The 66,094-nt window shown below is 44.8% G+C and overlaps 2 protein-coding genes across 2 annotated transcripts; one reads left to right on the forward strand and one right to left on the reverse strand.

Annotated features, from left to right (window-relative positions):
- The first annotated feature begins 46,058 nt into the window (after positions 1–46,058).
- On the forward strand, positions 46,059–50,741 carry LOC136549815 (alpha,alpha-trehalose-phosphate synthase [UDP-forming] 6-like). Its single transcript, XM_066541230.1, has 3 exons — positions 46,059–49,129; positions 49,264–49,537; positions 49,642–50,741. Exons 1-3 carry the CDS (start codon positions 47,097–47,099, stop codon positions 50,005–50,007), a joined length of 2,673 nt encoding a protein of 890 aa, XP_066397327.1. The 5' UTR covers positions 46,059–47,096; the 3' UTR covers positions 50,008–50,741.
- A 5,927-nt stretch (positions 50,742–56,668) lies between these two features.
- LOC136551742 (protein trichome birefringence-like 14) lies at positions 56,669–60,589 on the reverse strand. Its single transcript, XM_066543283.1, has 5 exons — positions 60,320–60,589; positions 59,311–59,565; positions 59,108–59,203; positions 58,520–58,715; positions 56,669–58,449 (listed from the first exon to the last, which is right to left on the reverse strand). Exons 2-5 carry the CDS (start codon positions 59,465–59,467, stop codon positions 57,615–57,617), a joined length of 1,284 nt encoding a protein of 427 aa, XP_066399380.1. The 5' UTR covers positions 59,468–59,565; positions 60,320–60,589; the 3' UTR covers positions 56,669–57,614.
- Positions 60,590–66,094: the final 5,505 nt, after the last annotated feature.

Consider the following 66,094-nt stretch of genomic DNA (forward strand, 5'->3'; position numbering starts at 1 on the left):
GAGATGTTCTGCATGTTCTTTCTTATTCTTGGAATATACTAAAATGTCATCAATAAACACCACTACAAACCTGTCTAGCTCAGGCATGAATACTGAGTTCATTAGATACACGAAATGAGCTGGAGCATTTGTCAAACCAAAAGACATTACCAAGTATTCATATAATCCATATCTTGTGGTAAACGCCGTTTTGGGAATATCTTCAGGCTTTATCTTGATTTGGTGATATCCTAACCTCAAATCTATCTTGGAGAAAACTTTAGCTCCGGCCAATTGATCAAAAAGTAGATCTATCCGAGGTAATGGATACTTATTCTTGATGGTCACTTCATTCAATGGACGATAGTCGACACATAACCTCAAAGTCTCATCTTTCTTTTTCACAAAAATTGCCGGACATCCCCAAGGTGAGGAACTAGGTTGGATAAACCCTTTCTCAATCAATTCTTGTAACTGAGTCTTCAACTTGGCCAATTCCTTAGGTGGCATCCTATAAGCTCTTCGAGAAATCGGAGCTGTTCCAGGTTGTAACTCTATATTAAACTGTACATCCCTATCATGTGGTAGACCGGGTAAATCTTCAGGAAACACATCCGGAAATTCACACACTACCGGAATATCTCTAATCTCTTTGACAGCAGTTGCACAAATCTTGCCCACTGATCTTCTTAGGATTGGAAGTTGGATAAGAAGTTGAGAATTACTATTAGGCAAATTTACTCTTAAAGTCCTATTCAAAACATCTATAACAGCCTTATGCTGATACATCCAATTCATTCCCAAAATTACATCTATATCCTGATCCTTAAGGATAATCATGGTAGTGGGAAAAATATGCCCACCCAGGTTTACGGGTACCTGGTATGCCATTTCCTTAGTACATAGACGTCCCCCAGGTGACTATATAAAGAAACTTTCCTTTGTTGCCCTAATTGAAATTTCATGCTTCACGACAAATGTTCTATTGATGAATGAATGCGATGCGCCAGAATCAAAAAGTATAACTGCAGGGTGATTAGCAACAGGAAACATACCCATCATCACTGGCTCCCCTTCCGAAATTTCTCCAGCTTGAATATAGAACACCCGTCCTGTCTTCCTCTCATCTTTGCCCTTTTGAGCATTCTGATTGGGGTTCTTGTTTGGTGCCTGACCCTGTTGTTGATTAGCAGGGGCCTTCTAATAATTTTGATTAGCCTGCCTAGGATATGGACATTCCCTAGAGAAATGACCAGTTCTTCCACAATTGTAACACGGATAGTTGTGACCCTGGGATGTTGGAGCATTGCCACCAGGAGCATTGGTTGACTGTGAACTCAGATAGGTTATAGCAGAACGGACATTTGACTATTGCCCGGCTTGGAACTGCGGTGGACGATAAGGAGGACGATTATGATGTACTGGATGATAAATCACCCTCTGCCTCTTCTGATTTCCACCAAAAGATCTAGATGGCACACTCTTTTTCTTTTTGAGCTCCTTATGCTACCGATACTTTGATTCTGAAGCAATTGCAATATTTACTGCCTCATGGTAAGTAACATTGGTGCAAGTGGTCATCATAGTCTGCAACTTGGTATTCAGGCCTCTCATAAACCACCTCTTCTTCTTGGCATCAGTATTGACATATTCGGATGCATATTGGGACAGATGATTAAATCTTCCCACATACTGCATCACGGTTTGATCTCCTTGTTTCAAAGCAAGGAATTCATCTAGCTTCATAGCCATCACTCCTTCAGGGATATAATGGGCTCTGAAGGCAGTATGGAACTCAGCCCAAGTTATTGGAATACCAGCAGGTTGCATAGCCACTAAGTTTGCCCACCAAGCACTTGCTGCTCCTCTAAGTTGTTGGGCGGCAAACGTAGGTTTCTGATACTCCGTGCATGGAATAAGGTCAAATTTCTGCTCCATGGTTCGAAGCCAGTCATCAGCCTCCAATGGTTCATCTGTCTTGGTGAACACTAGGGGTCTTGTGTCTGTGAAATCAACATATGTAGCCTCTTGTCGGTTATGGTGGCGTCCACGGTTTCCGTACATCTGATTCTGATTACTCTGGGCCATCTCATGAAGCAAACGAGAATTTTCAGCCGTCACATTGACAAGTGCGGTTATAGCATCAGCTAAATTGGTTGGAACTGGTGGCGGATCTGGAATACCATCCTCATCTTGTGAAGTTCCAGGAATATACGAACCCCGCGTACGACGCATCTGCTCATAACAAACCAAACTTTATTCACATGTCTTTATTGAATTGTACCAAAGCTTACTCTAGACACATTACAAAGAGTTTACTAATGTACAAACAAACCCACGAGTACGAGAACAAAACTACTTAACTTAACTAGAGCTACTATTATACAACTCTACTCTTTTCCTCAATTTCTTCAAACTTCAGGCTCGGTATCCATTCCGGAATTATTATCGCCTTCATCATCACTTTCATCGATCATTACTAATTCTTCAGGATCTTCTTCTTCTTCCTCTCCCGATTCATCATCATCGGCAAGGATGACACCGGGGTCCATGGCATCAGCTTGAGGCTCATGATTCGGATTTAGTAGATTGCTAAGCCTATGAACCTCCTCATGTAGATACGTATTATGTTCTTCTAAATCTTCTACATAGAATTCTAGCTCATGAGTTCTAGCTCTAGCTACATTTTCCCTGTGCCAAGCTTCATTTCTTCCCTCCACCATACGAACTAACATACTTTTGCAGTTCCTATGCGTGGTGGTGAGCTGCCTCAATTGACCCTGTAATTCTCCTATTTGTATAACATCCAAAGCCCTATCTCTAGTAGATTGTGCTAACTCTACGGAAATCCTCTGTACCTCTGCCTGGGGATCAGGCCTAGAGCTGCTACTGCTAGCACCATCATTTCTAGGGGCAAGTTGGTGACGAGGAACTCCTTTGGGTCCGGTGGACTTACGGGGCGTCATCTTGGCACGAGCCATACTGTAGGAAGCCAATTTAATCCAAGTAAGACCATTTGATCAAGATCCAAAAAGTAGCTAAGATGGATTACATTCCTCCAACCAGACTCACTACTTAATTCCAGACTAAGAGGTGAAGGAAGTAACGAGTGAATTATTCCTGATGCATGAATCGTTCTTACGAACAAAAACATCAAAAATTTATAATGCACATAAACAACATTTATTTTTATATAGGGCATAGTATGATTACTACTCCACCACACAAAACCTTTTTAATCAAATAGAGAATGGTAAGAAAGAAATAAGATAAGTCAGAAGTAATTTGGACTAAATTACCAAGTTAAATTTAGTCATCCAAATCATTTTGAAGTTTTTGTAAAACAATACAACAAAACCTTGTAACGATCGCTCTGATACCATTCTGTGGCAGAACCTCCTAAGTTATAGGGCCCACATGCACCTGTCACTGTCCGACGACCTTTGACATCTATGCATATGTTTCCATGAACTTAAAAAGACTATCGGGTGTCCTCGGGGAACCCCGAATCATCCACGATTTCTGAGCAGGATCACGTTACAGAGTCATTACAGTATTACAATATTTATTCAAATATCAAAACTAGAGTATAAACAGCGGAAGTCTTACGATAACATAGTTTACAAACCAGTTATTTCAAACCTTACAAACTAAGTTCTTTAATTATTACAAACCATAGTAGTAGTGGAGTGGCATAATTAATATAGACATATCACACAAAATAAACATCCTGCCCAAGGATCACACATTTACATCTCATCGTCAGAACGAACGATAGTCATGCAGCACGATCCAAAACAGATCTGCTCATGAGGTTCACCTGCAACAAGGGATCAACGAACCCTGAGTACAAAAGTACTCAACAAGACTCATCCGAAATATTAACTGATAAACTCAGTAATGCAGGCTCAGGGATTCAAGGTATAGCTTTAACAATGATCAAAGTTCTTTTGCGTAAAAGCTCTTTAAACAACATTCTTTATATAGAAAACTTCTCAAAAATTATATATAAAGCTGACACGATCCACACTGAGATCATGAAACTTCATATTCAGCACCTTCACAAACCTTATTCAAGTTTCGGTTATTAATTCTACGATGATGAATAGTGAGTTGAGTCTTCATAACCGAGGAGCAACGACGATTCGAACCGATTATAAACCTAGCTGGGAATTCTAGACCACACGACATATGCAGGTCCCTGACCTCCATATACCAACCTACCCTCAGATCCTCTAAAACAAGAACGGGTCCGCGCCACCCGAGAACACAGTACTCCACCATTCCAGCCCATGGCCATGTGGGTACACGCTATTCCCGCCATCTCTCCACTCCCAGTGCGCGAGTAGCCATTCTCGTAATAGAATTGCCAAGTTCAGGCTTACCGGAGTATGTGGTTAGTACTACAAATTCTCACCTCATACAATTCAACAACGGACGTGCCTTAATCGACACAGGCAGAAAGAACCCGCTCATAAGACCTCCATGTCCTGTGGCTCAAACACACCGAGTCCGCCCGGTCTAGATTTATTACTCCACATTCCCATATCACATGCTAACATAAATAACCAATGTTCCATTTAAAACTAGCAGGTGGCAGGTAGTCACCCGACTTTCATCGTTCTACGCATAGCTAAGCAAAACTAGGCATATACGAGTTTAAAACAGGTAATATGGTAAATATGGAATAACAAGGGTGGTAATGCACCAATTAGGCTTTTACTTAACTCCGAATCACTTAATGCAGTAACAGAAAGCAAAAGCGAAATTAATTTATAAAATACAAGGTAGGGTTGTATGCATCCGGGGCTTGCCTTCGTTGACGGAAAAGTCCGATTCCTACGACGTTACACAAGTATTCGATCCGACCTCAATAGACGGATTAACCTCCTCAACAACTTGATTAACTACCACGTTTTCACCTTCGTTCACTACACGTAATAACAATGCCATGTTTAACATGATGCGGAATACGAAATATGATGCTCGATGATGGATGCAAAATTAATAATTTGAATACAACTTTCCTTCGCGGTACAGTTGCAAGTCAAACAAACTAAATCTTTTTTGTAACACATATATCAACTACCAAGGATCATTAACAACAAATGATCCGAGGTCATCACTCAATCCAAAAGTCCAAACAAAAACCTAAATCATTAAAGGTTACTATTTGCTTTTATGAATTAATTATTTAATTCAAAATTATGAAATAAATCAACTTATTCTGATTGAGCTCAAAATTTTTGTACATGTTCATTACATGTTAACTAAGTGGCAAAACAAATTTCATAATTTTTGGATAAATAAATAAGCCTAGAAAAATCATGGAAATCCATTTATGAATAAATTGAGCAATTTTTATCATATTTAAAAGTTACTGAAAAACATTATCTCATATTTTTCTTAAATACTATACCTCACAGAGAAGTCACTCAAAAATTTTCATAATTTTTGGAGCTCTAAATAAATCTACACAAAAATAACAAAAATAGACACTATTCATTCAAATCTGAAAATAGAAAAATCCATTTGAACGCTGAGTCACTAACAACGGGTCCCACATGTCATCTTCAACCTCCGACGTTGACCACGGCAGCGACGGCTCTGACCGGAGATAACTCGCCGACGGTGAGTCCAATGGCGATGGCCAAGGTACCAAAACGTTCACCAAGACTAGGCGCATCTATTAACGTCCCTACTTGATCCGATAACGGTCCTATGCTAGCTCAACGTCGGCCATGGCGGATGCGGTGGCACGGCAGTGCTACGCCGGCGAAACGAAGCCGAAAACGGGGAAATAGAGGGCATGGGAAGGTCCAGTAGCTCACCACGAACACGTTCAAGCAAGAATTAAGGCCGGAGAAGCAACGGTGAAGCGGGGCGGCGTTCACAGCAATCACAGCGGTGCGAGCAATGGCGACGGCGGTGTTCCAGTGGCTGTGGTGGACAAAACGAGCAATCAACAAGATATTAAGCACCATGGCATCACGGAGAAGCTGAAACAATGCTTCCCGAGATCAGAAGCTCACCGTAGAGTACTGGCCACGACGGCGCTCGCTCGACGGGGACTCTGCCGGCTGCGAGGAAGAAGAGCGTGGTCAGTGAGTTCCTGACGAAATTAGCCGACCACAGTTGGCTGGGTGGATGCGCAAGAGAAAGACGGAACTGGAACGGCCTTTACCAAGATGACCACAGCACTAGGGAGACGGTGCGGGCTCGCCGGAGCTATGGCGGTGGCGTCGGGAAAACAGAGCAAGAGAACGGGGCCAACGGCGATGGCCTGGGCTAAATAGAGCAGCTCAGAAGCGCAAGGAAGCTGCGCTGTGGCCTTCACCGCGCCAGCGCGACGCCAAAGATGGCCACGACCACGCCTGGAAGCAAACCGAAGGTCGCCGCCGGTGTAGCGTGAACGGTGAGTACTGTTCATCGAAATTACAAGTTTGCCATTCGCCAAAATTCACAAATTACTCCCAAATTTTCATAACAACTCAAAAATATCCAAAAATAAAAGTTGTTCAAAATCAAAAGTTCTACAACTTTGCTTTTATAACCATCTCCTAATTCGGTGTAGATTTTGAAATGAACTTTTGAATTTGAATAGGGAAACTTACCGAATTACGCCTTTTTGATTTACTCAAAAATTTTCTAAACAACTTGAAAAACTCCAAAAACAAACTTTGCATAACTTGCCAAGCTCTACACTTTTGCTTTTGGGCCCAACCCCAAAATATGCTTAGATTTTGAAATGGATTTTTAGGGTAGGATTTAAATGTGGAAAAGCAGGGTTTTCTCGAAAAATTCAAAATCCAAACAAACATTGAACTTGAGTCAAACAATGCATTGCAACACATACCACATAAATATAAACTTGTATTAGTGTATGCATATCAAAGTTTTCACCAAATGCTAAATGCTTTGCAATGCATATGATGACATGCCAGATTTTAATATTTAAACACCCAAGGTGTTACATGCATCCTCAGATTCATAGCCAAGATAGTCTACACTTCACTCTTACCCTTGCTATCTTACGTGGTGCAGCACTGTTGTACTTGAAGAGAGGCACTACCGTAGTGCAGCACTACCGCACTTGAGCCGAGGCACTGCCATGACTTAAGTGACCGTTGGGGGCTAGGGGTATTTATGCCCTTCCCCTTCCTTCCCAATGGTACTCTACCTCTTCTTCCTCACTCTAGCATGCCCTAAACAGAAAAGGAGCCCTCTCTCTCTCTTCCTCCATTAGTGACCTTGAGCTCTCAAGCAAATCCATTGATTTCCCCATCAATCCTTGAGAGAAAAGGGTCCAAAATTCGATTAGAAAGCAGCTCCATTGATTCCCCAACTCAAAAGGGAACTTGGTTCATGTTTTGGCCAGCGGTTGTGTTTGTTACTCTTGGAGCTTAGCTCCTAGCCAGCTAGAGCATCGCCCGTGGAGCTTGCCAACTTGTGTGGCAGCCCCTGGAGGTTTGTAACCATATCTTGAAGCTAGTAAGCTCACCCCTCATCTCAAGGGTTAAGTCTCTTGACTTGAGAATGAGGAAGGGTTGGAAAACCCTAAGCCTTAGTGGCTAACCTCAATAACGTGAAGGTAGGCAAGCCTTGGTGGCGAGCCAAACCACGGGATAAATTATTGTGTCACTTGTGCTTAATTTACATTACTTGCATGACATATTGTGGTTGAGGTGATTTCTAGGGTTTCTAATCGATCTACTTGTGTGTGGTGTTCCTACTACTTCTAGCTCTTGATCTATGATTGTCATACCTGTAGTAAGCTAGGAAATTTCTCTAATCTAAGTTTTCATTCATAGATTTTTGAACTATGACTCAAAGTTGTCTGTAGGTGCGGAGTGTCGTAGTCTGGCAGTGCCGCCCTCCAGAGCAGCAGTGTTGTAGGTGAATTTGATAAAAGTTTGAGTGTTTGTTTTGATAGGCCTATTCACCCCCTGTCTAGGCCAACCAGAGATCCTACAAAGGTCGACCCCAATGCCTGCTAGCGCTGCGGGAAGATAGGCCATTGGGCAAAGGAGTGCCAAATCACAAGCAGAAGAAGAAAATTAAGGCTCATTTAGCGTAGGCTGATGAGGATGATGAGGCCACTCTCCTGATGGTGGCGTTTTGTGCACTACATGATGTTGAAGCCAAGGAGAATGGAGAGGTGATGGCGGTGGAAGGGCATGGCAAGGCTCTGAAGGCTGTCAACCTCTACGAACCGCACGCCCAAGTCCACCTTGGATGTGTGGGCGACAAACAAGAGCAGCGATGGTACTGGGACTCTAGCGCCAACAACCACATGATTGGCTCTAAGGAAGCCTTCTCCAAGCTTGATGGTAATGTGACCAGAACGGTGAAGTTTGGTGATGTTTCAAGGGTGGCGATCTGAGGGCATAGCATCATCATCTTCAGGTGCTAGAATGGTGAGCATCGCACGCTGATGGATGTGTACTACATCTCGTAGCTGCGTTCAAGCATCATCAGCATCGGGTAGCTGGACGAACATGGATGCGAGGTACTGATCGAGAGCAGGATCTTGAAGATTTGGGATCAGGAGCGGCATCTTCTCACAAAGGTAAAATGCTCACGTAATCGATTGTACCTGCTCAACTTGAAGGTGAAGCAGCCGGTGTGCCTAGCAGCATAGCACACCGAGGAGCCATGGCTTTGGCATGCCTGGTTCGGCCATCTTAGCTTCAACGCGCTCGGTCGGCTAGAGAAGATGGTTCAAGGGCTGCCCCACATCAAGCACGGAGGTGAGCTGTGCGATAGCTGCCTGGCCAGGAAGCAGAGGAGGCTGCTATTCCCAAAGGCGGCCAAGTATCACGCAGTGGGCGCTCTCAAGCTCATCCATGGTGATCTCTATGGGTCAATCACGCCAGCCACAAACGATGGTTGGTGGTACTTCCTCTTGCTCATGGATGATTGTAGTCCTTATATGTGGCTGCAACTCCTAATGAGCAAGGATGAGGCAGTGGAGGTGATTAAGAAGTTCAAGGTGCACGCAGAGGCAGAGAGCGGTAAGAAGTTGCACATGATGTGGACTAATCATGGCGGCGAATTCACTTCGGTGGAGTTCACTGCATACTGCCTCCTCGCCGTACTAATCAGGGTGTGGTGTGACACCACACCACGCCCTACACGCCACAGCAGAATAGCATGGTGGAGCGGCAGAACCAGATGGTGGTCAGCATGGCTTGATCCATGATGAAGGCCAAGAGCATGTCGGCAAGTTTTTAGGGTGAGGCAGTGACCATGATAGTGTTCATCCTCAATCGTGTGCCCACCAAGGCCCTGAAGGGCAAGATGCCATTTGAAGCTTGGTATGGGCGCAAGCCGAGCATGTCCTTCCTCTAGACATTCGGCTGCATCAGCCATGTCAGGAAGACAAAGCTGGTCCTCACCAAGCTAGAGGACAGGAGCACACCAATGGTGCTCCTAGGCTATGAGGAAGGTACCAAGGCATACCGACTCTATGACCCATGCGGAGGCAAGGTGGTTGTCTCGCACGACATCATGTTTGAAGAGAAGCAGCCTAGGACTAGGATAGTCTGGGCACCAGGGAAGCTGCCGACTTCACCAGCACCTTCGTCGTCGAGCACTTGGTCACCCACGGTGGTGGAGACGCTAGAGAGGAGGTGTCGACCACACCAGCAATGGAGTCAAGCACTCCTAAGGCTATGCTGAGCACTCTTGGAGTGGTGCCGAGCGGTCCTATAGTGGTGTCGACCACTCTAGGATGGGTGCCGAATGCTCCTATAGCAGAGCTGAGAGATCTTGTAGTCGTGCCGACCACACCAAGACTGGTGCATGAGCACTCCTGCAATGGTGCTGACCACTCCATGAGTGGTGACGAGCGGTCTAGGAGTAATGCCAAGTACTACAGCCAGGATGTCGAGCACTCTAGGTGTTGTGCCGACCATCCCAGCAGAATAGGGGACTCCATCGACACCGATCGAGTTCGCCTCACCTCCAAGCGACATCACCAAGTTCGTGGATGCCTTCCACGATGGTGAGGAGGTGTGGTTCCGCAGGATGGACAACATCGTCAGTGACATAGGGTCCTTAGGCCTGGTGAGTCGGTTGCTCAATGACCTAGAGCAGCTTCTTATTAGTGCAGAGGAACCACCAATGTTCACACTGGCCAAGCGTGATGCAAATTGGCAACGAACGATGCTTGAGGAGCACAAGGCGATCGAGGAAAATGAGACTTGGGAGCTCATCGATCCACCTCTAGGATTTCGTCCGATCAGCTTGAAGTGGGTATACAAGGTCAAGCAGGACGAGTGTGGCGCCATTGTCAAGCACAAGGCGCGTCTTGTCACCTGAGGCTTTGTTCAGTGTGAGGGCATCGACTTCAAGGAAGTCTTTGCACTGGTAGCACGCATGGAGTATATTCGACTGCTACTAGCTTCGGCAGCAGCGAAGGACTAGCACGTCCATCACTTGGACATAAAATTAGCCTTCCTCAATGGCAAGCTCACGGAGACGGTCTTTGTCAGGTAACCTCTAGGTTTCGCCATCAAGGGAGCGGAGCATAGGGTGCTCCAACTGCGCAAGGTGCTCTACAGGCTACGGTAGGCCCCGCAAGCATGGAACACCAAGCTTAACGCCACGCTAGGTGAGCTTGGGTTCACATGGTGAGCAACCGAGCACGTGTTCTACATGCAGCGACGGGGGAAGGAGGAGGTAGTCATCGGCATGTATGTGGATGACTTGGTCATCACCGGCATGTGTGCGAAGGACATTAATAGCTTCAAGCACGAGATGGTGGCCTATTTTTGAATGAGCGATCTCGGTGCGTTGTCCTACTACCTCGGCATCAAGGTGAGATAGGGGAAGGAGGTGCTCATGCTAGCTTAGAGCGTGTATGCCTCGAAGCTATTAGAGCGGAGCGGCATGGCTGAGTGCAAGTCGTGCATGACTCCAATGGAGGAGCGGCTAAAGCTAACGAAGGCTAGTATCATGGTGAAGGTAGATGCAACACTCTACTGGAGCATCATCGGCGGTCTGCGCTACCTAGTCCACATGACACCAGACATTACATTCACCGTGGGCTACGTCAGCCGCTTCATGGAGGATCCCCTAGAGGATCACTGGGCTACAGTGAAGTGGCTGCTATGCTACATCAAGGGGATGGTGGATCAGGTGATCGTCTTCCCCAAGACTGGCGGAAGTGGGTTGTAGCTCACTATGTTTAGCGATGCAGACATAGCGGGGGGCATCAATGGACGGCGGAGCACCTATGGCGTGCTCGTCTTCCTCAGGTCGGCTCCAATCTCATGGATGTCGCTGAAATAGAAGGTTGTGGTGCTATCCATGTGTGAGGCAGAGTATGTGACGGTGGCCCCAATGGCGTGCCAAGCTGTGTGGCTATGCCATCTGCTGGGCGAGCTAACTGGTGTGGAAGCTCACACACCAGCACTGATTGTGGACAACTAGCCCACCATCGCTCTTGCAAAGAATCTAGTTCTCCATGACTGGAGCAAGCACATTGACATCAAGTTCCACTTCCTCAGGGACTATGTCGATGGAGGGTAGATCGTCATCGAGTTTGTCGAAACTGGTCAGCAACTCATGGACATCCTCACCAAGCCGCTCGACCGTCTTTAGTTCATGAAGCTAAAGAAGATGATCGATATGATGGAGGTTCTAGGGCTAGCAGCAGGATTAGGAGAAGAATTATAAAGTAATCTGATGCCCTCCCTGTACGCGTGGTAGGGGCAGGCACCGAAAGGGCTCCCCTGCTGCTACACTATAGCTACGGCAGGGGCAGGCGCCAAAAGGCTCTCCTATCGGACTATAGCCACAGCAGGGGTGGGCGCCAAAGTCAACTCTACTGTCACATCTAGTCACTATAGCAGCATGGCAGACTGGCATGTCTGTGTACTAGGATTAGATGGGCAGAGTTGTATATATAGTTTACCACTACAACTCAGTAAAGAGAGCGAGTTTAGTTTTGCCATCTCCTCTGCAGAGCTCCGGCCAACGCTGGTGCTTTGTGCTGTGTGTGTGCTCTGTTCTTCCTCTCTTCTTTTACCTCAAGCCATAGTGTGTGGTCGGCAACATCGGTGAGCAGTCGGCTCACGCGTGCGTTAGATCCAGGGGCCAACAAAATTTACTATTAACAAGATCCATCCTGCGAGTAAAAAAAAGAGTGAAGATAATGGTTACTCCGTCCTACTTACCGCACCAGCTATATAATATTGCTCCTACATACCTCTATTGTAAGATATAAAGTATATAATAGTAAATGTTTAGAGGTAATCTCCTGTCACACCTAATTTTAAGGATAAAATTGAATGTCCAAAACTCATGTGTGCCCAGGGATCAGTCACACACATAAGTTGACAAATTATAAGAAGTATCATCACGGTGTATCTTACAACACGATTAATAACATCACATAGTTTTACACAACATAGTGGGAAATAAAAAGATAACTCTCTCGTGGTAGCTCCATCACAGGGCAATCATGGATCCTTGCTTAAGAGACCTGAATTCCTCCAGCTTCAATTCCACGAGTCCATCAGCGATATGATAAGACCGGAAATTGTCCTTGAATTCCCGCCAGGTGATAGCAGGAGCATCGTTGGGGCATCCATACTAGAAAGAATCCCACCAATCCTGAGTTGCTCCTTGGAGTTGTCCAGAAGCATACAACACCTTCTCAAGATCATTGCATTGTGCTATGTTAAGTTGCTTTTCCACAGCATGCAACCAATCATCTGCCTCCAAAGGGTCTGAGGTGTGAGTGAACACCGGAGGGCGACCCTTCATGAATTCTCCAAGCTTGTCTCTGACCTGAATAGCGGTGGTACTCTTGCAAGTTCATTATCCAAGCGCTGCATCATGGCTTGCATCAACTGCGCTTGCATTCCCATCAATTGTTCCATAGTCACTGGTGGCGGTGGTGGTGGATTTATGAGCATCATTTCCACGACCACAGCCTCTACCTCTTCCTCCTCTTGCGGCCATTTGCTTTCCAACAAATGCGCAAATTTTTAGAGATTTCCAACTTATAGAGAGCTTATAAAAGATAAGGAACAATGCTGAGAATTTTCTGGACAAGATTCAATTATAATAGTTCGGTAAATCAGTCATAACTTGAGTTTCAGAGATCTCACAGAGGTGTACCAAGAACGGTTGGAAAGCTTAGGAGATCAGCTACAACTTTTATTTAGAACACTTTTAAAAATTCTGGTATATACATGGTCAAAAATAGAGCTAAATCGAATCTATTCTGGGTTCCAGTCTGCGCAGAAACCTCAACTTGTGACAGCTAGATCTCACAAACCTGAACATCTATTGATGTGATTCTAGAAACATTTGAAAGATACAGAAGTCTAGATATCTCCACAAAAATTTCAGAATTTTTGGCAGCCCAAATTTCGAGATACAAAATAAAGAACACAGGCTACTCCAGAAATCAGCACAGCAAAGATAAGATAAAACGACCCATCTACATTAAGACTTCATCTAAACTTAAGGTTCAAATCTATGGAATTTGTGGACATGCCCACAACTTCCAGCAATCAAAAACTCCAAATCATCCAAGTTCACAATTAAAAACATCTAATCACCAAAGTTCACAAGACTAAATATGACACACGAACTAACAACGTTGTAACTTTAAGCAAGGCACATAACACCTATGGGGGGGTGTCAATCATGGTGAACGACCAGCGCTTCTTCTTGTAGATCGGTGGCAGCCCAAGTTGAGCGCGCAGTTCATCAACTTGCTTCTAGAGATGCCTCTCGGCCCTCTGTGATGCACGCAGCTCCCCCTAGAACTCTTCATTTACCCCCTGCATAGCATGGACATGTTGCACAGTTGCTTCCAGAGTTGGATCACTTTCTGGTGGTGCCAGGACCTGCCAATTACCCTCATGATCATTATGAGGAAGGAACCTAAAATGATCCTCCTTCATGGCCTCAAAACGACGACCTTGGTAGTAGATGTAGGCGTCCTGCGCTGCATCTTCCATGCCATCCAATGCGTGAGCCCGTCTGGTAGTAGCACGATGGACAGTCTCCACCTCATGTCCATTCTTTATGTCATTCCAGGCAGTGACAACCAGCTCTACCTTCCAAAAGGTTGCCTCCAAAGGATGCTGGTACTCTACATAATGATAGCTGATGGAGGCGTGTAGATCAGGGTAGTAGTCATCCAGCACATGAGTAAGGAGGGTGTGGTAGTAGGCCATCTCTAGGGCTAGCTTGAAGTAGTATTTGCACTTCTAGCCTATCTCCTCATCCACCACAAGAACAGCTGGGGATGGCTCAGGCATAGGTGAAGTAGCTGATGACTCTGTTGGGGTAGCTACAGTAGGATAAATAGGTGCAACAGCTGGAGTAGGAGCTGGTGCAGGTGTCGGGGTAGCCATCCACTCCTCATCATCCTTGATCAAAGGTTCCACCTCATCATCAGAGATGATCACAATCTCCTTCTCCGCCTGTGGAGCACGGGGGGTGAACATAGCACGGTAGCCTGCAGTGCTGAGGCGGGCGGTCTTCGGGTTATGAGACATCTATAGATTTAGAGTAAGATAGAATTAGAATCAACAATTTTATATAATAGATTAAGGTATGAATAGCATAAATATTTTAATAAAATAACAAGAATGAGACAGTAAGCAAGAAATCAATGGAGCAAAGATGCTAAACGACCATCTCTAACTAGGCTTGTGTCCTACAGTCAACCTAGCTCTGATACCAATTTGTCACACCCAATTTTAAGAATAAAATTGAATGCCCGAAACTCATGTATGCCCAGGGATCAGTCACACACACAAGTTGATAAAATATAAGAAGTATCATCATGGTGTATCTTACAACACGATTAATAACATCACATAGTTTTACACAACATAGTGGGAAATAAAAAGATAACTCTCTCGTGGTAGCTCCATCACAGGGACGGTCAACTGGTTGACCACAAGCCTAATAGTCCTCAGGAAACTTCTCATACACGTTGTCATCTGTTACCCATCCGGGATTTTTATCCAAATATAGAAAGTAAACAAGCGTAAGTACTTCCCATACTTAACAAGTTAACATGGGGTTCTGAAAGCTCAAAAAGGATGACACTGGTTTACTGCAAATAGCACTTTTAGTTAGTCAAGATTTTATCATCAGTTATTATCAAGTTATGCTTAAGCCCAATTAAACCCACATGATCAGATATCAAAATCAATTGTACCATATTATCATTATAGAACATCATAAATGAGCACAACAATTAACCAGTTATTTTGTGAGTTTTTTGGGCCGCTCGTGACCGTGAGCACGACTATCATAACAGTTTGTAACCTCTATAGAGTTTGTGCACATTCACCACGAGTCGTGATTCCCATATGCCCGAGTTAATTACTCCCATACCACTACCAAGGTGAGCGGGCAGGGTACACTATGAAGCCATTTCATAGGTATCTCTAACAAGTTAGGGTCATTAGGTTTCCTCGATAGGCAGATGTAGGAACCCCCCTTTCCTATGGCACATATCCATCATGGCTATACACATAGGAACAGAGGCAACCCTATACCCAACGTGGCAAGCCCCTTTTGCGCCATAAAGGAAACCTCTAACAAGCTAGAAAAAGTCCTATTACTGAGCTAAAGTCAGAGCCATATGACCCTCATGGTTGCATTGTCAGTCCCAGCTTCTACCGATAGATAAGTCCTTATGGAGGGCTGAGAGCATCATGATCGAAAGTCATTAGCTCCTTCACCCTATAATTTAGTTGTTTAAAAGCCAATCTTACCTTTTTGTCCCATAGAACCATCATTCATTATGTAAATCATGTATAGTTACATTGAGCGCTAGCAACTACCCATATGCATATAACCCATAGGAGAACAAGGAACAGGATAATCAATCACTAGGATGTCCTTACGGGTATCAAAATTAGACACATGCAAATGAGTAATTAATAAATGGTGAATAGGCATCATGGTAGATCCCATGCTATACTTGCCTTGGTTAGCAAACTCCTACTGGTCCTACTGGTCATCAAAGAACTCTTGGTCTCCAACGTTCTCCTCACCATCTAAACGCGACCAACACGGTAACATACAACATTCCAAAGGCATTCATGCAAAGCAAACAATCCTATAATTAGAATAGTATACCAATAGTATAGAAAACAAGATAAAATGTTTATGAAAAGATTCTAGGTCTCGCTACGATCACGTCAACGCGAAGTTCACAAAAAACAAAGCTAAAACATGAAAGTTATGATTTAAACAGGATTTCCTATAGCAATTTATTTAACTAAATCTAATCTCAAAATTTAAATGTTGCAAATAGGGTTAAAAGTGGTATTAACATGTAGAGAACTTAATTGCGAACCTAACAAAATGTGAACAGGTCAAAATGGAGCTATAACGACGATTTTATAAGCAACACAGTGCAATGGCATTTATGTAAATACTGAAAACATATTTTGGACTAAAATAGTATATTTTACGTTTTCAAAAGGAGAAAGCGTACTCAGGAAATGTGTTTTGGACTGCGGGTAAGGATTTAGAAAAGCTCAGGGACTCATAAGCAAAACTGACACGCGAAGGGGTATCGGCTTATGTGAGCCATTGGATCATGGATGGGTGGTTCAGATTAGATGGGAGGGAGAGAGAGAAGGCAGTGGTGGCCGGAACAGTGGCACCGACGGTGGAGCACCCTGGCCAGCGACGAGGAGTATGCCGGCGTGCGCGATTTAGTGACTATGGGCCACGGTTCGAAGAACCGAGGCCACCGGGAGAGAGATGGGGGGCAGGCGAACTCGGCCAGGCCTAGAGCGCGGCCGGAGGAGAAAGCCGAGGCGGTGGCTAGAAGCTCATCGGCGCACACGGCTAGGGCACAAGAAGCCATGAAACAAGAAAATAACGGCATGGGGAGAAAGAGGGGAGCAAGGGGATTCTCACCGTGGGGAAAACAGAGTCGACGGTGGCTTGGGGACGGTTGTCCACGCGGAGGGGCAGACGGCGGACCTTGGCTCATCGGTGTGGTGGTTGTGGCCTCTACTGTGCTCGGCGAACGCGAAGAAGGAGCAAGGAAAACAGCAGGGGGTGCGGGGAAGGCTCGACTCGCTTTTTGTAGAGGCCGGGCGTGGGGAAGGATGCTCCCACATCTAGAAGGGGCGCGGCGGTGGTTGCACTTGACCGAGCGTGGCGGTTGCAGGAGGTGGGGGAAGGCACTGACGGGCAGGGCCGGGCGGTCAGTGGCAGAGAGGGAAGGAGGGTGTGGCGGCGGTTGCCCGCGTGGTGCTGGGCTGGCGCGGCGGCGGTTGCTGGGCCGGCCCAGGAAGGAAAAGCAAGAGAAGGGGAAAGGAGGGGGAGTGCGGGCCGGCGAGAGAAAGGGCCTGCAGGCCAAAAACTAGAAAAGGAAGGGGAGAAAAGAATTTCCTTTTCTTTTTCCAATTCTATTTTCTAAATTCATTTCTAAATGATTTTCAAATGAATTTTGAATCCTTTTGAGTTTAAATCAAAAACCACTCAACATATTAAATACAATGCTCCAGCATGAGTGCATCAACATGTATATATCCTTATGATGGATTTTAATTTCACAAAAATTATTTCTTTCCTATATTTGAATGCACACATAATAACATAATTAAATCAAATTTACTTATTTTAAAAGAATGAAGTTTTTGGGTGTTACAATTCTACCCCCCCCCCCTTAAGATGAATCTCGTCCTTGAGATTCGGACGATTGCTTACTCAAACAGTTGTGGATAAGACTTTTGCAAGTCCTCTTCTCTTTCCCAAGTAGCCTCATCCTCTGTATACCGATTCCACTATACTTTGCACATTTTTATAACTCGGCTCCTTGTAACTCTTTCTGCCATCTGTAAGATCTTTATCAGATATTCTTCATATGTGAGATCTTCCTTAACTACAAGTTCTTCTAAAGGAATCTGCTCTTCTGGTACTCGCAAACACTTCTTTAATTGAGAAACATGAAACACATCGTGCACTCCTAACAAACTCTCAGGTAGTTCCAACTGATAGGCTACTTCTCCACTGTCTCTCTAGGATCTTCAAAGGTCCAATATACATCGGTGCCAACTTTCCTTTCATATTGAATCTTTTCACACTTCTCATTGGTGACACCTTCAGGTACACATAATCTCCAACTTTTAAAGTTAGCTCTCTTCTAGTGAGTATCAGCATAACTCTTCTGTCGGGACTGAGCCACCCTCAAGTTGTCCCTAATCATTCTCATTTGTTCTTCTATGTCTCTAAGGACATCAGGTCCAAACACTTGAGTTTCACCAGTCTGATTCCAGAACAAAGGTGTTCTACATTTACGCCCATACAGTGCCTCAAAAGGTGTCATCTTGAGACTCTTCTGGTAATTGTTGTTGTACGAGAACTCCGCATATGGCAGACTCTTATCCCAACTATTACCATACTGCAGTGCACAAGTTCTCAACATATCTTCCAAAATCTAATTGATCCTTTCAGTCTATCCATCAGTTTGTGGGTGGTAAGCAGAACTAAAATTCAACTTCGTCCCCAAAGATCTATGTACTTTCTGCGATGTAAACTGAGTGCCTCTATCAGACACAATTTTCTTGGGAACACCATGTAAGCACACTATCCTTTCCATACACAACTCTACTAGCCTTGCACCTGTATTGGTATTCTTGACTGGTAGAAAGTGAGCAACCTTGATGAGTCGATCCACTATTACCCATATTAAATCATAACATCTTTGAGTATGGGGGCAAACCTATGATAAAATCCATACCAACTTTGTCCCATTTCCATTCAGGAATCTTCATTGGTTGTAGCAACCCTACAGGTCTTTGATGCTCAGCTTTCACTCTTTGACAAGTGTCACACAAAGCCACATACTCCACCACATCTCTCTTCAAACCATACCACCAATACTTCTCTTTGAGATCCAAATACATCTTGGTACTTCTGGGATGTATAGAATAAGCAGACTCATGGGCCTCTTGTAGAAGTGCATCACAGATAGCCTTCACTTCAGGTACACTATATCCTTTTTCCAAACCAAAGAGTACCATTCTCATCCATCCTAAATCCTAGTGCCTTTCCAAGCACTACATTCTCCGCTATCTCTTTTAGTTTTTCATCCTCCAATTGACCTTTGTGTATCTCTTGCTCCAATGTAGGCTCTATCACCAATTCCATTGCATTAGTGACAAAACTCAAGTTGAGATGCTCGATTTCAGCACACAACTCTACTGGCATCAATGTCATCCCAAGTCCATTGGCATAACTCTTCCTGCTAAGTGCATCAGCTATGATATTTGCTTTTCCCGGATGATAATGCACTTCCAAATCACAGTCTTTGATCAATTCTAACCAACAACGTTGTCTCAGATTTAGATCTGATTAGGTAAATATATACTTCAAACTCTTGTGGTCTATATAGATATCACTCTTATGCCCAATTAGATAATGTCTCCAGATTTTCAAAGCATGAACCACAGCTACCAATTCCAAGTCATGAGTAGAGTAATTCAACTCATGCTTCCTTAATTGTCTAGATGCATATGCCACCACTCTTCCTTCTTGCATAAGAACACATCCAAGTCTCAAATGAGATGCATCACAATATATAGAGAAGTTCTTGCTTAAATCTAGCAAAATCAACACTGGAGCTGTAGTCAATCTCTTCTTTAGCTCATCAAAGTTTGCCTGGCATTTATCAGACCATATAAATTTATCATTCTTTTCCAATAGAGCTGGCATAGGCTTAGCAAGCTTGGAAAAACCTTCAATGAACCTCCTGTAGTATCCAACCAATCCCAAAAAGCTATGAATCTCACTTACATTGATTGGTGGTTTCCAATTCAACACATCTTATACTTTTCCTGGATCCACTGCTATTCCACCATTGGAGACAACAAGACCCAGAAAAGAGACCTCCTTCAACCAAAACTCACACTTACTCTGCTTAGCGTACAACTTATGTTCTCTAAGCTTTTGCAAGACCAACCTTATATGTTCAGCATGTTCTTCTTCGGTCTTGGAGAATATCAGTATGTCATCAATGAATACCACCACAAATTTATCAAAAAACTCCATGAACACCTTATTCATCAGATACATAAAGTATGCTAGTGCATTTGTCAATCCAAAAGACATAACGGTATACTCATACAAGCCATACCGTGTAGTGAATGATGTCTTGGGTATGTCCGAGTTTTGAATCTTAAGCTGATGGTAACTTGAGCGGAGATCAATCTTGGAGAACACATAGGCTCCTCTCAACTGATCAAACAAATCATCAATCCTTGGCAAAGGGTATTTATTCTTGACAGTAACCTCAATAAGTGAACGGTAATCCACACACATTCATTGGCTACCATCCTTCTTATCCACAAAGATCACAGGTGTCCCCCATGGGGAAGAACTAGGGCATATGAAACCATTTTCTTGCAACTCTTTTAGTGTTTCTTAAGCTCTTCTAATTCATTAACCCCCATTCTATATGGACGTTTAGCTATTGGTGTAGTTCTAGGTAATAATTCAATAATCAATTCAATGTCATGGTCAGGTGGCATACCTGGCAAGTCATCAGGGAAGACATCCGGGAACTCCTCCACAACTCGATCTTGTTTATTGTCATCACTATCCAGCTGATTCACATTGGCTGTTGGTTGAGCTTGCACTACCACTTCTACACAGATTCTATCTCCATTGGGTGATGTCACAACAACAGATCTCTCCTAACATTGAATCATTGCTCGGTGTTGTTTCATCCAATCCATTCCCAGAATAAGATCAATTCCCACTGTTCTCAACATAATAGGTTTCACTTTGAAGTCTACCCCCTTAAGTAAATGCTAGTTGAGGGACTCCAATAAGAAGCTGGCATACTACCTCCAGGTGAATTTACTAGTATGGGGTTTTTCATGGCACATAAAGGTATGTTATGCATTCTAACAAAAGCTTGGGAAATAAATGAATGCGAAACACCGGAATCAAAAAGTACTGTAGCAGAGATAGAGTTGACATTGAACGTACCCAACATGACCTTAGGCGTCTCCTGAGCTGCATCAGATGACACATAGTTCACTTTTGTAGTGTGAGGTGGTCGGGCATTGAACTTCGGATTGCCATTCTGGTTCTGAGGAGCTTGCTGGTTCTGCTTTTTTGGACACTGATGAGCATAGTGACCTACTTCTCCACAGCGGTAGCATGCATTAGGGTTATTGGGTGCACCACCCTTCATAGGAGCATTGTTGGGCGTTCCCTAGCATGTTGTCGGATTGCCGGTCTGTTATAGGGGACGCTGATTACCATACTATTGCTGGTACTGAGGGTGTTGCTAGAACTGGTTATGCTAAGGATACTGACCATGGTTTCCCTAGTTAGATGGTCCTTGATTCCTCTGCTGAAATCCCTATTGGGGATAGGCACACAGGCAGGTGTTGCTTCCAGAAGCTTGCCCTTGAAGTCTCCTCTTCTTGGCTTCCATCTCTTTGCGCTTATCATCAATCACAATAGCATGGTTCACCAAGGACTAAAAGTTAGGGTAGGTGTTGGGCATCAGCTGAAGTTGCAGTCCATCATAAAGTCCCTTAAGGAAACAGCATTGCTTCTCCTTGTCCTCAGCTACATCATTTGGAGCATAGCATGATAATTAAGCAAACTTGTCATGATAATCCGCCACAGTCATGGATCCTTGCTTAAGAGACCTGAATTCCTCCTGCTTCAATTCCACGAGTCCATCAGGGATATGATAAGACCAGAAATTGTCCTTGAATTCCCGCCAGGTGATAGCAGGAGCATCGTTGGGGTGTCCATACTAGAAAGAATCCCACCAATCCTGAGCTGCTCCCTGGAGTTATCCAGAAGCATATAACACCTTCTCAAGATCATTGCATTGTGCTATGTTAAGTTGCTTTTCCACAGCACGCAACCAATCATCTGCCTCCAAAGGGTCTGAGGCATGAGTGAACATCGGAGGGCGACCCTTCATGAATTCTCCACACTTATCTCTAACCTAAATAGGTGGTGGTACTCTTACAGGTTCATTATCCAAGCGCTGCATCATGGCTTGCATCAACTGTGCTTGCATTCCCATCAATTGTTCTATAGTCACTGGTGGTGGTGGTGGTGGATTTATGACAGCACCACGTCCAGGACCACGGCCTCTACCTCTTCCTCCTCTTGCAGCCATCTGCTTTCCAACAAATGCACAAATTTTTAGAGATTTCCAACTTATAGAGAGCTTATAAAAGATAAGGAACAATGCTGAGAATTTTCTGGACAAGATTCAATTACAGCAGTTTGGTAAATTAGTCATAACTTGAGTTTCAGAGATCCCACAGAGGTGTACCAAGAATGGATTGGAAATCTTAGGAGATCAGCTACAACTTTTATTTAGAACACTTTTACATATTATGGTATATACATGGTCAAAAATAGAGCTAAATCAAATCTGTTCTGGGTTCCAGTCTGCGCAGAAACCTCAACTTGTGACAGCTAGATCTTACAAACCTAAACATCTATTGATGTAATTCTAGAAACATTTGAAAGATACACAAGTCTAGATATCTCCACAAAAAATTCAGAATTTTTGGCAGCCCAGATTTCGAGATACAAAATAAAGAACACAGGCTGCTCTAGAAATCAGCACAGCAGAGATAAGATAAAATGACCCATCTGCATTAAGACTTCATCTAAACTTAAGGTTCAAATCTATGGAATTTATGGACATGCCCACAACTTCTAGCAATCAAACAAACTCCAAATCATCCAAGTTCACAATTAAAAACATCTAATCACCAAAGTTCACAAGACAAGACAAGACTAGACATGACACACGAACAAACAACATTGTAACTTTAAGCAAGGCACCTAACACCTATGGGGCGGTGTCAATCATGGTGAACGACCGGTGCTTCTTCTTGTAGATCCGTGGTAGCCCAAGTTGAGCATGCAGTTCATCAACTTGCTTCTAGAGATGCCTCTCGGCCCTTTGTGATGCACGCAGCTCTCCCTTGACCTCTTCGTCTACCCCCTGCATGGCATGGACATGTTGCACAGTTGCTTCCATAGTTGGATCACTTTCTGGTGGTGCCAGGACCTGCCAATTACCCTCATGATCATTGTGAGGAAGGAACCTAAAACGATCCTCCTTCATGGCATCAAAACGACGGCCATGGTAGTAGATGTAGGTGTCCTGTGCTGCATCTTCCATGCCATCCAATGCGTGAGCCTGTCTGGCAGTAGCACGATGGACAGTCTCCACCTCATGTCCATTCTATATGTCATTCCATGTAGTGACAACCAGCTCTACCTTCCAAAAGGTTGCCTCCAAAGGATGCTGGTACTCTGCACAATGATAGCTGATGGAGGCGTGCAGATCAGGGTAGTAGTCATCCAGCACATGAGTAAGGAGGGTGTGATAGTAGGCCGTCTCTGGGGCTGGCTTGAAGTAGTATTTGCACTTCCAGCCTATCTCCTCATCCACCACAAGAATAGCTAGGGATGGCTCAGGCATAGGTGAAGTAGTTGATGACTCTGCTTGCGGTAGCTACATCAGGATAAACAGGCGCAACAGCTAGAGTAGGAGCAGGTGCAGGTGTCGGGGTAGCCATCCACTCCTCATCATCCTTGATCAAAGGTTCCACCTCATCATCGGAGATGATCACAATCTCCTTCTCTACCTGTGGAGCACGAGGGGTGAACATAGCGCAGTAGCCTACAGTGCTGAGGCAGGCGGTCTTCGCGTTACAAGACATCTATAGATTTAGAGTAAGATAGAATTAGAATCAACAATTTTATATAATAGATTAAGGTATGAATAGCATAAATATTTTAATAAAATAACAAGAATAAGACAGTAAGCAAGAAACCAGTGGAGCAAAGATGCTAAACGACCATCTCTAACTAGGCTTGCGTCCTACAGTCAACCTGGCTCTGATACCGCTTTGTCACACCCAATTTTAAGGATAAAATTGAATGCCCGAAACTCATGTGTGCCTAGGGATTAGTCACACACACAAGTTGACAAATTATAAAAAGTATCATCACTGGTGTATCTTACAACACGATTAATAACATCACATAGTTTTACACAACACAGCGGGAAATAAAAAAGATAACTCTCTCATGGTACCTCCATCATAGGGACAGTCAACTGGTTGACCACAAGCCTAATAGTCCTCAGGAAACTCCTCATAAACGTTGTCATGTGTTACCCATCCAGGATTTTTATCCAAATATAGAAAATAAACAAGCATAAGTACTTCCCGTACTTAATAAGTTAACATGGGGTTATGAAAGTTCAAAAAGGATGACACTGGTTTACTACAGATAGCACTTTTAGTAAGTCAAGATTTTATCATCAGTTATTATCAAGTTATGCTTAAGCCCAATTAAACCCACATGATCAGATATCAAAATCAATTGTACCATATTATCTTTATAGAACATCATAAATGAGCACAATAATTAACCAGTTATTCTATGAGTTTTCTAGGCCGCTCATGACCGTGAGCACTGGCTATCATAATAGTTTGTAACCCTTTGCAGAGGTCATGCACATTCACCATGAGTCGTGATTCCCATATGCCCGGGTTAATTACTCCCATATCACCTGCCAAGGTGAGCGGGTAGGGTACACTATGAAGCCATTTCATAGATTTCTCTAACAAGTTAGGGCCGCTAGGTTTCCTCAGCAGGCAGATGTAAGGAACCCCCCTTTCCTATGGCACATATCCATCGCAGCTATACACATAGGAATAGAGGCAGCCCTATACCTAACGTGGCAAGCCCCTTTTGCGCCATAAAGGTAACCTCTAACAAGCTAGAAAAAGTTCTATTACTGAGCTAAAGTCAGAGCCATATGACCCTCACGGTTGCACTGTCAGTCCCAGCTTCTGCCGACAGATAAGTCCTTATGGAGGGCCAAGAGCATCATGATCGAAAGTCATTAGCTCCTTCGCCCTATAATTCAGTTGTTTAAAAGCCAATCTTACCTTCTCATCCCATAGAACCATCATTCATTATGTAAATCATGTATAGTTACATTGAGCGCTAGCAATTACCCATATGCATATAACCCATAGGAGAACAAGGAACAGGATAATCAATCACTAGGATGTCCTTACGGGTATCAAAATTAGACACATGCAAATGACTAATTAATAAATGGTGAATAGGCATCATGGTAGATCCCATGCTATACTTGCCTTGGTTAGCAAACTCCTACTGGTCCTACTAGTCGTCAAAGAACTCTTGGTCTCCAACGTTCTCCTCACCAGTCTGAACGCGACCAACACGGTAACATACAACATTCCAAAGGCATTCATGCAAAGCAAAAAATCCTATAATTAGAATAGTATACCAATAGTATAGAAAACAAGATAAAATGTTTATGAAAAGATTCTAGGTCTCGCTACGATCACGTCAATGCGAAGTTACACAAAAAACAGAGCTAAGACGTGAAAGTTATGATTTAAACAGGATTTCCTATAGCAATTTATTTAACTAAATCTAATCTCAAAGTTTAAATGTTGCAAATAGGGTTAATAGTGGTATTAACATGTAGAGAACTTAATTGCGAACCTAACGAAATGTGAACAGGTCAAAATAGAGCTATAACGACTGATTTTATAAGCAACACAGTGCAATGGCATTTCTGTAAATATTGAAAACGTATTTTGGACTAAAACAGTATATTTTATGTTTTCAAAAGGAGAAAGCATACTCAGGAAATGTGTTTTGGACTGCGGGTTAGGATTTAGAAAAGCTTAGGGACTCATAAGCAAAACTGACATGCGAAGGGGTATCGGCTTATGTGAGCCTGTTGGATCATGGATGGGTGGTTCAGATTAGATGGGAGGGAGAGAGAGAAGGCAGTGGTGGCCAGAACAGTGGCTCCAACGGCAGAGCACCATGGCCTAGCGACGAGGAGCATGCCGGCGTGTGTGGTTCAATGACTACGGGCCACGGTTCGAAGAACCGAGGCCACCGGGGGAGAGATGGGGGGCAGGCGAACTCGGCCAAGCCTAGAGCGCGGCCAGAGGAGAAAGCCGAGGCGGTGGCTAGAAGCTCACCGACACACGCGGCTAGGGCACTAGAAGCCATGAAACAAGAAAATAACGGCACGAGGAGAAAGAGGGGAGCAAGGGGATTCTCACCACGGGGAAAACGGAGTCGACGGTGGCTTGGGGATGGCTATCCGCGTGGAGGGGCAGACGGCGGACCTTGGCTCGTCAGTGTGGCATGACCACCTTGATTGCCCAATTGATCTCCATTACCATGACCTAACTTAATTGCCTTTACAAAACACACATTAGTCATAGTAATTTTGTATTGTCATTAATCACCGAAACCCAACAAGGGGCCTCGATGCTTTTAATCTCCCCCTTTTTGGTGATTGATGACAATGCCACCTCGAGTATGTGAAAGAGTGAGGTTTTTGACATGCTTGGTTCATATAAGCTTTTGTCAATAAGAACCAAAGAGTTAGGCAAGCTTATATGACCCAAGCAAACATGATGTACTCAAAAGATATGAAAGTAAGCATGAGTACAAGTAGTAAAGCTCATTTGCATTGGAGTATAAACACGGAAGAAAAGCAAATGAGCACTGCACAAGTGATATGACATATAAAGGAATTCAAAGTAGAGAGCACACATGTCATATATCACAATCATGTAGATATCACTATCACATAGATATAATAGTATGCATGAAAGTAAACACACGAATGCATAATAGTAATAGTGTATCACACAAATAAAACTCCAAATGTATATAATATACTAATAGCAAACTAGGACTCCCCCTAAAACTCGCTCTCCCTAAGTCTACATACTCGAACCCTCTCCCCCTTTGGCATCAAACACCAAAACCTAAGGGTCGGTCGGTGGGGCTACAGCGGACGAACCGGGCACTGAGGTACGAGGAGCAAGCTGAAACTGGGTGCCATCATCATCTGACCCTGAGCTCTATACTGACTGACCCTCTATGGCTAGAAGCATCTCTAAAGTGGTCTAGGTCTGAGCTGGGGTAGGCGCTACCTATGATGCTGCTGGTATATCTGTCGTAGGATCTAAAGATGCGACAGAAGAAGGGAGCCTCTGAGTAGTCACGGCGATAGGAGCTGCTATAGAAGGACCTAGGGCATACATATGTGGCGGTGTAGGCATCCCTATCAACTCGCTGAAAGATGCTCCAAGACTCCTGGAGACTGCACAAATAGCGAGGGTGATTGGTCTGGTGTAAAGCCTGTATGATATAGTGTGAACTACGGGGCTACCACTGGTGAGGATAACCATTGGGACACCTGTACTATGGGAGAAGCAAACGGAGCTGGAGGCTATCCCTGACTCTAAAGCCCACTGGGCTATACTGCTGGAGTCGTCGTAGTGGTGGTAGGCTAAGTAAGCTGGGGTGAAGGCTATGACTGTGGAGCCCCAAGTGTTGTTACTACATGCTGCATAAATCACATAAGCTGTTGTTGCATGAGTAACTGCTACTGATGCATCTACTGCTGCTACTGTTGGAGGACCTACTGCTATCGCTGGAACTCATCCTGATGAGCCTAAAACTAGTGCAAAGTTGGCAGCGGTCTCCTAAGCCTGTCGTGCCTGATCCTACTGCATCCGCTCAAGAATAGCAATCAAAGCGGGGTCCATCTGTGGTGCAGGTGGAGCTGAGCTAGAACTACCAACCTCTACATCATGTCTGCATGGAGGCATCTGAGGGATAGGTGGGTAGTCATCATCTGAACTATCACTAGACTCGCTCCTCTCCTCCTAAGCCTCAAGCTGCTCCTCCTTAGTAGGGGCTATGCCTCTGATAATCTTGTCCTATTGAGCTACTGACTCTGGTACATCTGGATGACGGCAAGGCTAAGTGGGTGCCTATGGTGTGCTATGCCTGATCCTCTGTGCCATGTTATAAGCTGGAAACTCTGTGGTGGCATCTTTGTACTCTACAACCATCTCAGGAGTCCTAACATGCACAGCCTTAAGCATAAGAAATGTGATCCAGTGTGCATATGGAAGCTGCCTACGACCCTTGAAGCCCTCAACTATCGTGTCCTCCATCTCAGATAGAAGAAGATCCCAAATATCAAACACAGTCTACTGCATCAGGGCATTGAGAAGCTAGAGCTATAGGCGAGTCAGACCCTCTCTGTATCCCAACTTGGGAAGTAGTGTCCTCCTTGATGATAGCCTCTAGAACTCTAGCTGTAGGAGTAAGGTCACTGGGGTTCCTTCTCGACCCCTCACCAAAGGGCTCCTTGAAGCAATGACGCACAAGATCTGTAGGAGGCACCAAACCACCATGAGGGCGCCTAGGAGGCTATTGCTGTCCATAACATACCTCATGTAACCTGATAGGCTGCTCCTATAGCCTCAATATCTCCCTAGCCCTAAAACTCATCATCCTATAGCCTCTGCCTCTGAATGCAAAGTGTATGAAGTTATGCTGCAGGGTCAATGTAGAGCGAAGCATAAAACTGTCCGAACCCAAGATGGTACATACAATCCTATCTGACCAATCAGATATGTTAGCCCCGGCAGATATGATAAGTAGGGGCGGATATGCTCTTCGGCTACTGCCACTAATAGCCTCAATACTGTAGACTCTCTGAGATCAGAAGACTACCCCACTATTTAGATATGCATTATAGAAGTCTTCCTGGAACGGTGTATAGAAACCCTCTGCTGCTCTCTCATCCCTCCTCGGAGGACACCACACATCAAACTCCATAAAGCGAAGCTGCTGAACCTGCTTGGCCGTGGTGGCCCTCAAGTCAAGATGAATCACTGGAGGCGGACCCTGTGGATGAGGTGGTGGACGTGATCCCCTCCGCTGTGTCGATGGCCTCGGTGACACTAGAACCTAGGTACAACCAGAGCAGCATAGCTGTGGCTAGGTGCCTACTCGGTCTCCTCGGTCTGCTGGCCCTCCTCACCCTCCTAAGGCTGCTATGACTGTTGTCCCTCATGTGTCTCCTGAGCTAGCTGAGGCTCTGCTGGTGGGGGCTACTACTGAGACTCCTATTGTGACTCCCCCTGAGGCTGAGGATCCATAATGGGAAGACATTGTCCTGCCATCATGATAGTCCCAGGTGGACTACGATGAAGACGCTCAACGTGCTCAAGTCTGCCCTATGCGTCTGGTGCCAGATGATCTGCAATGACAACTCCACTGCAGGCACCTCCTCTCTCGGCACACTCTGCGGCCTCAGTGACTGCTACTGCTCTCTGCTATCTCTGCATCAGGGTACTTGCGCTTCTTTGATACAACCTACTTTGTCAGCCTTGCCTTTAGTTCCTGCAGGCAAGCGAGGTGGAGGCCTTCGATCATCATCTCCTGGACCACCACCAACATTCTTGGTGCGAGCCATCTGATCTGACAAGAGAAAAAACTGCCGCTAACAAGATCAACTGTCCACTGACACTTTTGAGGCTAGGCCTTGATCTGTACTCAGTGAGCTTGGCTCCGAGTTGACTATCAACTGTCACAAACACCTCAACGGCACCTGACTCGCTGCACGATGGAATAGAAGGATATACAAGTAAATACAATATATCTAATAGATACTGAAACCCTATGAAAGAAAGCAATGTAGATGCAAAATAGAAATGACTGGCTTACTACTTGATGAACCAGCGATCCGAGAAGAGACGTCACGCAGGGAACCCATGAATCGGTATGACGAATTTAGGGTTAAGCGAAGCACTGAATCGATAATAGAGATGCGGTTAGGGTTGCTGTGCTGAAGCTAGGCAATGCGAGGAACCGGTAGTAGGGCCTTACCATCGCTAGATGGACGATGCTATAGAGGAGGCATGGTGGCATGGTGACTGTGCAGGTGAAGCGGGCGATGCGTGGAGTTCCGCAAGAGGTAGGGCGTGGTGATGTGCGAGAGTGGTGGCTATGACAGGTGTGGCAACTGCTGGCATGGAGGAGCTACGGCGGTGGTGCTGAACTGGCGGCTAGGGCTCAAGACTTGGCGGTGGTAGAAGAGGTCAGCATAGGTACGGCTCGCGCGATTAAATAGGTCCCCCGACGCAACCTGAGAAGGAAAGGAGAAAAGAGATTGAAAGCCGCACGAGATCTAATGACTGGACGCTCCGGTGGTAGCGACCAGACACTACCACCTAGCATCTAGTCGATTCCAGAGAGGTCCAATTCCTCTGGAATCATGACCAGACACGTCCAGTGGTCCATGACTGGACATAGGCAGAGTCCGGTTAGTTGCCCTTAACGCCATGTAGATCGACCGAACGTTGGAACCCTTCCTGACCAGAACGCTCAAACGTAGAGTCCGGCCACTCCTTTAGCTTCTGTTCACCTCCTGTGAACTGACCGGACTGCTGGACAGTAGAGTTCGGTGCAGTGTCCGATTACTCTTTTCCAGCAAATCTTCAATGTTCCTCCGCGTTGCCTGTTCCCAATCAAGTCCTAATATGAATAAGATCCAAATAAACACCAATTAGGGACTGATGTGAGTGACCTCTCTCAAACCCTCATATTTTTCAAAATATTTTACCTTAGGCTATAATTCTTTTTAAGAAAATAGGCAATAAGAGGAAGTCCTGAAGGCACTCATACCAAGCTCTTAGGGCTTGCTTAAGCCCATATAGTGCCTTGGACAACCTATAAACATGATTAGGATATCTAGGGTCTTCAAACCCAGGAGATTGATCAACATAGACTAGTTCATTAATAAAGCCATTTAAAAATGCACTTTTTAGATCCATTTGATATAGTTTCACTTCATGATGTGATGCATATGCAAGTAGGATACGGATGGCTTCTAATCATGCAACTGGTGCAAAGGTCTCTACAAAATCCAAACCTTCAACTTGGGAGAACCCCTTTGCAACTAGTCTTGCCTTGTTCCTCATAACAACACCTTGATCATCTTGCTTATTGTGGAACACCCACTTTGTTTCAATGACTCTTGCACCTTTTGGTCGCTCTTCAAGAGTCCAAACTTCATTGCGAGTGAAGTTGTTCAACTCTTCATGCATAGCATTTATCCAATCTAGATCTTTAAGAGCTTCTTCTACCTTGGTAGGCTCATAGCAAGAGACAAAAGAGTGATGAGCAATAAATGAAGCAAGTTTTTGAGATCGAGTCATTACACCCTTTGATGGACTCCCTATGATGAGATCTTGAGGATGATCTTGTAGGAGAGGTGTATTTCTTCTATTGACCACTTGAGGAGGTGATTGTGGAGCATCAACATCTTGTGCTTGTACCACCATTTGCTCATGGGAGATATGAGTATCTTCATTTTCTACTCTCCCATCTTTTTCACCATCTTGTGGCACACTTGATGAAGAAGGTTGAACAATGACTTGTACATCATCTTCATCATCTTTGGCTTGATGTCTCCCACCAGAATATTCTTCATAGCCTCCCTCAATGGTTCATCACCTACATCATCAAGATTCTCATGTGCTCCTTGGGAGCCGTTAGATTCATCAAATTCCACATCATATGTTTCTTCAACCAAGCCGGTGGCATGATTAAATACTCTATATGCTTTGGACTTTGATGAGTAACCAACAAGAAAACCAATATCACAACAGTCTTTGGAACTTCCCTAGGTGTTGCTGCTTCTTGTAGATGTAGCATTTGCAACCAAACACCCTAAAGAATGAGACGTCTAGGCTTCTTCCCATTGAGCAACTCATAAGGTGTCTTGCCAAGGAACTTTTGAAGGAATAGGCGGTTTGATGCATAGCATGCGGTGTTGATTGCTTCCGCCCATAAAGCTTTGGGGGTGTTGTACTCATCTAGCATTGTCCATGCAAGAGTGATCAAAGTCCAGTTCTTCCTCTCAACTATACTATTTTGTTGAGGAGTATAAGTTGCAAAGACTTCATGCTTGATCCCAACTTCATCACAATAAGCTTCAATGTTTGTGTTGTCAAATTCTTTTTCATTGTCACTTCTTATCTTCTTGAGCTTCACTTCAAATTCATTTTGAGCTCTCTTGGCAAACTTCTTGAAGCAAGATGCAACTTTGGATTTGTCATGAAGGAAGAATACCCATGTATACCTTGAATAGTCATCAACAATCACAAGACAATAGAGATTCCCTCCTAAACTCTTGTATGTTGTTGGTCCAAATAAATCCATGTGTAGGAGTTCTAGCACTCTTGTGGTTGACATGAAAGCTTTTGTTGGATGGGTATTTGCAACTTGCTTGTCCGGCTTGACATGCACTACAAAGCTTGTCCTTCTCAAACTTCACATCCTTCAACCCTCTCACCAAATCATTCTTCATTAGCTTCTTGAGTGAACTCATACCAACATGAGCAAGTCTTCTATGCCATAGCCACCCAAGTGTTGTTTTGATGAATAGGCAAGTCTTCAAATTTGCATCTTCAGAGGTGAAGTCCACTAGATATAAGTTATTGTATCTAAATCCATTGAATATCACTTGATTATCATCTACCTTGGATACAACAACCTCCTTCTCGATGAACAAGCATTGGAAGCCAAGATCACACAATTGTCCAACGGATAGCAAGTTGAAACTCAATGAAGCAACATATAACACATTGGAGATGGAATGATCATTTGATATTGCCACTTTGTCAATCCTTTAACCTTGCCCTTTGAGTTATCTCCAAATGTTATTTTCTCTTATCCATCTACCTCTTCATCTAGTGAGGTGAACATATGAGGATCATCGGTCATATGTTGAGTGCAACCACTATCAATAACCCAATGACTTCCACCGGTCTTGTAGTTCACCTACACACAAGAGATTCAAGCTTTAGGAACCCAAACTTGTTGAGGGCCCTTCACCTTCTCAACAAGTGACTTAGCCACCCAAATCTTCTTAGGCCTATTCTTGTTAGGGGGACCTAAGAACATGACTTTCATCTTTCCACTAGAATCCTTTCTAAGCATGTAGTGAGCATTGAAGGCAAAGGGTCGAGCATGCTTGGGCAAGGGTTGTGGTGGTGGAGTTTGGCACTCATGAGCGAAATGGCCTTCTTGTCCACACTCAAAACATCTCTTTGGCTTTGGCTTTGGCTTTGGCTTTGATTGTTGTTGTTGAACTTGAGCCTTCTTCTTCTCTACACTTGCCACATATCCAATGCCACTTCTATCCATCTTCATGATGGTGTTCATGAGTAGCTCACTTTGGAGGTGCTTGCCTCTAGCAAACTTGCTCAATCCAATCTTGAGATGCTCTTTCTCCAACTTGAGCTTCTTATTTTCTTCCTTTAGAGCATCATCTTTCTTCTCTTCCTTGAGCTTCTTGTTTTCTTCTTTGAGCTTCTCATTCTCAAGGATCAACTCTTTATCATGATCAAGAGTTTCTAGCACAATGGTGTTGTGGCTTTTCATTTCTTCAAGATCTTTCATGAGATTTTCATTTGCTTTCTTGAGCTTGACATATTCATCATAGTCATTGCACTCAACCACTTGCTTGCCTTTGCCACTAGATCCTTGCTCAATGCTCTCATCAATTAAATCATCACATGATGTAGCTATATCAATCTTAACAACATGGTTAGTAGCATCATGTGGCTCATTTGGTAAAAATTCTTGAGCAATAACAAGAGTATCATGATTGATCTTAAGAGTTGTATATTCATCTTTTAGCTTGTTGTGCCTAGTGATGAGCTCATTATGCACCCACTCAAGTTTATCATGTTTATCTTTAAGCTCTTTCTTAGAAGATTTGAGCTCCTTGAGTTTGGATGATATAGCATCATTTGTTTCTCTAAGCTCAACATTAGCCTTTTCCAATGTATCGCATTTTGCTAAGAGTGAATCATTTTTAGCATCAAGCTTTTCATTTTTAGCTCTACTCTTTCTAATGATCTTAGTGTATTTTCTTAGTATTTTGACAAGATCATCAAATGAAGGTGAATCATCATCATCGCTATCGCTATCATCATCACTAGCTTGCTCATCATCACTACTATCATCATTATTAGTTACCTTGCGTTTACCCTTGGCCATAAGGCATAGGTGTGTAGAGGATGATGGCGATGGTGGCGGTGAAGATGGAAGATCAATAGCAATGGCGGCCACCTTCTCATTGTCACTATCATCATCGGATGATCCACTAGATGAATCAATGTCCTGTGAGCCAATCACCGATGATGTAGGCCTTTCCACTCTTCTTCTTCTTGTGGAAGTCTCTCTTTTTGCCATCTCTCTTCTTGTATAGCTTGTTCTTCTTCTTCTCATCTTTATCTTCATTACTTGAGTCATCTTTCTTGCCCTTGTTCTTGTTCTTGAACTTGTCTTTCTTGGGCTTGGGGCATTGATGTGCTAGATGACCAAGTTCACCACAATTGAAGCAATCCATTTTAGAGATTGGCTTTCTTCTAGAGCTTGTGAAGAACTCTTCTTCTTGCCGTCGAACTTGATGCCACTCTTGTTTAGCTTCTTTAGCATCTTGGTGGCTTTCTTCACCATGAGAGCAAGATTTTCATGTTCATCTTCTTCATCACTTGAGTTCTCATACTCAAGTCTTGCTTTGCCCTTATCTTGGCTAGCTTTGAATGCTAAGTCCTTCTCTTTCTTCTTGGTAGAGGATGAGCCATCTTATGGCGTGATGTGCATGTACATCTCATGAGCATTGATCTTTCTAAGATTTGTGTCGGTGTAGCGGTGGAAAGATCACCTTGGTGTAGCACGGTCACAATATGCCCATATTTGTCAATGGGGAGGACACTCAAGATCTTTCTCACAACGTCGGATAGTGACATTTGAGTAAGTCCAAGCCCATTGACTTCCTCTACAAGAACATTTAAACATGAATACATCTCACTAGCACATTCTTTGGGAAGCATCTCAAATGAATTTAGCTTTTTAATCACAAGATGATAGCGTTCCTCACGCTCACTCTTGGTTCCCTCATGGAGCGCACAAACATCCGACCATAGTGCATGGGCGTCTTTGTGATTCCTTACGTGGTTGAACACATCTTTGCAAAGGCCTCTAAAGATGGTGTTTCGAGCCTTTGCATTCCATTTTTCATAATTAACCTCATCGCCTTGTAAGTTAGTAGCATCCCAAGGTTTTGGGAAGCCTTGTGAAGCGGCTCTAAGTACACCAACGTCTAGAGCTTCTAAGTACACCTCCATGCGGATTTTCCAATATGGAAAGTCATCTCCCTCAAAGATAGGAGGAGGTCCATCCCCATAAGACATCTTGCTCTAAACGATTAAGCTTAAAAACGTGAGCACGAGGCTCCTGATACCAATTGAAAGGATCAAGATGCCCAAGTGGGGGGGGTGAATTGGGCTAATTCTAAATTTTTTTGCAATAATTAAATCCTACGGTTAGCCCAATTAACCCCTTGTGCCTAGAAAAGTGTTTCTATTAATCTAACACACAAAAGGACTTGCAACCTATGTTCCAAACTTACTCTAGCATGGCAATTCTATGAATGTAAAGACAAGTATTGAATTACTCAAAGTAAATGCTCAAAGTAAATAGAGAGAGAGGAACGCGGCGATGTTTTGCCGAGGTATCGGAGAGTCGCCACTCCCCACTAGTCCTCATTGGAGCACCCACGCAAGGGTGTAGCTCCCCCTTGATCCACGCAAGGATCAAATGCTCTCTACTGGTTGATTCTTCGACACTCCTGTCGCGGCGAATCACCCAAAACCGCTCACAACTTGAGTTGGGTCACCGACAAGCTCCGCCGGGTGATCACCAAGCTCCCAATCACCACCAAGCCATCTAGGTGATGGCGATCACCAAGAGTAACAAGCACAAACTCTCACTTGACCACTCGAAGCCTAATGAGAACGGTGGATGCACACTTTGCTACTCTTGATTCACTATTGAGGCTACTCTCTTGGATTCACGAATCTCAATCACCTCACTAGGACCTTGCTCTTCTTGGCACTCACAAATGTGTTTCTCAGCTATTGGAATGAGCAAAAGTGACTCCACACACGAGTGGAGCTTCTATTTATAAGGTAGCCTGAAAAACAAACCGTTATGTGCCTCTGCGGGGTGACCGGATGCTCCGGTCAGTTCAACCCGCACACCAGTGCTTAAGTGTTGACCGGACGCTGGCAGGGTCCGATCACCATTGACTGGACGTGTTCGGTCGCATTAAACCCTCACTGGATGTTTACTGTACTCGATCAGACGCTGGATCCTCAGGGTCCGATCAGTATTGACCGGATGCGTCCGATCACAGATTTCCTTCTCTAGAACCTTACTAGAGTCGACCGGACGCTACCTCTCAGCGTCCGGTCACTTGACCACTCCAGCGTCCGGTCGCACCGAACGCAATCTCCTTGATCAAATGTACTGACCGGACCATGCGGCCAGTGTCCGATCGCACCGGAGCCAGCGTCCGGTCAGCATTTGACCCTCCATTCACTTCTAACTCTCAAACATATGTGAATGAAGTTTGATCCATAGGATCATAGGGCTGTTGTGGAGCTACCTAGTGCTAGTTTTAACAAGTGTACACCACACCTAACTTAAGTGTCTCTCCAACTCTAATCGACACTTAGAACTAGTCATCCTTAACCTTGTCGTCCATCCTTTGAAAACCGAAACGATTTCCATCGTAGGGGCATGACCACCTTGATTGCCCTATTGATCTCCATTACCATGACCTAACTTAATTGCCTCTACAAAACACACGTTAGTCATAGTAATTTTGTATTGTCATTAATTACCGAAACCCAACAAGGGGCCTAGATGCTTTCACATGCAAATGAGTAATTAATAAATGGTGAATAGGCATCAAGGTAGATCCCATGCTATACTTGCCTTGGTTAGTAAACTCCTGTGGGTCCTGCTAGTCGTCAAAGAACTCTTGGTCTCCAACGTTCTCCTCACCGTCTGAATGCGACCAACACGACAACATACAATATTCCAAAGGCATTCATGCAAAGCAAACAATCCTATAATTGGAATAGTACACCAGTAGTATAGAAAACAAGATAAAATGTTTATGAAAAGATTCTAGGTCTCGCTACGATCACGTCAACGCGAAGTTCACGAAAAACAGAGCTAAAACACGAAAGTTATGATTTAGACGGGATTTCCTATAGCAATTTATTTAACTAAATCTAATCTCAAAATTTAAATGTTGCAAACAGGGTTAACAGTGGTATTAACATGTAGAGAACTTAATTGCGAACCTAACGAAATTTGAACGGGTCAAATCGGAGCTATAACGATGATTTTATAAGCAACACAGTGCAATGGCATTTCTGTAAATACTAAAAATGTATTTTGGACTAAAACAATATATTTTACGTTTTCAAAAGGAGAAAGCGTACTCAGGAAATGTGTTTTGGACTGCGGGTTAGGATTTAGAAAAGCTCAGGGACTCATAAGCAAAACTGACACGCAAAGGGGTATCGGCTTATGTGAGCCATTGTATCATGGATGGGTGGTTCAGATTAGATGGGAGGGAGAGAGAGAAGGCAGTGGTGGCTAGAACAGTGGCTCCGGCGGCGGAGCACCATGGCCAGCGACGAGGAGCATGCCGGCGTGTGCGGTTCAGTGACTACGGGCCACAGTTCAAAGAACCGAGGGCACCGGGAGAGAGATGGGGGGCAGACGAACTCGGCCAGGCCTAGAGCGCGGCCGGAGGAGAAAGCCGCGGCGGTGGTCGCCATGGCCGGCGGCCGGAAGCTCGTCGGCGCACGCGGCTTGGGTACTTGAAGCCATGAAATAAGAAAATAACGGCACGGGGAGAAAGAGGGGAGCAAGGGGATTCTCACCACGGGGAAAACGAAGTCGACGGCGGCTTGGGGATGGCTGTCCGCACGGAGGGGCGGACGGCGGACCTCGGCTCGTCGGTGCGGCGGTTGCGGCCTCTACTGCGCTCGGCGAACGCGAAGAAGGAGCAGGGAAAACGGCAGGGGGTGCGGGGAAGGCTCGGCTCGCTTTTTGTAGAGGCCGGGCGCGGGGAAGGACACTCCCACGTCTGGAAGGGGCGCGACGGCGGTTGCGCTTGACCGAGCGCGGTGGTTGCGGGAGGTGGGGGAAGGCACTAACGGGCGGGGCCGGGCGGTCAGTGGCAGAGAGGGAAGGAGGGCGCGGCGGCGGTTGCCCGCGTGGTGCTGGGCTGGCGCGGCGGCGGTTGCTGGGCCGGCCCAGGAAGGAAAAGCAGGAGAAGGGGAAAGGAGGGGGCGCGCGGGCCGGCGGGAGAAAGGGCCTGCGGGCCAAAACTAGAGAAGGGAAGGGGAGAAAAGAATTTCCTTTTCTTTTTCCAATTCTATTTTCCAAATTCATTTCTAAATGATTTTCAAATGAATTTTGAATCCTTTTGAGTTTAAATCAAAAACCACTCAACATATTAAATACAATGCTCCAGCATGAGTGCATCAACATGTATATATCCTTATGATGGATTTTAATTTCACAAAAAAATATTTCTTTCCTATATTTGAATGCACACATAATAACATAATTAAATCAAATTTACTTATTTTAAAATAATGAAGTTTTTGGGTGTTACATCTCCTCCTTAGTTGGATAAGAATCAACAGGCATCTATCTTGACGGTCTTGTTTAATTTACTCAAGTTGTTGTATGTCCTTTTCCATGTAGTTTCTCCGCGTACGTACATATGTACCAGTAATTAACGTTAACCCTCGTAACTAATGCTTATCCTGCTTGCAATTAACCTTGGGAGTATCCACTGGAAGATAAGACAGGTTTATATCCTAATCACTTGTACTGTATGGGCTGTACATATTATTATACTCCATCCGTCCTGAAATATAAGGAATTATTAAGAGTTCAAAATGTCATATGTCACACTGGTCGTTGCCGGACGATGAACAGTTTCGCTACACAGGTAAAGACTAGCTACTACTGCTCCTGGAGAGATGCCCGAAAGACCAACGATACCTCATCCTGCTCCTCCTATGGAGATCATGGAATGTGCATAACAATACGCATGGCGCTGGCCCTACGTCTGTGACGACAGATTCAATTGGTTTTCTGCTAAACTTCCTGGAATCCCTGTCCAAGTGCAAGGAGGAGATTCCGTGTGACACTAGTAAAGGCAGGCAGCCAGCCTCAGCGAAGAGGACTCCAGGAACTCGGCCAGACATTTCGATCACACCAAACCGCTGTTGGGAACCTCCTTCCAGAAGGTTGTTGGCTCAAGATCAACATCGATGGTTCGTTCTTGGAACATCATATGGATCGACTATGGCGGCCATAGCTAGAGATAGTAACGGTAAAGTGATCTTCTCGGCCTGGTGTTTCCATGAGACGTGGCCAGTGCGGCGGAAGCAGAAGCTTTAGCATGCGTGGAAGGCCTGCGTTGGGCTGTCTAGTGCGGCTTGCCACAAGCTATTATTGAATCTGACTGCGCAAAAAATCACTTTTTCAGAAATGGGAAGTGCAGCTGAATAGTTGGAAGTTTTCCAATTGAAGAGAGACGGTAATCAAGTAGCAAATGCATTAGCTGGATTAGCTAGACGCACTAGTAGAGAAATGGGTCGTAGTTCTGGTTGGGAACTAGCTTTAGTCCCGGTTTCTTAACCGGGACTACGAATCCGGGACTAAAGGTCCTGGCCTTTAGTCCCGGGTCACGTAACCGAGACTAAAGGTTCATCCTCAGGAGAAAAATAAAAGAAATTGTAGGGAGACCTATCTTGCGATGTGTAAGATTCGAACCCAGGACCTCTTTCCTCGTGCATAAACTCCTTACCAATTCAGTTGTACACCACATGTGACAGGGTCATGGACACTCTCCTTTTAAATTGACATGTGGGGTACCTTTAGTCTCGGGTGGAAGACCTTTAATCCGGGTTGGTGACACCAACCGGAACTAAAAGGTCACCCTTTAGTCCCGGTTGGTATTACCATCCGGAACTAAAGGTTGAAGGACCTTTAGTCCGGGTTGGTAACACCAACCGGGATTAAAGGTGGCCTGCTGCGAAAGCGTGCCAGGACAGGGGCCTTTAGTCCCTGTTGGTAGCTACAGGACAGGGGTCTTTAGTCCCTGTTGGTAGCTCTAACCGGAACTAATTCTTCCTTTACTCCCGGACGCAAAAAATACCGAGACTAAAGCCCAAAATTGAAGCGGATGAAAGGTCATTTCTCGTGGTAAACACTCTGCGTCGATTGTAATTCTGTTGCTGTCTAGTTAATAAAGCTCTCTTTTTACTCGAAAGAAAAGAGAATGAGAAAGGCTTGTCTGATTTGTTTGTGCGGACCCGCACGCGTGGAGCTGGTAATAGGGCTTGCCTCTATCGACGTATTTGTGGTAATGTGATGGACCGACGAAAAACGAGAGAAAAATGCATACCCAGCCCGATGGTGTCCCACAGTATCTGTATTTGGCAGATCATAAAAAGTATCATAATTTTCGTCTGTACAAAGACAAAGTATATGTCCTAAATAATTTCGTAGGGAACACTTTGAAGAATTTTTAGCTGTTGTGTAAATGCAGAACATGCATATTAAAAACAGTAGCGTTGACAAGACTACAAGAAAAGAAGCTCCAAAAGAAAATATCAAACTAGTCTTTTGTTGATTGAGCGTGATTATTATCTGCATGATTGATAACTAACCAAAATTATTGCATAAGAAACTCCTTTCCGAAGAACCAAATTAATATCAACTCTTTTAAAATTCTTGCATTACACTAGTTGAAAATATTCTTACTTGTATACGTATATGCCAATATGTGACAAAGATGGGTATACATATAATATATATAAAGTGAAGTATTCCAGTCAAACAAGGATCATTATATATATCCTACATAGCCGATGACAACCTTATATTGGCAACAAAGTAGAGTTGCACTCACACCCTAATCAGGTCACATGATCTAGCAACAAATGCTTATTGCTTTGTGTGGGAATCCACACTACTGATTACCAATATTTATACAAGAAAAAACTAGCACCAGGGAGGAATCCAGCGGTGGGGCGTGTGGGGCTCTAGCCCCGACTACCGTCACCTGACCCATGGAGCCCCCCCCCCCCCCCCCCTACCTAGTCCCCCCTAGAATTTTTTGCCATGGATGCATCTTAAAGAGATGGTCAGGCTGTATAGAGGTTGAAGAAGCCCCTCCTAACATTTATCCTGGATCCGACCCTGCCTAGCACTATGCTCCCTGATCCTTATCGACGAGTAGTACCATAGTTGACAGGTTAGCAAGGCAAACCAGCAATCACTCGAAGTTTCAAAACCACAGGCTCTTTGCACCTACATTACAATGCAAAACCTTTTTTAAGTCAGCAGGGAAGAGGCTCCCACCTGAATATGTGGGAGGTCAAAGATCAAACCTTAGCTGAGACTGGCTCACCACGACATATATGTGAGCACAAAATACCGAACTATAATAATGTCTTTATTTTTAGCGTCACTCTAGCCCTAGCTCCTACTTCGAAGCCAAAGCCATAGTAGAACGAAAAAAATGTAACTCCACTGGTGTTCACCGTGCGTACCTCCTCACACCATGAAAATGGCTCTAGCTCCTCCTCTATCATCTCTGGAAATGTCCCCACCCTGTGGAGTCAAAATGAACTCTGCATCTATAATTCTTCCTATTTTTCACATCCAAATACCATACAACATGGTGCAGAAACACCAAACATCCTACAGTCCAATTTAAAGACCCCTTTAGAACTGCAAGATTTTTTTTCTATTCCTATGTTTTTTTTTAAAAAAAATGAACTGAATCATGTGAAATTCTTATATAATTCCAATAAAATTTCTATGTTTCACATGTGAACTTTTAGTGTATGGGTCTATGCCAGTTTGATGCATTTAACTGCATCTATGGAATTCGGTTCCTATACACTGCAGGGTTGTCTCTATGGAGCACCGGCTCCCAGCCAATCGAACCCACCCCTTCACATTAAAAAAATATATACATGATACACTTTGTGGAGGGGAATTGCGGGAAGAAAAATAACGGTCATTTTTTTTATTACGTGGGTCCTACGTATTGAGCCATGCTCGCTTCTGCACATTGCGGACCGAGGAACAGCTGACAGTCGAATCAAAGAGGACCCATCTATAGAGCCGACCCGCGTCCATACACTGGAGCTGCTATTACGGTACATATCGTCCTCTAAATTATGTACGGGTTAGCAGGAGTGGTAGTCTGGTAGAACTCTGTGTAGCGCGCAGCGGTCTGGGTCCACTGGCTGCTACGGCTGTGTCAGGCGAGTCGACGGCACAGTCCCAGGCTCCCTCCCAGGCGGCCAGGTGGCCAGGCCCCATGCACCTGCCCTGCTCCTGCTGCATACCCACGCTGTAGGACGGTCAGGGCAGGAGCAGCCACGATGCGTGCAGCCCTAGCTAGCTAGTGTGGGCATCCCACGAGCTAGGCAGGGTATTGATTGTTATCATATTAAGGTCTTGTTTAGATTGTAAATTTTTTTTCTCTCTCTTTATCGCATCAAATTTTTAGATATATGTATGGAGTATTAAATATAGATAAAAAATAACTAATTACACAGTTTGATTGTAAATTACGAGACGAATCTTTTGAGGCCATGATTGGACAATAATTATCAAATACAAACGAAAATGATACAGTACCAAATACTGATTCCTAACCTCAATCTAAACCAGGCATATACTATTCAAGTAGTATTCTGTTAAAGAACTTTGAATTTAACTAAATTTATATAAAAATATCAATATTTATCATATATTTTTAAGGCCATATTTATCATATATTCGACGTGTTCGCTGATTAGTTTCTAGGCTAGTTTGGACTGGCTAGTGCTGATTTGTTGTGAGAGGAAAATACTATTAGCTGGTTAAATAAGTCCTAGCTGAAAACAAACAAGCGAACAAGGTAATTATTAGATTTGTTTTGAAATACATATTTGTAGGATATATATATTTATCTAAAGTCCTGAATATTCATGCTATTTTACATAATTGAGTCAAATTTAAGTTAGTTTGACTATGATTATGGAGAAAGTAATACACAGTTCAGGCTTTAGCATTCGGAAACATGGAATATGCCCAAGTTCCATGTTTCGGAACGTCCACGTCCCGATTTGGAACATTTATGTTCCAATATTATAAAATAACACCCCAAATTCTCGTTCCGGTTCCACGTTTTCATTTCCTTGTGGGAATATGTCTGCTAAGGTCCAGGCCACAACTTGAGCGCACGGGATGCTAATATAAGAGTGTAATAACGTGAGCTTGACAAATCATATGTATGAACGCAGAGGCAGAAATATTCGCGAGCCTGCAATGTGCAAGCACGTAGCGCTCATGAATTTACCGTTGTTCTCTAATGGTGTGGTGTGGTGCGTTTGGTTTGAGGAATTAACTTATCCTAGATAAAGTGATACATCATGAGTCTATTTCTCAAATTTAGTGGTATGACTTCATTCCTTATACTTGTACTAATTATTAGAAGTAAAAAATATGGTGGTCAGAGATCAACTCATTCTCTCGTATAAACCAAACAAAAAAACTAGAGAGTGAGATGATAATGGACCACATTGTTCTACCAACTAAACACCCCATAAGTCTTTATCGTTAATTGGAGTAAAACTATGGGTTCCCTCACATAAAAAGAGCATCACTTGATTTGTTATTCAAAATACTACCTCATTTTCTTTTCTTTTTTTCCCTTAAGGACCGGTTTGCCCCGACCCCAATATACTTTCGAACTTCAAATTTTGGTAATTAATATCCCACATACTATAGTAATGTCCACGAATATAGGTTTCACACGAGACGAAAGCTTTTTTTTTTTTAATATGAATCCAACAATATCAAAATTGTATGGTATATCTACAGATTCTTAGGTTATATAAGTGTTAGTCAAATAGTACTAAGTTTGAATCTTGGGTCGCACGCGTATCTTAAAATGAAAAGAAGAGGTAGTTTTGTAATATAGTACTAAGTCATATTTTTAGACAAAGTCGAATTCGATTCGAAATTCAGAACACCAAATTCGAAACCAGGACAAAAATGGTTTAGACATTTTTCTGACCATTTTCTACTTTTCTACTTTTAATTCGGAATACCCCGAATTTGAAATTCGGTTTCGAAATTCGGTTTAAATCAAATTTGGCCCACTAGAAGTCCAACCTTAAAAAAAAATTGTATCTTTTTTATACGATCTCGGATGAAGATGATTTTTATATGAAAATTGTAGGTCTCGACATGATCTACAACTTTATAGTTTTTAGTTTTTTTCATTTTAGGTTTTTAAGATGTTCAAAAAAATTATACAAAATTTCAGCGGTATATTAAATCACATGCAAGCGCTTGTTGCCTAAGAAAAATCATATCTTCCTTACATGGTGTCGAATGGAGATACTTTTTAAGAAAGTTGTAGGACTTGTTAATTATTATTCACTTATTAATTGTTATACACTTGGTCCTATGGGTCAATATTTCGTATTGATTTTTCGTATACCGACCGTGTTCAATATAATTCCGCTCGAATTAGTTCGTTTTTTAAATTCTCGATATTCCGTAAGTTCGTGTTCGTTTTCGTTTTTCGTATTTAAATGTAAAAGTAGAAGACGATTGAGAGGTTTTCGACTGTTTCCGACCCTTTTCATCCCTAATCCACAGTGGTTCACAAGCGTGCTCACTCCTCGGCAGTACGTCGGCACTCTGGCACCGTCGTGGACCGGGTCTCTGGCCGGCCAAGCTCCCGGCGGCCGACGACGGGCCCCTTGCACCAGGAAACCCTTTCGCTTCCTACAGGTAGGCCGACGACAGCTGGGCCGCGGCATGTGCCACGGCGCCCTCCTTGGCCGACATGTAGGCGGTCGCACGTGCGCGGGGGCCCGAGGGGCCACCCTCGCCGAGCGCCGATCTCAGGCCTTATTTAAATCCTGGGTGTAAAATTTTTAGGTATTACATGAAGGTGTTCGCATAGGATGTTCGTATATTAATAAAAAAATAAATTACAGAATCCGTCAGTAATCTGCGAGACGAATTTATTAAGCCTAATTAATCCGTCATTAGCACATGTGTTACTGTAGCACCACATTGTCAAATCATAGACTAATTAAGCTTAAAAGATTTGTCTCATAAATTAGTTATAAAACTGTACAAATTGTTATTTTTTAGTCTATATTCAATTAAACCGGAAGTAAACTTTAGGAGAGGAAATAAAGAAGGCCTCACACACCCGACGCATACGGATGTTTACCCCACGCGCTTTCCCCTGGCCGGCCGATGGGATCGGACGGCTGGAGAGGCTCCGGAAGTGGATGGGGCTCGGCGCAGCGTGGTCCCTCTCGGCCTTGGCAGATAAGATCGTGGGAACTCACGCTTCCAGCTAGCCCCCTCTGTACTGCACTGTCTCGTCTCTTCTTCTGCGTGAGGTGTGAGCAACCAAACTTTCCAAGGTGGTCCCTCAGGCTCCTGTTAATCACATGCTGATCGAGGACTATCTATGAAATACTACAAATACTGCGGCTGCAGCCTGCTGCAGGCACAGGGATTTGTTTAGGGGTGATTCCTTGTCTACTAGTCCAGATGGGATCGACGAACGAGCTTAGGAGTTGCAGGCAGGAGAGCAAACAACGCAAGCACCCACGTCATTCACCCTGTCCGGCTGGTCGGTTTGTGGAATGATAAGTCTGACCGGTGATGACTTCGTTGTGAAAAAAAAATATTGTAATAAGTCCTAACTAAAACCAACAAACGAATATGCTGATTATCTATCCAGTCTTTTCTTCCTCGCAAACAAGAGAAGTCAAAATATTGTTTGTACAGCCAGGAATGAAAGGAAAATCCGAAACGGAGCGGCCGGGGGACAGATAAGAGTCCAGGGCCCTGTTTGTTTCCGCTTATAAGCGGCTTATCGGTGGAAATAAACGAAAATCCCGCCAAACGCTTTGCTTATTTCCACCGATTCTCACTTATGTGGTAAGCCTGCTTCAGAGATTTGAACTACGAGAAGCAAAAAGCGAAGCGAGAAAATCTTCGCTTAGATTATAATCAAGCGTGTCTGGGAGAAGCGGAAATCAAACAGGGCCCATGTTTCGCAAGGAACGCTTCTTCCTTACGTCCAGCTTATTGTTGGTAGATATACAGAGGAGGAATAAATCCCACCCGGAATTCCACTCTCAACACACAATTTGAGCAACCAAAACGTGTGCTCGCTATCTAATCTAAAACCAACAAACAGGACAGGATAACGTTCCGATCTCACACGGTGCTACAAATTCGACGCAGCATACCATAATCGTGACCCTCTGTGATCAGATCAGGATCAGGCAGGTGGGTGGGCAGACAGCAAGTCGGGTCACCTGAGCGACAAACAAGAAAAACACAGGGTTGTTCCCTCTGGCCTCCCTCCCCCATCCATCGCGAGCCCCTCTGGCCTCTGCTGCCCAGCTCGGCGTCTCTGCTTAAAAAACCGCAGCTTGCTAAAGCTTATCCCAACTCGCGCCTGCTCCTGCTGCTCCTACTTAAACAACGGATCGGCGTCCCCTGCTGCCCTGCAGCAGCTCTTGCGATCCCTCAAGAGCCACCACTCCACCCCGCACGCGACCCGAGGCCAAGAATCGCTTCGCTCCGTTCCGCCTCCCGATCCCAACCAGCGAGTGGCGCTACCCACGCCTCTCGCTCGAATCCTCCTCCCTGGGAAGGGATTTGCTTTCCTTGCTCCGTCAGATCCTTTTCTCCAGCCATTCCTACTTATTAGCTGGTGCTGGCGTGTGTTTGGGAGAGAGCAAGGTGGAGGGCAAATGCTGGTCCAGGAACTGGTCGTCGTCGGCGAGCACGCGGGATTCTCTTGTCCCCTGCCTGTCTGTCGAGGGAGGGAGGGAGGGAGTAGTGGCCGTCCCAGCTGGAGCACCTGAGACGCTTGCTCCTCCTCGGTCGTCTGGATTGATTTTGGCCGAAAGCTCTTGGGTTTTTCTTTCGGAAAGGGAGGGCCGCCTTTTCAGTTCGGTTCCTGATTATTACTTGCTCCGCCGATTCCATTCCTTGCCGAGATTTATCTCTTCTCTTCTCCGCCGGAGACTGGTGGATAGATCCTTTTCCTTCCCTGCCGGCCATTCTTGCTCAAGCTTTCTCCTCGGACCTCCAAACTGTTCGCCGGCCGGATCACAGATTGTCCAGGTTCCGGTGGCGATTTGTGTGCGAGGCGAGGCGAGTGGTGAAGATCGAATCTTGGTTGGGAGGTTCATCATCAGCTTGCTCTGATTCGGTGTGCGGGGATGGTGTCGAGATCCTACTCCAACCTCCTGGAGCTCGCCTCCGGCGGCAGCAGCGGCGACCCGCTGCCGCCGCTGGGGCGCCGCCTGATACCGCGCGTGGTGACGGCGTCCGGCATTGTGCCGGACCTCGACGTCTCCGACGACGACGCCGACGCGGACGCCGCCTCCGCGGCCTCCGACCACTCCGAGCACGCGCCTCTGGAGCGCGTCATCATCGTCGCCAACCAGCTCCCCGTGCGCGCCTCCCGCCGCGCTGGCGGCGGCTGGGACTTCGCGTGGGACCAGGATAGCCTCCTGCTGCAGGTCAAGGACAGCCTCCGCGCGCACCACGGCCGCGCGGACATGGAGTTCGTCTACGTCGGCGGCCTCCGCCACGACGTGCCCCCCGCCGAGCACGACGAGGTCGCGCACGAGCTTCTCGAGGGCTTCGGCTGCGTGCCCACCTTCCTGCCTGCCGACCTCCGCTCCCGCTTCTACCACGGCTTCTGCAAGCAGCAGCTCTGGCCACTGTTCCATTACATGCTGCCACTGTCGCCGGAGCTCGGTGGCCGCTTCGACCGACTCCTGTGGCAGGCCTACGTGTCGGTCAACAAGATCTTCGCCGACAAGATCCTGGAGGTGATCAGCCCCGACGAAGACTTCGTCTGGGTGCACGATTACCATCTCATGGTGCTCCCGACGTTCCTGCGCAAGCGCTTCAACCGGGTCAAGCTTGGGTTCTTCCTTCATAGCCCGTTCCCGTCGTCGGAGATCTACAAGACCCTACCTGTGCGTGAGGAGCTGCTCCGGTCGCTGCTGAATGCCGATCTGATTGGGTTCCACACTTTTGATTATGCCAGACACTTCTTGTCATGCTGCAGCAGGATGCTCGGGTTGAAGTACGAGTCGCAGAGGGGCTACATTGCTCTGGAGTACTACGGTCGGACAGTAACTATCAAGATCTTGCCTGTGGGAGTTCACTTGGAGCAGTTACAGTCAGTCCTCAACCTCCCGGAGCTTGGGGTCAAGGTTGGTGAGCTTCTGAAACAGTTCCATCATCAGAACCGGCTGCTGTTGCTTGGTGTTGATGATATGGATATCTTCAAAGGAATTAGCTTGAAGCTTTTGGCATTTGAGCAGCTCCTGATGCAGCATCCGGAATGGCGGGGAAGGGTGGTGCTTGTTCAGATTGCCAATCCAGCAAGGGGGCGGGGAAAGGATGTGAAGGAGGTACAGGAAGAGAGTGATGCGATGGTGAAGCGCATCAACGATGCATTCGGGCAGCCAGATTACCAGCCAGTGATACTGATTGATAAGCCTCTGCAGTTCTATGAGAGGATGGCTTATTATGTTGTCGCGGAGTGCTGTTTGGTTACTGCAGTGAGGGATGGCATGAATCTGATCCCATATGAGTACATAATTGCTCGACAAGGGAATGAGAAGATAGATAGTATCCTGGGTCTTGGTCCGGCTTCAAGGAAGAAGAGCATGCTTGTTGTGTCAGAGTTCATCGGCTGCTCGCCCTCCCTGAGCGGCGCTATCCGTGTGAACCCTTGGAACATTGATTCAGTGGCTGACGCAATGGACTATGCATTGGAGATGCCCGCAGGGGAGAAGGTGTTGAGACATGAGAAGCATCACAGATATGTGAGCACACATGATGTTGGGTACTGGGCGAACAGCTGCTTGCAAGATCTTGAGCGGATTTGCCTCGACCATAACAGGAGGCGTTGTTGGGGCATAGGATTCGGGCTAAAGTTCAGGGTTGTAGCCCTCGATCCAAACTTCAAGAAGCTTGCAGTTGAGCACTTGGTCTCGGCCTACCGGAGGACCACAAAGCGCGTCATTCTCTTGGACTATGATGGGACGCTGATGCCTCAGACTTCGTTCGGTAAGAGTCCTACCTCAAGGACGATAGACGTGTTGAACAGCCTTTGCCGTGACAAGAACAACACGGTCTTCCTTGTGAGTGCAAAGAGCCGGATGACTTTAAACGAGTGGTTCTTACCATGTGAGAGCCTTGGACTAGCAGCTGAACATGGCTACTTCCTCAGGTAATTTAAGTATTATTACTTCCTGCGGTTTCCATGCAGTTCGTCCTCATAATAAATTAATCTTGCAAATTGCAATGCCCATTGACCTTCTACTACTGGAGCACACTAATCACTAATGCTGTCAATGGTTGTAGGCTGAGAAGAGATGCAGAATGGGAGACATGCGTTCCTGTGATAGACTGCAGCTGGAAGCAAATCGCAGAACCTGTGATGAAGACGTATACTGAGACTACAGACGGGTCGACAATTGAGAACAAGGAGACTGCTATCGTTTGGTGCTACGAGGACGCTGATCCAGATTTCGGATCGTGCCAGGCCAAGGAGCTCCATGAGCATCTTGAGAGTGTGCTTTCAAACGAGCCGGTTTCAGTGAAAGCTGGACCCAACCTTGTTGAGGTGAAGCCACAGGTAAGCCTGCTTGCTGCTGCTCACAACAGTAACGGTTACTGTTAATTCAGTTAGCAACAGTATCATGCTAACGAAAATGCCAAATCGTGACCTCCCATCTGCAGGGCGTAAGCAAGGGCCTGGTGGCGAAGCGGATCCTTTCGACGATGCAGGAGCGGGGCGACCTGCTGGACTTTGTCCTGTGCGTGGGCGACGACCGGTCCGACGAGGACATGTTCGAGGTGATCATGACGGCGGCGAGGGGCATGTCCCTGCAGCCAGAGGCGGAGGTGTTCGCGTGCACGGTGGGGCGCAAGCCCAGCAAGGCCAAGTACTACCTGGACGACCCCGCGGACATCGTGCGCCTCGTCCAGGGTCTCGCCAACGTCTCCGACGACGACAAGACGCACGCCCCACCACTCGCCGCCGCAACAGCGGCGGCCACCATTACCGAGGTGAACCGCGGCACTGGATCGGCGCCCTACAGTTAGCTCTAGGCAGCATGAAACCTTTTGTTGGAGGAAGGGAAGACCGTGGCTCGCTGTTCCCAGGTGTACAAAATGCTCTAGGAATGTTCTGGTCCTTGTTCATGCTGCCTGCCTCGTCCTCGTCGTGGCCACGGCCCCTGTGTTCGGCTGGCGTGTACATAAACATAAGCCACTCGCCGAGGTCGCCGGTCACGTCGATATGTCGCCAGATTACTGTCGCTCTGGACTGAAGCTCCAGAGGTCGTTGCGGGCCGCGTTGCATTCCTTCCTTTTGTCTGTGGGTCGGACGGGTCGGGTGGTGGAGGCGTCAATAATTCCGGTCGCCACCCTCGTATCCCTCCTCGCTGCAGCAAATGATGGCGAGCAACAACAAATGGTGGACGGTGGTGGTGGTGGCTGCACTTGCTGACCCGCCGCACAGCAACAGCCAACAGCAGCAGCACAGTCGCCGCCTTATCCTGTTGCCTATCGGGGCAAAGGTCCTTCTGCCGGTCTAATCATCCGTGTTTAGCAACGAGGATACAAGAGATTCTTGCCCTCGATCGCCGATGGGTGGTCTCGGTGGATTACCAGCGCGTTTCGTCTTGGCCTTGGGTGGCCGGTTGCCGTCCTGATCCGGACACCTGTGTGCTCTGGAAGGCGATAGATACTAGGCTGGAGTAGAGTAGGGTGTAACTGCAAGTCACCTCGTAGCTGAATATGGTCTGTTCTCTGTTGTTGTGGTTGTCTACTGATTCGTTTGGTCAAGTCGTCCTGTACTGAACACACGCCTGGGTTGCGTTGAGCCGGAGCTCGACACGGCAGTAATCGTGTCGTGCCTGTGCAGGCCACAACTGCGTGATCTTTTTTTTTTCCAGTGCGAGCTAGTGCCTTTGCGGTTCGAGACGCTAGTTTTGCCGACTACAAGAGGCTTGGTCCGGCATCGCGCTGGCGGTGGCGTCTTGTCTCGTCGTCCCATCGCTACGACTATAAAGCTCCCACGCTGTTTGTTTTTTAACACTATTTAAATTATTTTTAAAATTGATACTGTTTTTTTTAATTAACATTTTTGGACGCGCCAACTGACATAGCATGGTCAAACCACTCTACCGTGCCATGCATGGCGGTGCGGCTAGGCTGCCACCGTGGCAGCGATCGGTGACGTGGCCTAGCTCTGCCACGTCATAGATCACGGTGCGACGGGCCTGCCACGACACAGATCACGGCGTGCCACCGATGCGCCATCGCGCACGGCACGATAGGCCCCAGTAAAGGCCCGCGACGCGACTCTCTCTTCCCTTTCTCTATCTCTCTCACTCGGCCCCAGTAAAGGCACGCCTGCCGCCCACGGCCCGCCGTCGCTCCCGCCACCGCCCTTGTTGTCGCGCCACGCACGCTGCCGCCGCCCTCACCGCCGCACCACGCTCGCCACCCGCCACCGCCCTCACTGCCGCGCTGCCGCTGTACACTGCTCCCCACTATCGAGCGCCCCTCCATCTATCTCGCATCCACCCGCCGCCACCGCCGAGGCTAGCGCCTACGCCTCCCCCCCCAGCGGCACCCGCCTCCCGGTCCGGTCTAGCGCATCACCCCCAAGAGAACGAGTGCACGCTGCTGCCGTGAGGACGAGCGTCGCCGCCGCGAGGACTAGAGCACGCTGCTCCCGGTAGGACGAGAGCCGTCGCCGCGAGGACGAGCACCGCCGCCGCGAGGACGAGAGCACGCTGCTGCCACGAGGTACTCCCCTTGTGTATTTATTGATTGAATCAAAATTGTTGTTACTTAGGGTTAAGATGCAAAATTAGTTTGAATGATTAGTTAGTATAGTTAGTACAGTAAGTTAGTACAATAAGTAAAGTTAGTAAAGTATAGTTAGTATAGTTAGTTTAGTTAGTATAGGCAGTATAGTAAGTTAGTATAGTTAGTAAAGTTAGTTAGTTTAGTTAGTACAGTTAGTGAGTCTAGTTAGTTATTGTATTTAGTATAATTAGTTGTTGTAGTTAGTCTTGTATAGGTGTTAATATTATATTAGTTAGTATAGTTATAGTTAGAATAGGTATTCAGTCGGTTTATTTGTTGGTTTCAGCCATGGTACAGTATTTTTCTCTCATAACAAATCAGCACCAACCGACCTTATCAGCCCAGAAACCAACCAGCGAACAGACTGATTAATATTACTATGGACAGTACGTATGACGATTTCGACGACTTGATGAAGTTTCTTGAAATGCTTTTGTAGATGGATTGTTGTGTTAGAGTTTTTTATGGAGGAAGTGTTATGAGAGAAGATGGTATATTTGAGGATATGGAAGAAGAATTGGAATGGTTTGATGAACCTCCTAGTTTTAAAGACCTTTGTGTCTGTTTGAATGTAAAGTTTAGCGATGATTTCATACTAAAGGGGAGGTTTGATATTGGGAAGACTAGGGCACACTATATCCTGATGCCCTTGGGTGACCCTGCTCACTGGTCCCGCTACAATAGGGTGCTCCAAGGTTCTAATGTGCCCATGACTGAGGTGATAATGGAGAATGGATACAGGATATAGGGTGTCCTAGACAGGCTGTCCATTGACGGTGTTGGAGGCAATGGGCAAGAATTGGGGGTCGAAGGGGGAAGCAACTCAGGGTAACATGGATTTAGACGGTCAGTTGACGCATGAGCAGTTTTATTCAAGTCAAGTAGGTTGTATAAGCAATGACTTCGATGTGAACGAGTTTGAACTGAAAGAGGAGGATAGGATCAGTGATGTAGTTAGCAGTGATTCGAACGATTCAGATGATGACTAGGGAGGTAGACATGCTATGCCCACACCGGTTGATGCCATGCTAGTACCTATTCATGGTATGCCATTACTAGTACCAACTAAGGTTTGCATGCTATCCAGGCTCAGGATAGACTAGTCACAGATTTGCCAGCAGATGATACCTCCTATGATTCATGGGGCAGAGAATTAGCGAAGCGCAACAGTATGTTCCACCACCACCTTACATAGCGACTGAGCTTGAGCAACTAAGATCGATAAACGTACCTTTCAGGGGCATTCCGAACTATAGGGATGTCAGCATGACAGATATGGCAGTTTGTGACACCGATCTCTAGATGTGTAGGAAATCATTGTATGACCATGAGAAAGAAATCCTTAGTAAGAGGATGATATTCAATACAATGTTAGAGATGAAGCTCTTCCTTTAGGACTATGTTGTGTATCACCATAGGCCGTACAATGTCACTCATTCGGACCAGGAGTTGAGGTATCACATGATATGCAAAAACGGTTGTATGTGGAGGTTAAATGCACGAAAGAGACAGAGTGATGGCAAGTGGAGGATAAGTAAAGTGGTTGAACCCCACACTTGCCTAACAAATAGAGAGAAGGAAAATCATCAGCAGCTCACTACACGTTACCTTGCCCGTTGTATATTGGGGCTCGTTGATGACAATAATGATATTTTGGTGTCTTTGTTACAACTGTCCATATATGGATTCGTTAAGTATGATGCGAAGTACGAAAAGGTTTTGCGTGCTAAGCAAATTGCCCTGACGATTCGTTGGGGTAGTTGGGAGGAAGCGTACAACAGGGTGCCCCGTTTCTTATGTGTAATGCATTACTACAACCTCGTTGCTTCAACGATCCTCGTTGCTTCAAGCCGTCTAGGTGGCGACAACCACCAAGAGTAACAAGCGAATCCCGCAGCAAAACACGAATACCAAGTGCATGTAGATGCAATCACTCAAGCAATGCACTTAGATTCTCTCACAATCTCATAAAGATGATGAATCAATGATGGAGATGAGTGGGAGGGCTTTGGCTAAGCTCACAAGGTTGCTATGTGTCGGTGTTTCGAACAAGCACTGGCTAGTAAATTTATAATTGTTGCGCGTTAGGCTCAGATGGTGTACTAAAGGACACAAGGTTTATACTGGTTCGGGCAGAACATCCCTACGTCCAATCTGCTGCTGCTCATGTTATTAGTACCAAAAAAGGTTCATAGTAGGGGATACAAACGGTCGAGAGAGGGACAGATCACAAGTCTCTGATGGAAAGGTCGAAAGGACACCAAGAGCTCGGTTACTGCTTGACTGTGTGTTGTGTGTCGAAAACGATTGATCAAAAGTTCGTCCCTTTAGTGGGGTGCCCTACCCTCTCTTTTATAGACCAAGGAGGAGCAGGGGTTACAGATGGGAGAAAGAGAAAAAAAATCAAAGGTAGAGAAGGTCCTTCGGGGGAGCTGGGTCTTCCTTTTCCCGTGTGCCTGCCTTGCTAACATGGCAAACTGTGTCAGGGATGGTGTGTTCGCTGATCCTTATAGGGCCATGCCCTGGCCTCTGTCAGTAAGTCTGCATCGTCGATCCACTGAAAGAAAAAGCATCTCTCATGGGCCTACACAACAAGATTCCAACAAAATATTAGTAGCCTACTTACACAAATGAAGAAAAAAATAGTGGAAACAATTATTTATATTAAAACGACTGCATGTGTAGAAGCAACGCGCAGCTGTGTCTGGATGTCTCAATTGAAACACGTCGGCCGAGAAACTACAATTACAGTTAGGGACAGGAAGGTCAGGAGAGACGGGGGCATCTTTGCTAGACGTGTCGGGGTATAATTCTCGAGGATGACCCCGTTTTCACCAAAACTCCTCCACGGATATATTTCTTGCATCTAACAAAACGGTTGTAATTTAACAAATAAAAATCAAACCATCACAAATTAATGTCGAGAACCATTTGCATTACAACAAATAAAATATAATCTACACTTTGGTGCAAACTCTATCTTAGATGAAAACATTAAAACTATATAAAAACTATACTTTGGTCAGTAAAAAATAAAATTTGGTACATCAATAGTATGTCCATATATTTATTCACATATAAAAGTTGAGATGCAAACTCAAACAAACAATATTCTTATAAAAATTGACCTTTGAATACATGATAATCATAATTCTAACTAACCAATCAACTTTAACATTAGCAATCCTAATCCTTCAATCCAACATTGTAACGAACTCATATTTTCCTTCGTACCCTAACTACTCATTCAAATCCTTCGATCCACCATTGAGGCCGAGGAGGAGCTTCATTACCTTGACAAGGCCGACGAGGAGCTCCGGGGAAGATAAGGAGGGAGACAGCAAGGGAGGGTACGACCAGCGGCTGCCGGCGGCGGGCGTGGGCGAAGGGCGCGGGCGTCTGGTGGCGGCGGGAGCGTGAAAGGAAAAGAAAGGAACGGAGAGAGGGAGAGAGCCGCGTCGCGGGCCTTTACTGGGGCCTGATGCGCCATGCGCGATGGCGCGTCGGTGCCACGCCGTGATCTGTGGCGCGGTAGGCCCACCGCGTTGTGATCTGTGGCGTGGCAGAGCTGGGCCACGTCACCCGTCACTGCCATGGTGGCAGTCTGGCCACGCCACCATACATGACGCGGTAGAGTGGTTTGGCCGTGCCATGTCAGTTGGCACGTCCAAAAGTGTTAGTTTAAAAAAAAAACAGTGTCAGTTTTGAAAATAGTTTAAAAAAATGTTAAAGATAAAAAAAAATTCGCCTGCGAGAGGTGGGCGATGACGTCCGCCGTGGCGTCAACACGCACTCGGCGACGTCGCCCGCGCCCGCTGCGGGCTCGTTGCACCGACGTCCCGCCTCCAGGCAGTGTCCTCAGAGGAACTGGTCGCGTTGGTGGGGCAGGGCCCCGGGGACGGCAGCGTCGCGTCGCGGTTATCCGGTGATGAGATCGATCGCCTCCGATCCGCTCGATGATATGGATGGAGATGAACATTATTCTACGCACAACTTTGCCTGGGGAAGTACGGCACCTCACTAGAGTAATCATCAGCAATGTGAAATCTTCAGAAGCGTTCCAGAAGAGGCCTTATTTTGGAGTGGTTTGGCTCACGGTGCTACTCCTATATAGTCCTATATGTATAAATAAAATAAATAGATAGATAATAAAATAAAAGAAACAGAAAGAAAAAAAAAGACAATGTCCACACTACTAGCTTCACTCACTGACTTTTTACTTAAATATTCACAAATTAATTTTAGCAGTTCGAAACATATTTCAAAAGAAAATCTACAGATACAGTTTTCACATGTTTGACCTCGATTATGAAAGATATGACTAGCCTACGGTCTTTAACTGAAAGAGTCCATAACATCACTCCAACTGCTGCATAACTAATACATTGTGACATCAGCCTACTTGTGAATTATCCCAATTTCCAGTTTAAATATCCCAACTGAAAGATAGAAGATTAAGTCACCACAATGATGGATAAGACCACAGTTCAGAATCACACTGAACTTATACAATATTTTGTTCTCTACCTATACTTTATGCAATGAGTGGTAGTATTATTGCCTTTAACAAGGGTATGGATAGTCCTATCCTGTGCGAACAATTATATTCATGCGAAAAAACAAGACCAAAACAAAAGGAACTCTTCAACATCCAAAACTATTTGTCGGTAGCTGTTCCAAGAAAAAGAGAGGAAAACTGTATCTTCAGTACCTTCGTCGAGCAAAGATAGTTAACCCTTTCTTTTCTGAATAGATGGTGTTGCCTTTCAGAAGGGGAGCGTTTGTTGTGACAATAATTGCTTAATACTTATACATGAACATCGAAGATGCACTAGAGGGACATTATTGGTTATGCATTGTCGCGCAACCCTTGTCTAATCCTTATCAGGTTCATGATTGTTCGGCTATCTTGGTAATGTTTATAGGAGTGCTTATATCAGTTTCACAACATCTTGATCTTTGAGAAAACAAATTACGAATGTTTTAAAAGCTTATTTTTCTGGCATATACTAGTAACCATTTCTTCTAGAACAACAGGGCATACGTATCAAACCCCTTCCAGTTGATTTTATAAGGTGTCCACGAAATTGATAGTCAAACTTTGCAATTTGGAGTCCTTGATGACATCGAATTAATCGAACAAGAAGCAGATCTAGCGACAAAATTATGCATATTTAAAATATTTTCATATGCTCATGCTGTTGTACTTATAGTTCTTAGAAAAATATAGAGCAAAATATGTGAGCACCAAGTGAAAGACAACGCTTTAAAACAAGGGTATTCCAGTAGCCGTGATAAATTTATAATGCAATAACACAGAGCTGCAAAATGACAAGGTATCCACAGGCAGCTATGGTCATAAGATGCATGGTATATCAGGTCATCTATCACTCAAAATGTTACACATACAAGAATGGAGCCTTTGAGGTCACACAAATCAATCGAATGTTGAACTTTTAATTTTATCTGAATGAACATATATAATTACGGCCAACTGGTATGAACATTTCTCTGAAGGATATATGCTGCACATGGTATTAGCGTGGTAGGGTTTTATAGAAAGATAAAAGTAGAAACAAAGTTCAACGTGCCTGAAGAATACTCGGTAGTCAGATTGGGCTGTGCAGCAGCTCCATCTCCTACTCTGCTCCGAAAGGAAGTTGGAAGAATCTGGACCAAACTGTAAATTACTTCTATAGAAATCAGTAGTATCATCTTTTGAACACCTCCAATAGGTGATCCAAAATTCCATAAATGTACTGTACTGCTATGATATGAACAGAAGAGATCCTTGGGGCTCTGAAAAAGATCCGCCTAACTAGAGTGTGATACTAAATCTGTACAAAGAGAAGCTCATTCCACATGTCTGGTATACCAGGTAAGCACCAGTGCAAGCAATCATTAATTCCGGTGGAAGCTTTTTTGAAACTAGAGTTTGAGATATGCCCCTCATCTCGTAGTTTTGAGATAGCAGTGATATCCAAAAGCTTAACCCGAGTTCCCTTCACAGCATTTTCTGCGGGTATATCAATTGAATGGTCCTGCAAGACCTCACTTCCATTAGATAAGGGGATGGTATTTCCACATGTCCCACCTGTGTTCCAGTCACCATTTACAAAGTGCCTTGGTGAAATTGTCCTGAGGAATACTTTCATCTTAGGATGTCGTGCAAGTTCTGAATCCATCCATCTAGCAATGCTATGCAATGTAAGAGTTTTCGCACGGGTTAGGTCTGCAAGTCTACTACCATTGCCTACAGGCTTCCCATCAGCATGCAATTCCCAGTGATTTCCATTGAATTTCCCTCTGTTCCAGTGATGGCCTGTGTTAAGTACTAGGACATCAAAGTAATTAAGATACTTCTTCAAAAATGTAACTGGTCGATCAAGATGCAATGCATATCTGGTCACTGTGTCTTCTGTATTCAGAGGTTCTAATTCAGACAGAGTAGCAGACCAGTAGAAAAGGATAGTTGTGTTGGTGGATGGAAATCTATAAGCCCACCCATCAGGTCTTAGAGCACCTGGGGCTTTGACAAGGCCATATTTCCAACCAACATCTTCGACCTCAGGACTGTATTTGCCACCAGTTGCTATACACATCATTGACTGAAATTGTTGTCTGCCAAGTGAATCACCAACAAAAGCAAGAGTTCGGTTCCTCATCCTGAAATCCCAAAAATATGTTAGAATAATCCAGATCTCAATAAGGTGCACAGATAAATGAAGTCAAATACCTTTTTAAGAAGTTAGGCCCTGTAAACTCAGGCATCTCACAGCCATGTGGCTGCCACCGATAATTCTCATAAGAGAAATGTGCACGCCGCATCATTCGACAAGCCCACATTTTTGACAGCCATTGCTTGCACTCGTTACCAGAGTACAATGGCTGCTTATCATCTTCTATCCACTTCCCCTTTGCGTAGTTACAATCTATGAAGTAACAAAAGCATTATATCAGGCAAAGGAATTTTGATATCGGATTCAAGCTTCATATTTGCAAAAAACAACCTATCACCAACAAAAAGTTGTGAATTCCAATGGTTGAGATGAATAAACAAGAATAAAATGGCATCGCTCTGCATGGTTACATTCTAGGATGTAACAACAACCTTCTATGATGCAAAGGCAGATAAATGGGGCTTAATTTGTAAACATGGAGCATGCACAAATTGTTTGGTTTGCAAACAAGCACAAGGAGAAGTATGCTTTCAGAGGCATGAGGTAAGTCAGCAAGCATGAAGCAGAAGTGGGGCAAACAACAAAAAACAAAGTAGTATGTCACAACATACATAAGAATTTACTGTTCATCACTTTGCCCTTACTTTTGTGCGAGCGGCTCATGGAAGCTGGACCTGGAGACCCAGCTAGGGTTGCTCCATCATCTCCAAGATGTTCCTGCTCCTGCTGCTGTAGGAAACCTGATGCCAAGGGGAATACAAACAAGTCAACCAACAAGCAGAGTGTAGATTCTGAATTGGTAAATAAAGCAACAAGCCAAAAAAGTAACATTCAAATGTCAGACTACCTTGAGAGATAACTTTTAATTGCCCTGGTGTTGTGCTGAAGATCGTGAGGACTGGGGCTCCTTCCAGTAACAGAACAACAATCGGCACAGTGAGGAGAACCACCAGGCCAAAGCATAGCTTGTGGACAAGGAGCCTATGCAGACAGCCGCCTTTCATCCCAGTAAGGCAGCATAGGCCCTGTCTGGCACCTCGAAGTCGATCAGATGCTTACTGAGCTAGACTGAAGTCACTGGAAATCGACGGGGACAAGAAACCTGCACAGTTCAGGTCCAAATTCAGAAAATGCTCAGTCACTGTAGGAGCTATGTCACAGATGAAACTAGCATCAAAATTCAAGATAGCAAACTTAATAACTTAAGCAATGGTGCATTGCTCTTCTCAATTCTAACAAAAGTACATCAGAATTTTTAACACCAAAGTGCGAGATTCATACATGAAACCAGCAAACAATACACGACTGACAATATGCAATATACATGGAAACAACAAGGGGAGCACAGAGGTCACTAGCAAGCATTGAGCTGAAAAGGGCAATCTCCTTCCAATTCCGAGCGATAGTGACACCAAAACTTGGAGCAGTAAGCAGACAGGTCGACCTTGTGCTGATCGATTCACGAAGTCTGCCAACGATGCTGACACTGGGCTCTTCCGGGACCAGTCAGAATCTCGAATCGGCAAACACACCCCCTGATCGCAGGAGTCAGTTAGCACTCGCATCGCTGCAGAATTTCGCTTTCAAATCCCCGCCGCCACAGGCAAGGCTAATATTCGGTCGACGCCAAACGATCCAAAATCCAGATGAAGGCACCCAATGGAAATGTATTCAGCATCAACGTGGGGTACTTCGCGGGCGAGACCCACGGCGAAAAATAACACAGCAGGAAGATTAAAAGGACAGAGAAATCTCCGAGCCGCGACGGCACAAATGAGATCCAAGGCTACAAATTCATCGCTGGAATGAGGAATTCAACCTGCGGGTTGGTGAGGCAGAGCGTTCGACGGGCTCACCTGCTCGTGGGGCGCAGTTGAACGCCGATGCCGGTTGACGCCGCCGCTGGTGAGGACGCGGGCGGAGAGCGAGAGGGAGAGAGCAGAGGGGCGGAGAAGGCCGGAAAGAGGGCGATAAAGGCGAGGCGCGGGCGATCGGGGAGGGAGGGGGAACCGGCCGGGGAGGAGACAGGAGAGACGGCAGCCGCAGGGGGGCAGGTGAGGTGTCGCGGGGCCCGCGTTATGGCTGAGGCTCCGGTCATTGGCGTCGTCCGGTGGGCGGTGGCTTCACTTCTCGGCTAAGGAATGTCTCTTCCCTTGGCAACATGCAAGCACGTCGTGGGCCGTGACACTACGGTGTTTAGTTTTGTTGTAGAAAGTATTTCTACTGCCAAATAAAACAGAAAGTTAACTAAACAAATAGAATCTGAAGTTGTAGCTCATTTCACGTATCATAACTTTTAATAGCACTTTAGAATTCTGCTTTCGACTTTCAGTTTTTTTAAAAATTGGTAGAAATAGAGAGATATTTTAGTCGTTTTTAAGGAAGATAAAGAGAGGGGTAGGTTTTATAGCTGTTTTCACTAAACAACTTACAACTTTTTTTTACATCATATAGCTCATATTAGTTTGTTCACGTATCATAGATCACACCAATTTTTCTGCAGCTCACGGTTGGCTCAAACTGACCCTTTACCAAAAAGAATGTAGTAGCTTTTTTCTGTACTTCGCACACTTTTATTACTATCAAATATATTCATACACCATACAACTTATTGCGTGATTATTTAGACGACTTACGGTTTAAAGATTTATTAGCAATCACGTCATGCGTTTTGTTTCAATTTATCTTTGGATGCATGCTACTCTAACTCATGTGGACACGACCGTACCGGATGTTTAGAGATTTATAAATCATCGTGTCATGCATTGCAGTTTGTTCTAGAACTATACTCTGAGTCATGCCTAAACACTTAACTCTAAGGGCATGTGAGAGGGCGGCGGATCGTGGAAATGCTTTTGTATTTCACTTTGTTTTGGAATCAGGCTCGCTCTCCATCGTATTTGGACACACTACTCTAATTTATACAGGCACAAGAGAGATTGAATCCAGTCAAATCGTCATCAGACGGTTCTGAGTGATAAAGGACAAAGAATCCTTTTTTTTTTTAGAGAAGAATCCTTTCGTTGTTTAATATTTGGTAGTAGAGAGAGAGAAAGTTACTGCACCAGGTTGTGATAAGTCTAGACTTACCATTTACCAAGACCAACATGATCCTTGTAAGATTAGTCTTACAAGGATATATCATCTACAAAGCTCAAGATGAACTGACCAGAACGCTCAAACGTAGAGTCCGGCCACTCCTTTAGCTTCTGTTCACCTCCTGTGAACTGACCGGACTGCTGGACAGTAGAGTTCGGTGCAGTGTCCGATTACTCTTTTCCAGCAAATCTTCAATGTTCCTCCGCGTTGCCTGTTCCCAATCAAGTCCTAATATGAATAAGATCCAAATAAACACCAATTAGGGACTGATGTGAGTGACCTCTCTCAAACCCTCATATTTTTCAAAATATTTTACCTTAGGCTATAATTCTTTTTAAGAAAATAGGCAATAAGAGGAAGTCCTGAAGGCACTCATACCAAGCTCTTAGGGCTTGCTTAAGCCCATATAGTGCCTTGGACAACCTATAAACATGATTAGGATATCTAGGGTCTTCAAACCCAGGAGATTGATCAACATAGACTAGTTCATTAATAAAGCCATTTAAAAATGCACTTTTTAGATCCATTTGATATAGTTTCACTTCATGATGTGATGCATATGCAAGTAGGATACGGATGGCTTCTAATCATGCAACTGGTGCAAAGGTCTCTACAAAATCCAAACCTTCAACTTGGGAGAACCCCTTTGCAACTAGTCTTGCCTTGTTCCTCATAACAACACCTTGATCATCTTGCTTATTGTGGAACACCCACTTTGTTTCAATGACTCTTGCACCTTTTGGTCGCTCTTCAAGAGTCCAAACTTCATTGCGAGTGAAGTTGTTCAACTCTTCATGCATAGCATTTATCCAATCTAGATCTTTAAGAGCTTCTTCTACCTTGGTAGGCTCATAGCAAGAGACAAAAGAGTGATGAGCAATAAATGAAGCAAGTTTTTGAGATCGAGTCATTACACCCTTTGATGGACTCCCTATGATGAGATCTTGAGGATGATCTTGTAGGAGAGGTGTATTTCTTCTATTGACCACTTGAGGAGGTGATTGTGGAGCATCAACATCTTGTGCTTGTACCACCATTTGCTCATGGGAGATATGAGTATCTTCATTTTCTACTCTCCCATCTTTTTCACCATCTTGTGGCACACTTGATGAAGAAGGTTGAACAATGACTTGTACATCATCTTCATCATCTTTGGCTTGATGTCTCCCACCAGAATATTCTTCATAGCCTCCCTCAATGGTTCATCACCTACATCATCAAGATTCTCATGTGCTCCTTGGGAGCCGTTAGATTCATCAAATTCCACATCATATGTTTCTTCAACCAAGCCGGTGGCATGATTAAATACTCTATATGCTTTGGACTTTGATGAGTAACCAACAAGAAAACCAATATCACAACAGTCTTTGGAACTTCCCTAGGTGTTGCTGCTTCTTGTAGATGTAGCATTTGCAACCAAACACCCTAAAGAATGAGACGTCTAGGCTTCTTCCCATTGAGCAACTCATAAGGTGTCTTGCCAAGGAACTTTTGAAGGAATAGGCGGTTTGATGCATAGCATGCGGTGTTGATTGCTTCCGCCCATAAAGCTTTGGGGGTGTTGTACTCATCTAGCATTGTCCATGCAAGAGTGATCAAAGTCCAGTTCTTCCTCTCAACTATACTATTTTGTTGAGGAGTATAAGTTGCAAAGACTTCATGCTTGATCCCAACTTCATCACAATAAGCTTCAATGTTTGTGTTGTCAAATTCTTTTTCATTGTCACTTCTTATCTTCTTGAGCTTCACTTCAAATTCATTTTGAGCTCTCTTGGCAAACTTCTTGAAGCAAGATGCAACTTTGGATTTGTCATGAAGGAAGAATACCCATGTATACCTTGAATAGTCATCAACAATCACAAGACAATAGAGATTCCCTCCTAAACTCTTGTATGTTGTTGGTCCAAATAAATCCATGTGTAGGAGTTCTAGCACTCTTGTGGTTGACATGAAAGCTTTTGTTGGATGGGTATTTGCAACTTGCTTGTCCGGCTTGACATGCACTACAAAGCTTGTCCTTCTCAAACTTCACATCCTTCAACCCTCTCACCAAATCATTCTTCATTAGCTTCTTGAGTGAACTCATACCAACATGAGCAAGTCTTCTATGCCATAGCCACCCAAGTGTTGTTTTGATGAATAGGCAAGTCTTCAAATTTGCATCTTCAGAGGTGAAGTCCACTAGATATAAGTTATTGTATCTAAATCCATTGAATATCACTTGATTATCATCTACCTTGGATACAACAACCTCCTTCTCGATGAACAAGCATTGGAAGCCAAGATCACACAATTGTCCAACGGATAGCAAGTTGAAACTCAATGAAGCAACATATAACACATTGGAGATGGAATGATCATTTGATATTGCCACTTTGTCAATCCTTTAACCTTGCCCTTTGAGTTATCTCCAAATGTTATTTTCTCTTATCCATCTACCTCTTCATCTAGTGAGGTGAACATATGAGGATCATCGGTCATATGTTGAGTGCAACCACTATCAATAACCCAATGACTTCCACCGGTCTTGTAGTTCACCTACACACAAGAGATTCAAGCTTTAGGAACCCAAACTTGTTGAGGGCCCTTCACCTTCTCAACAAGTGACTTAGCCACCCAAATCTTCTTAGGCCTATTCTTGTTAGGGGGACCTAAGAACATGACTTTCATCTTTCCACTAGAATCCTTTCTAAGCATGTAGTGAGCATTGAAGGCAAAGGGTCGAGCATGCTTGGGCAAGGGTTGTGGTGGTGGAGTTTGGCACTCATGAGCGAAATGGCCTTCTTGTCCACACTCAAAACATCTCTTTGGCTTTGGCTTTGGCTTTGGCTTTGATTGTTGTTGTTGAACTTGAGCCTTCTTCTTCTCTACACTTGCCACATATCCAATGCCACTTCTATCCATCTTCATGATGGTGTTCATGAGTAGCTCACTTTGGAGGTGCTTGCCTCTAGCAAACTTGCTCAATCCAATCTTGAGATGCTCTTTCTCCAACTTGAGCTTCTTATTTTCTTCCTTTAGAGCATCATCTTTCTTCTCTTCCTTGAGCTTCTTGTTTTCTTCTTTGAGCTTCTCATTCTCAAGGATCAACTCTTTATCATGATCAAGAGTTTCTAGCACAATGGTGTTGTGGCTTTTCATTTCTTCAAGATCTTTCATGAGATTTTCATTTGCTTTCTTGAGCTTGACATATTCATCATAGTCATTGCACTCAACCACTTGCTTGCCTTTGCCACTAGATCCTTGCTCAATGCTCTCATCAATTAAATCATCACATGATGTAGCTATATCAATCTTAACAACATGGTTAGTAGCATCATGTGGCTCATTTGGTAAAAATTCTTGAGCAATAACAAGAGTATCATGATTGATCTTAAGAGTTGTATATTCATCTTTTAGCTTGTTGTGCCTAGTGATGAGCTCATTATGCACCCACTCAAGTTTATCATGTTTATCTTTAAGCTCTTTCTTAGAAGATTTGAGCTCCTTGAGTTTGGATGATATAGCATCATTTGTTTCTCTAAGCTCAACATTAGCCTTTTCCAATGTATCGCATTTTGCTAAGAGTGAATCATTTTTAGCATCAAGCTTTTCATTTTTAGCTCTACTCTTTCTAATGATCTTAGTGTATTTTCTTAGTATTTTGACAAGATCATCAAATGAAGGTGAATCATCATCATCGCTATCGCTATCATCATCACTAGCTTGCTCATCATCACTACTATCATCATTATTAGTTACCTTGCGTTTACCCTTGGCCATAAGGCATAGGTGTGTAGAGGATGATGGCGATGGTGGCGGTGAAGATGGAAGATCAATAGCAATGGCGGCCACCTTCTCATTGTCACTATCATCATCGGATGATCCACTAGATGAATCAATGTCCTGTGAGCCAATCACCGATGATGTAGGCCTTTCCACTCTTCTTCTTCTTGTGGAAGTCTCTCTTTTTGCCATCTCTCTTCTTGTATAGCTTGTTCTTCTTCTTCTCATCTTTATCTTCATTACTTGAGTCATCTTTCTTGCCCTTGTTCTTGTTCTTGAACTTGTCTTTCTTGGGCTTGGGGCATTGATGTGCTAGATGACCAAGTTCACCACAATTGAAGCAATCCATTTTAGAGATTGGCTTTCTTCTAGAGCTTGTGAAGAACTCTTCTTCTTGCCGTCGAACTTGATGCCACTCTTGTTTAGCTTCTTTAGCATCTTGGTGGCTTTCTTCACCATGAGAGCAAGATTTTCATGTTCATCTTCTTCATCACTTGAGTTCTCATACTCAAGTCTTGCTTTGCCCTTATCTTGGCTAGCTTTGAATGCTAAGTCCTTCTCTTTCTTCTTGGTAGAGGATGAGCCATCTTATGGCGTGATGTGCATGTACATCTCATGAGCATTGATCTTTCTAAGATTTGTGTCGGTGTAGCGGTGGAAAGATCACCTTGGTGTAGCACGGTCACAATATGCCCATATTTGTCAATGGGGAGGACACTCAAGATCTTTCTCACAACGTCGGATAGTGACATTTGAGTAAGTCCAAG

This window comes from Miscanthus floridulus, chromosome 4 (assembly GCF_019320115.1).
Source record: "Miscanthus floridulus cultivar M001 chromosome 4, ASM1932011v1, whole genome shotgun sequence".
NCBI lineage: Eukaryota > Viridiplantae > Streptophyta > Magnoliopsida > Poales > Poaceae > Miscanthus > Miscanthus floridulus.

Excerpts from the sequence above, each read along its gene's own strand:
- LOC136551742 (XM_066543283.1), bottom strand. The coding sequence starts at position 59,467 with ATGAAAGGCGGCTGTCTGCATAGGCTCCTTGTCCACAAGCTATGCTTT. Across the intron at positions 59,204-59,310 it reads ATTAAAAGTTATCTCTCAAG|GTTTCCTACAGCAGCAGGAG; the intron begins GTAGTCTGACAT and ends CCTTGGCATCAG. Across the intron at positions 58,450-58,519 it reads GGGCCTAACTTCTTAAAAAG|GATGAGGAACCGAACTCTTG; the intron begins GTATTTGACTTC and ends TTGGGATTTCAG.
- LOC136549815 (XM_066541230.1), top strand. The coding sequence starts at position 47,097 with ATGGTGTCGAGATCCTACTCCAACCTCCTGGAGCTCGCCTCCGGCGGC. Across the intron at positions 49,130-49,263 it reads GAACATGGCTACTTCCTCAG|GCTGAGAAGAGATGCAGAAT; the intron begins GTAATTTAAGTA and ends CAATGGTTGTAG. Across the intron at positions 49,538-49,641 it reads TTGTTGAGGTGAAGCCACAG|GGCGTAAGCAAGGGCCTGGT; the intron begins GTAAGCCTGCTT and ends TCCCATCTGCAG.